We start from the raw sequence: 72,089 nt of genomic DNA, 5'->3' as shown, positions 1-72,089 counted from the left end.
TGGACATATGACCAGGGAAGAGTATAAAAATATTGCTCGGGCATGTAGGAATGATATCAGGAGGGCCAAATCGCACCTGGAGCTGCAGCTAGCCAGAGATGTCAAGAGTAACAAGAAGGGTTTCTTCAGGTATGTTGGCAACAAGAAGAAAGCCAAGGAAAGTGTGGGCCCCTTACTGAATGAGGGAGGCAACCTAGTGACAGAGGATGTGGAAAAAGCTAATGTACTCAATGCTTTTTTTGCCTCTGTTTTCACTAACAAGGTCAGCTCCCAGACTGCTGCGCTGGGCATCACAAAATGGGGAAGAGATGGCCAGCCCTCTGTGGAGATAGAGGTGGTTAGGGACTATTTAGAAAAGCTGGACGTGCACAAGTCCATGGGGCTGGACGAGTTGCATCCGAGAGTGCTGAAGGAATTGGCGGCTGTGATTGCAGAGCCATTGGCCATTATCTTTGAAAACTCGTGGCGAACCGGGGAAGTCCCAGATGACTGGAAAAAGGCTAATGTAGTGCCAATCTTTAAAAAAGGGAAGAAGGAGGATCCTGGGAACTACAGGCCAGTCAGCCTCACCTCAGTCCCCGGAAAAATCATGGAGCAGGTCCTCAAAGAATCAATCCTGAAGCACTTGCATGAGAGGAAAGTGATCAGGAACAGCCAGCATGGATTCACCAAGGGAAGGTCATGCCTGACTAATCTAATCGCCTTTTATGATGAGATTACTGGTTCTGTGGATGAAGGGAAAGCAGTGGATGTATTGTTTCTTGACTTTAGCAAAGCTTTTGACACGGTCTCCCACAGTATTCTTGTCAGCAAGTTAAGGAAGTATGGGCTGGATGAATGCACTATAAGGTGGGTAGAAAGCTGGCTAGATTGTCGGGCTCAACGGGTAGTGATCAATGGCTCCATGTCTAGTTGGCAGCTGGTATCAAGTGGAGTGCCCCAAGGGTCGGTCCTGGGGCCGGTTTTGTTCAATATCTTCATAAATGATCTGGAGGATGGTGTGGATTGCACTCTCAGCAAATTTGCGGATGATACTAAACTGGGAGGAGTGGTAGATATGCTGGAGGGGAGGGATAGGATACAGAAGGACCTAGACAAATTGGAGGATTGGGCCAAAAGAAATCTGATGAGGTTCAATAAGGATAAGTGCAGGGTCCTGCACTTAGGACGGAAGAACCCAATGCACAGCTACAGACTAGGGACCGAATGGCTAGGCAGCAGTTCTGCGGAAAAGGACCTAGGGGTGACAGTGGACGAGAAGCTGGATATGAGTCAGCAGTGTGCCCTTGTTGCCAAGAAGGCCAATGGCATTTTGGGATGTATAAGTAGGGGCATAGCGAGCAGATCGAGGGACGTGATCGTTCCTCTCTATTCGACATTGGTGAGGCCTCATCTGGAGTACTGTGTCCAGTTTTGGGCCCCACACTACAAGAAGGATGTGGATAAATTGGAGAGAGTCCAGCGAAGGGCAACAAAAATGATTAGGGGTCTGGAACACATGAGTTATGAGGAGAGGCTGAGGGAGCTGGGATTGTTTAGCCTGCAGAAGAGAAGAATGAGGGGGGATTTGATAGCTGCTTTCAACTACCTGAAAGGGGGTTCCAAAGAGGATGGCTCTAAACTGTTCTCAATGGTAGCAGATGACAGAACGAGGAGTAATGGTCTCAAGTTGCAGTGGGGGAGGTTTAGATTGGATATTAGGAAAAACTTTTTCACTAAGAGGGTGGTGAAACACTGGAATGCGTTACCTAGGGAGGTGGTAGAATCTCCTTCCTTAGAGGTTTTTAAGGTCAGGCTTGACAAAGCCCTGGCTGGGATGATTTAACTGGGAATTGGTCCTGCTTCGAGCAGGGGGTTGGACTAGATGACCTTCTGGGGTCCCTTCCAACCCTGATATTCTATGAATCTATGATTCTATATCCTCTGTAGATTATCACAGGCAGGGGCTTATAATACACCTCCACCAATGAGCTACACATAACTGATATTTTTGCGCATACATGACAAATCAGGGAGCTTTCTTTATATTATTTTGATACTTTGGAGACTTTCTTTCTTTTTTGGGGGTACAAGTAGTAGGCATTGCTTCCAAAGCGGCAGCATCTTGAGTATGAATTGGAGGATTGAGAGGCAGAAATACTGCAGGCAAAAAAATCATAAAAACATCAAACCCTTGAGGCTCTAAGTTACTTTAAAACAAAGATGAGATTGATTAACAGAGAGTAGTTTTATGCCAGAAAAGATTACAGATGGGGCATTTTAAAAAGTTGCCGACATAATTAATGAAAAAATGCATAAGGACGATCTGCATTCTGGGAAAATGAAAGGTTATGATCAAGGTTCCAAAACAGGAGATAAGAACAGCAGAAGGGAAGCCTGGAACAAGGCCAATGGCTAAACAAATCCAAAGCAGAAAAGATGTGGCAAGCAGGATGGCCACGCAAGCTGTTTTGTTCGGGCAAACATGCTGGAAAAGAAACAAGAATCAAAACACCGAACCTGACTTTCCTTTCACGTAGGCTAACTTCACACCATCGGGACTCCACTGTGTTCAACTGAGTTGCTCCAGGGTGAGGGGATAATCAGGCTCAGCTTGTACATTGGACAAAGGTGATCGCTGGGGCCCGATTCTCTAGTGTAATGCCATTGGCTTAAATGGATTTAGACTAGTGTAATCAGGCCCTTGAAATGTAGAGAAACAAGACCATGACAATTCTTAATTGCAGGCATTATGCAGAAAAGGATATTGTTAGAATGGCATGTTAAATTAACTATGAGTTGTCATGAGACATGGGTGCTTAAGTCAACAAGCCAAACACAGCCCTACTGTTGTTCCACTTCAGTGAAATTACAGCAAGGATGAATTTGGCCCACAAATGGAAATAGGTTCTGCACCTGCCATCTATATCACATGCATAAGGTCATGGTCATAGGAACCTGGCATGCCAGATGCCCATTTGTTATCTTTCATGCATCACTGAATGCATCCAATGAAGTGAGCTGTAGCTCACGAAAGCTTATGCTCAAATAAATTGGTTAGTCTCTAAGGTGCCACAAGTCCCCCTTTTCTTCATGCAGACAAAATATCCCCATTTTCATACATGAGCCTGCCTTTACTAACAGCTGTGATTCAAGGCAGAAAGGAATCATGTGAATTACCCCAAGGGGCATAGGTATTTACTCACTTCACCCGGAGCATCAGGTTCTTAACGCTCCGTTGCTGGGTGTGGTCATGCAGCTGTTTCCCCTCTGGTCTGCAGCATCCCTCTTCTGTACAGCCACTTCATGTGGTTTGAGTAATCTGCTTTCTAGCTAAAGCAAAAGACTTCTCATTCCAGAGTAAACAAAAAAAGTCCAGACACAAAATAACACATCTTTGGCCCTCCCTGGCTAACCCCATTCACCCTGTAGACACCGGGCTGACACTAATAGTCATTTACCTTTTCTGGGCTAAACGCTTCCTTTGGTCTCCCCAGTCTGAACAGTTCTATAGTCCTTTCCACTAGGGCCCTTCCTGGTCTTTTCCCTGTGGAGGCACAGGAATTAAGCAGCACTTTTTCTCACCCTTTCTGGTAGCTCTGGCTGGGGGATGCTAGCACTCAATTCCCATCCCTAGCCTTCTATGCTCCCTTTATCCACAGCCTCTTCCTTCACTCACTTTACTCCTCTCCAGTATTCTTCTATAGCTTGTCTTTCTCTAGACTGCTTTTCTACAACCTTCCCCCCTGGATTATTTTCCCAGCCCTCTTGACTAAGAACCCCACTCCAAGTCTTGCCTCACATCTGATCTCTCCAGACTGAGCAGGTAACTTGCTATAAGAAGTCTTGTCTTTCCCAGCATTCCTTGCTGACCCACATGGCATTGCCCCGAATTCACTTTTCCTGGCAGAACTGGGGCCATGCCTGGCTGGAAGCCACTTTTAAAAGGGCTCAAGGTCCCATTACACCTAGTCTCACTTTAAAGTTGATTCAGATGGATCAGGAACCTCTTATAAACACTTCAGGAATTGGCCCTCGGTGAGGCAGGATACAAGAGTTTGACAATAGTTTTGTCTGATTCCGAATGTAAGTATCTGAAAATGAATCATTTGGCATCTTCAGTGCAATAGATCTGCAGTATCTTTACAGTGGAAACCTTGCATTTCACTGGCAGTCAAGCAGGGCTGGCCTTAGGGTTGAGTGATCGGAGCGTCCACCCAGGGCACCATAGTCAGGGGGTGCCGTGGTGCAGAGACAAGGAGCTCAGGCTCCCTCTACTGTCTGCACGGTGTGGCCCAATGTGGCATGAGCACCCACCTCCCTGGTCTTGAGCAGAGGCCCCCGATCATCACCCCATCTGGTTTCCCAGTCCAGATCCTAGTTCCACGTCTGCATTCTGCAAGCCTGTGGGCTCTTTCCCCTCACCCTCTGAGACTGTCCAAGCTTGGGCTGTTCCTCCTTCCATTGGCGGCCTGAATGAAAGTGATGCTGCCCACTGGGAGTCAACCTTCCACCATCACCACTCACCCTAGGTACCTCCAGTGCACTGGAGCATTTGCATTTTAACCTTCCCCAATAACACACCTTGGGACTGGGGAGGGGCACTTGAACATTGGTGATGCTCAGTATTGGGGTGTGGGGAGAGATCTGCCCTTCTGGAGCCCCCACATCACCACCCCCCTTTGCATCCCCACTCCAGTGTGACTCTATCTGCACTCCTCTGGTTCCCTCCCCGCTTTCTGGGGCTCTCAGGTCACCATGCTCCCCTGCCACCACAGCCCTCCAGTGTCCTCCTGTTGCTGCATCTTCCCTTGTGCTGCTGACCCTCTGGGGCTCTGGAAGAGGAGCTGGATGCTGTGCTGAGTGGGAGAGGTTGGTAGGTGGGGGAGAGGTATGACTCTGTCCCAGAGCCCGCTCACCCGGTCAGACTGTGGAAGACTGCCTGCCATATCATCTTGGCTGTCCTGCTCAATGACCAGATGAGGGGGTCCCTGTAGCATTGGTTGGGGGAGTCAAAGTGACTGCTGTGGGATTTCATATGATGCCCATCATCTTACCATCCAGATGTGAGTCCCTGCAGGTCAGGACCAGCCCTACAGGTGGGTGCCATGGTCAAGAGGCAGGGAGCGGGAGTGTGCCTGGAGTCCAAGGATATGGAAGGGAGCTCAGGGCAATGGAGGGACGAGTGGGGAGGCAGCAGAGGCCAGTGGCGCTAAAATACAAGTTCTCCCAAGGTGCTATTATCCCTAAACCCAGCCCTAAAAGAGCAAAGGATACTGATGAAATATATCACCCCACCATTATGTGAGTGGAAAGGTAATGGCCAAAAACATTGGCAGATGGCCCAGTGCTGTTAATTCCAAAGTGGAGCACCTCTCTCTCTCTCTCTCTTTAAGTTTACATTTGTGATTGCCACTGGAGAACACCACTGAGCATGAGTGACCAAAGGCTATTTAAAAATATGAGCTACTGATCATTGAACAGAAGGCAGGCATGTTAGAGAAGATGTTCTTTTCAACATGCATTAAACCATTCTCCTTGGAGCATATTTAAAAACCCCAGATTTTAGTCCATCTCCAATCCACACTACTTTGCAGGAATTCTTCAGAGGCTCTCTTTCTAAAAAAAGTTATTGATTCTATAACAGGGCTCTACATACAGCAAGGAGAATGAAACAAATATTGCCCTAAATTAACTGAACCCCCCCCCAGAGAACTTAAACAAATGCACATGTAAAAATAATCAAGCACTGCATGAGACTTGGCATTTCACTAAAGAGTCTTTATTTTGCTCATTCTTGTTTCCAAGATTGCTTTGCAGCCCAGTTCTGCAACTCTTATTCATGCTAAGTAGCACTTATTAGGAACATAAAACGGGAAGGGACCTCCTGGATTATAGAGTCCAGTCCCCTTCTATCACAGGCAATTCAGTCATATAATCCTGTTCATAAGATTATCAAGATCCATCTTAAAACTAGTCAGGTTGTTTACCCCCATCAATCCTATTAGGAAGCTGTTCGTCACTCCTTTGATGGTTAGAAACCTTCTTCTAGTTTCCAGCCTGAATTTATTCATGATCAGTTTATACTCATTTGTTCTTGTGCCAAAACTGTTCATCTTAAATAATTCTTTCTCTCTGGTGTTCATCCCCTTTCCCCTCTCCTTCATGTGTCTTGACAGAGCAATCATATCCCCTCTCAGACTTCCTTTTCCTAGGCCAAACAAAGCAACCTTTTTCAGTCTCCTCTTGTGAGATTATTTACACAGATAGTTCCTCTGACTTCATAAGGAGGGCTTCCATGAATGAAGTACTAGTCATCATGGCTGAGGATGGCAGCATCCCTTGTGATTAGGTACTTAAGAGTCCCAGACACTCCAACTGGATTTGATCCTAAGTTTTTCTGAGTCTTTCTTGATCAACTGAAATGAAAATAGTTCTTAAGAAAGAAAGAAAGAAAGAAAGAAAGAAACCAACCCCCGCAGGAATCACAAGTAGGCAGCTTTATTGGACAGCATCTTCTTTATAAATTGCTACAAATGTTAGATTAGTTTAGTCCTGGACCCGTTAAGCATGAAATCAACTTGATCAGCCGTCACTAGTTTAATACTGTAAAAACTAAAACTGCCATAAGAGTATGACTGTACCAGAGAGCTACAGCCAATAAAGCCCAGTTGCATCATTGTTCTAAGTAGCTTTATCAAGGACCTCAGAGACCTTATTAAAACTGATAGTGAAATATTTTGCAGTGCTTTTCCTCTTGACCAAAGTGTTCACAAAAGGGGAAAAAATGACCAGGGGACCCAACGGTTGTTTTTCTTCAAATAACATTGTGACTCAAGTACAAAATTCAAATAGGTTTGTTATTTATTTGCCAGCAATTCCAAAAGACTGTGGATGCTGATTATAGGCCACATTTTTCATAACTGTGTGTGTATTTTTGTGCCTATGTCTCACTCATGTCCTTACTGCCATTTTTACTGAGCTAGCTAGATTAAAGCTAGCATGGGTACATCCATACCAGCTGCAAATCATACCCGCAGCTGCAGTGCAGATGAGGCTTAAGAGTAGGGTTGCCACCTGTCCAGGTTTTCCCAGGGTCATCATTTTTTTGAGGTAGCTGTCCTGGGAAATCTGTACGGGTGCTCATCACACTGTGCCAGCTGCCCAGTTTTATGAGCTCCTAGATACACCCCCCCCCATTTATTTTTATTTTATTTTTGGTATCTTAGAGGTGGCAATCTTTCCTAGGACACAGATACAGAGAAGACAAACACACCTGGGAAGCCCAAACAGGTGTAAAGAACGTGGAGGGGATTATTTGGTTCTGGTTATTCACTGCATAATTATTAACTCTTGATCCATTTCTTGCAGGCAACACAGAAGAAGAGAGTCTGTAGGAAGGATGTGAATAGTAGGGCCTGCTGAACAGAGATGCAGGGAAGCAGGGAATTTCACACATACAGGGAGCAAAATGGAAGATGACACACAGACAGGATGGGAGAAAGATGACAGGGCCTTAAGGCTGGTGCCACTTGCTGACCAAAGGCAACAGTGGAGGAAATGTGGGAGGATGGGACCTAGATCAGGGTAGTTGGGCTGGACTTTGAAGGCAAATCCAAGACAGCTGCAGATGTCAAAGTGGATCTAATGGCGTGGTGCCAATGGTGAGGAAGATAATTTCAGCGGCTGTGTTTTAGATGAACTCGACAGGGATGATGTGAGGATCAGGGAAACCGAAGGGGAGGAGGTTGCAGTAATGACAAGAGGTGACTGGGACATGGAGGAGTGTTTTAGGTCATCTGCTCCCTTTCTCTATATGAGAGAAGCACTCATCAAAAGGTACCAAAGTGTCTGGAAAACACAGTAAGTGCATCTAGTGCATTAGTAAAAATGCAGGACACACCAGCCCTGATCAAGCAGAGCAGTTAAGCATTGGTTTAATGAAATCAGTGGGACGTTCAGATGCTTCGTGTTAAGTGTAAATAGAAATGTTTTCCTGGATCAGGCCCTATATTGTAAATTCTACCTCCAATTACAACCATAGAACCTTGTTGACTTCAGTGGAGCTGAGGAATTTGACCCTGTATCTATCCCATCATTGTAATTCCCCCCCCCCCAAATAAATCTTTCCAAAGGAAAGTTATTTCAATGAATGAATCCATTTATCTTTTGCACAATGTATATACCTTCTCCAAAGCAGCTTTTAAACAGCCTTTGGACATACACTCTATATACTTCTGCCACTCCTTGGGATATAATGGGTTCTAAAAAGCTGATGCTGCGACCAGGAGTCCATACAGTTTGTTCTATGCAGCTTGAGTGGATCAACATGGAATGTCACGTACTGCACTTTTACATCTGGACTATTTCATTTCTTTGTGAAACATATTTATTGTTTGCAGTGACAGATTGACAATAATATTATTAAACTGGACTTGATGGGCAAAGAGAAGCACAGAAGGAAGAAACCATCTGGTCGAAAAAAAATGGCATCTTCTGTCCAGGGGACGAGGACTATAAATAAACACTTACTGATCTGAAAGGATATTTGAAAGTGCTGGTTGGACTCTGTCTTACTGTTAGTCACACATCAGTAAATATTGCACTAATCCCAGCACAGACTGATGGAGGAACAGTCCACATGTTTATTGATTTTTTTCTTTATTTAGTTTCCCAGGCAGTGGACTCCCAGCACCATGGGTCATTGTTTTCAGGTGCCTTGTAACACTCTGGGAAGGAAGCAAAACACATGTGAGATTCTGTATGGCTTTTTAACAACTTTGGTTTTGCAGAGATGGGTCAAAGCCAGCACCACATAGCTGAATCCCATCCCCATGAAAATGAGAATTAAAGTCAGTGTTCAGATAACATGGGACCTGGATCTAAAACCTCATGATGCTCATTTTACAAATCCCAAACCACCCCCAGTTGTGTTCATCCTGGACACTAAGGCTTTAAAACTAATCATGGGCACAAGAATTCAAATGAATAGTCATTCTTATTTTATCTTCATCCTTTGTGCTTTGTTACAGGCATCAGATGATATGAACATTCCAGGCTGTATATCATGCATACAGGACATAATCCACCCCTGAGCAGCGGGCCAGCACTATGCCTGTTTACCACTGAAGGGGTACTGAAGACCTATTACATCCATAGAAAGCCATATTTTATTGATACTTGGAGAAATCAGGACAGTGAGATCCATTGGCCATTGCCCTCTGTGGAATGGAGATGCTAGAGCCCAGAGACTGGGGCAGCAGCTGCAGAGTGGTCCCAAAGCCTTGGTTTCAAGGGGGTGCTTTACTCACCGCAGGTGGCACCACCTTCTGGCTGTTCTGGGGATTAGCTGTCTTCCAGGCCTGACACCTCTTGTAGTCTCTCCCCTGTTATCCTGTCTCACTCTGCAGCAGCTCCTGGACTGAGAGAGGGGCAGCTTCCTTTTTGTGACTCAGCCCTCTGGCCAGGTCACTCTGGAGTTTCCCCTTCTGGATATAGAGTCTCACTGGACCTGCTGTCCAGACATTACCGCTCTGTCAGTGACTGGTAAGAAAACCCAGGCCCACCCACTAGTCTGGGTTCCAGACAAGGGGCCGTACAACATGCAGCCAAGGTCTACTCAATCCCCAATCTTGCTGACATTTTCCTTGGGCTGCTTCCTACTCTGCCTCCCACAGGCTTTCTTCCCCCCTCAGGGTACACTCTTCCTTCAGGACCAGGACCAGGACCAGGACCAGGGTCAGGGTCTTGGTCTGTGGGTGGGTGGGTCCCTCTCTAATGCCATGGCAACAGACTTCCTCACTGCAGCCATTTCTTCTGCCAGCTTCCTGGCTTTATGCTAGCCCAGGCAGCACCTACTCAGCTGAGCTCCGTCTTCCCATCAGGGGTTGCTTCTCCAACCTAAACCCCTCATGTGTGGCCTATTACGCTAACTGGCCTTTTTTCAGCTTCTTTCACCCTTTCCAGGCTGGTGTAGGGAGAACATCCCATCACACGTGGGCAAGTCATTTAATCTCTCTGGGCCTGAGTTTCCTCATCTGGAAAATTAGGCTAATAAAAGTTACTCACTTCACAGGGGCATTGTGAGGCTTAATTCACTAATGTTTATAAATCCCTGAGTGCTATGGCTGGATGGTGCTAAAGAAATTCAGAGCAGCATTATTACCATACTACATGTCATATTAATGACTCAAACGAAATAGATTTTTACTTTCTCCCTAATCTATTTGAGAACTCAACGCCAGTCAGAATTGGATTTTACATAAATCTTGTAATGTACTTGCCATTTGTTCACAGACACAGAGAATGACTCCTGAGTGGCAGAGACAGAGACTTTAACCCATCCTTTTGACAGAAGTCCCATCTTAAACCTTACATATTTTGTTGTAACTTTTAACACAAACCTCACATATTCAGTAGCTTTCAGTCAATTGCTTAGTGGCATACTGGTTTGTTGAACATTTTAAAATTCTTTATAAATAATGGATAATATTTTGTTTATAGCGAGAAAGTTCCAGATGGGTTTGTGGTTAGAATATCTCAAATCAGAACCAGAAGAGATCTAGGCCAAAGTTTTCTAACATGGGTGACTGAAGTTAGGGCTCCTAAATCCATATTTATGCAACTAAATAATAGCAGCCTGTTTTTCAGCGGTATTGAGCAACCACAGGTCCCATTGAAGTTAATGGGATAATACAAGAGTTAAGCACCTACAAAAAATCAGACAAAACTTTTATGTCAGTTCCTAGCTATGGATTTAGGAGCCAACCTTTGGGCACCTAGGTTTGAAAACTTTGGCCCTAATGTAGATCACTTAGTGCATCATCCTGCCATTTCAGGAGCATTCCCTGCAATACATGGGCCAATGCTGTGTGCAGTGCTCTGAGTTGTTACACAGAAGGTTTTGATTTGATTTCTAGTCCTTGTGCTTGATGCTGCATTTTTTACACACCCAAAATTCCAAGTGAAGGTGTTGAGACTTTTGGATACACAAGAAATGCAGGAACTTGACGACCCCTCCCACCTTGAGCCCAAGGAAGGTAGGGAGGCAGCATGCTCAGGTGCTGGAGAATTTGGAGGTGGAGGTGCAACATATCACTCGCCTATGTCCCTGCTGGAGAGACAAGTAGCATGATCATAGAATCATAGAAATGTAGGGCTGGAAGGGACAAGAGATCATCTAATCCACCCTTCTAGATCCTGTGTTGATGCAGGATTAAAAATATATATGGTCCATCCCTGACACGTGTTTGTCTAACCCGTTCTCAAAAATCTCCAAGGCCAGGGATTCCACAACCTTCCTAGGCAACCTGTTCCAATACTTAGCCATCCTTATAGTTAGAAAGTGTTTCCTAATATCCAATCAAAATCTCCCTTGCCATAAACTAAGTCAATTATTTCTTGTCCTATGCTCGGTGGATATGGAGAACAATTGCTCACCATCTTCTTCCTAACCGCCTTTTACACATTTGAAGACTTATGTCGGTGTCGTCCCCCCCCCCTTCTATTCTCTTGACTAAACACACCCAAATTTTTCCTCAGAGGTCATGTTTTCTATACCTCACCTATTTGTTGCTCTCCTTTGGCATCTCTTTACGTTTACGTCTTTCTTAAAGTGGGTGCCCAAAACTGGACACAGTACTCTACATGAGGACTCACCAGTGCTGAGTAGAGCAGAACAATTACCTCCATGTGTTGTATATGACACTTCTATTAATGCAACCCATTGGTATTTGCCTTTTTCACAACAGCATCACACTCATATTCAATGTGTGATCTACGATAACCCTTAAATCTTTTTCTGCAGTACTGCTGTCTAGCCAGTTATTCCCCATTTAGTAGTTGTGTATTTGATTTATCCTTTCTAATTGTAGAACTTTGATAAAATGTCTTTATTTAATTTCATCTTGTAAATTGGAGAATTGGTCTGAAATCTATCAAGATCATTTTGAATTTTAATCCTGTCATCCAAAGTGTTTGCAACCTCTCCCAAGTTGGTGTCATCTGCAAATTTTAAAAGCATACTCTCCAGAATCATCCAATTCATTAATGAAAATATTGACTAGCCCAGGGCCCAGGACAGAGCCTTGTGACATGCCACTTGATAGGTCCTCCAAGTCTGCCAGCATACCACTGATAACTATTCTTTGAAAATGATCTTTCAAACAGTTATGTTCCCACCTTATAGGAATTTCAGCAAGACCACATTTCCCTAGTTTGTTTATGAGAATGTCAGGGGACTGTCTCAAAAGCCCATACAACACTTCTATTGCTTCCCCCCGCCTCCATCCACCAGGCCAGCTACCCTATCAAAGAAGGAAATTAGATTTGTTTGGCATGATTTTTTCTTGACAAATCCATGTTGGCTATTATCATCATCTAAGCTCGAACAAAATCAATTATTTAATAATTTGTTCCCGAATCTTTCCAGGTATCAAAGTTAGGCTGCATGATCTTTAATTCCCTTGGTATATAGGCACTAAGTTTGCCTTTCTCCAGTCCTCAGAGGCTTCACCCATCCTCTCTGAGTTCTCAAAGACACTCACTAAGGGTTCTGAGATTCCTTCAGATAGTTCCTTAAGTACCCTAGAGTGAATTTCATCAGGCACTGCCACCATTTTTGGTGTAGAAATGTCATATCAGTTTGCAGAAAGCTGGGATGTTAATCTACCCCACACTACCTTGCCGCGGACGAACTATCCATGTGGACCCTGCTAATGCACATTAACCATTCTGAAGGAACTCAAATATGAAATTGCAGGACTACTAACTATGGTATGTAATCCATCGCTTAAAATAAGCCCCTGTACTAGAGGACTGGAGGATAGCTAATGTAATGCCAATTTTTAAAAAAAGGCTACAGAAGCAATCCTGGCAATTACAGGCCATTAAGCTTAACTTCAGTACCATACAAATTGGTTGAAACTATAGTAAAGAACAGAATTATCAGACACGGATGAACACAATATGTTGGGGAAGAGTCACGATGGCTTTTATAAAAGGAAATCATACCTCCTCACCAATCAATTAGAATTCTTTGAAGATGTCAACAAGCATATGGACCAGGGTGATTCAGTGAATATAGTGAACTTGGTCTTTCAGAAATCTTTGACAAGGTCCCTCTCCAAAGGCTCTTAAGCAAACTAAACAGTCATGGAATAAGAAAGAGGCAATGCATGGGGAGGACATGCAGGGTCATGTGCCTTTCTGGCCCCCCACCCCCCGATTTCTGCCAGGGTTTTATTGATTGATTGATTGCAGGGAGTGGGTTCAAAATACGTGGCCTCCTCTATTCCACTATCAACACTTACATGTCACCTCTGCATAAGAGGGAAGGTCCTCTCATGGATAAGTAACCAGTTAAAAGATAGGAACAAAAGGTAGGAATAAATGGTTGGTTTTCACAGTGGAGAGAGGTAAATTGCAGGGTCCCCCAATGTTTTCTACTGGGATCAGTGCTGTTCCACATATTCAAAAATGACCTGGAAAAAGGGGTAAACACTGAGGTGCCAAAATTTGCAGACGATACAAAGTTCAGTCAGCTTTGGACTTAACTAATTGAGTAAGAGTTAGAGGGATCTCACAAAACTGGGTGACTGGACAACAAAATGACAACTGAAATTCAATGTTGATAAATGCAAAGTAATGCACACTGGAAAACATAATCCCAACTATACATACAAATGATGGGGTTTAAATTAGCTGTTACCATTCAAGACAGATCTTTTAGTCATGGTAGATAGTTCTCTAAAACCATCTGCTCCGTGTGCTGTAGAAGTCAAAAAAGGTAACAGAATGTTAGGAACCATTATGAAGGGGACAGATAATAAGACAGAAAATACCATAATACCACTACATAAATCCATAGTAAATCCACATCTTGAATGCTGTGCACAGTTCTGGTTGCTCCATCTCAAAAAAATATATTAGAATTGGAAAAAGTACAGAGAAGGGCAACAAAAATGATGAGGGGTATGGAACAGCTTCCCTATGAGGAGAGATTAAAAAGACTGGAACTGTTCAGTTTAGAAAAGAGATGACTAAGGGGGGATCCGATAGAATGTCTGTAAAATCAAGAACGGTGTGGAGAAAATGAATAGGGAAGTGTTATTTACCCCTTCTCATAACACAGGAACCAGGGGTCCCGCAATGAAATTAAAGGCAGCAGGTTTAAAACAAACATAAGGATGTACTTCTCCACCCAGCACACAGTCGACCTGTGTAACTCATTGGCAGGGAATGCTGGGAAGGCCAAAATTATAACATGGTTCAAAACAGAATTAGGGGTAGATCCATCAATGGCTATTGGCCAAGTTGGTCAGGGATGCAACAGCATGCTCTGGGTGTCCCTACACCTCTGACTGCCAGAATCTGGGACTGGATGATAGTGGATGGATCACCTGATAACTACCCAGTTCTGTTCACTCCCTCTGAAGCACCTGGCACCGGCCCCTGACAGAAGACAGGCTACTGGGCTATATGGGTCACTGGTCTGACCCATTATGGCTATTATGGTCTAATAGTTCATTAATGTGCTTTGATCTAGACCTCTTTGAAATGGGACTAATCAAAAGTGTATTAAACTATTAATTCACATCAGAAGGGTGCACAGGGACAGTTAGTCCATGGCAGGTTAGTGTGGGATAGATTCATCCCCAGCTTGCTGTGAACTAAATGTTCATGTAGACAAGCTCTTAAATATATCTAATTTATCTAAATAGTCTTTAACCTGTTCTTCCCCCATTTTGTTAATATTAATTGTGTTAAGCATTTGGTCACAGATAATCTTTTTAGCGAAGACTGAAGCAAAAAAGGTACTAAAACCTTCAGTCTTCTCCATGTCATCTGGTCCAGAGCATATTTTTTCAGACCATCTGAACTGAAGGAATGATAGTTGTCATGGCTCATCAGATCAACAATTAAAAAAAATATATTTGAGGGAACTTGAATTTGTATTGGGTACATTTTAACAAGTCTCAGTGTTGAATAAGGCTATTTTACCATTTATATAATATATATACACACACACATTACACAGAGTTTTTTTAGATTCCTTTATATAGTATTTTAAATCCTGACAATCAAAGACGCGATAAGCTTTCTCTTTGAAATGGCATATCCCAGACAGCCTTGAAAACTGAGAGTTCTGCTGCAAATGGATGATAGATAAGCGCCATGGAAACCTATGACAGTCACAGACAGATGCCTTTCCTCAGAGGCTCACAATGCTGATATCAAGCCTTTCAAAACAGTGGATATAATGGCCTTGATCCTCCTAGGCCTGGCCCCTTGTCCTCGCCATTTACACTAGAGCAAAGCAAGTATACAATGCAACTCAGCCAGTGGGGTACAACTGTACACTATTTAACAATAGATGGCACAAGGTGCTATGCAGTGGAAAATCCAGGCCAGGGAATGGCTCCTGGTTTGGTGATGGCTGCTTGTACATGGATTGAATTAAAGTGTATCTCTGTCAATTGGTTAAATACTCCTCTCAGTAATTGTGAGAGCCAAATAGTCATTTCTCAAAGAAATATCCATCGTCTCTATTTTGATTCTCATTGCCGATGGCTTGCACCACCACAGCATCTGAGCAACCCCATAATGTTTAAATATAGAAATAACCAGAGTGGGGCTGGCTGTAGGCCACTAATAAATGGAAGCAGCATAGCACCCACACACAAGACAGCCAGGGCCACAGGGAAATGTAAGGTGAGTGTGAGAGAAGTATTGAGTGTATGAGAGAGAGAAATAAACAGATGGTTTTGGCTCCTAGAGCATGGGCTACCTAAGAGGCTGACCTGGCTTAGCCATCTCACTCCCAGGGCCGGCTCTAGGTTTTTTGCCGCCCCAAGCTCCAAGAGTGCAACTGCCCAAGCAAAAAAAAAAAAAAAAAAAGAGGGGGGTGGCTGGAATGCTGCCCAGGCTGGAATGCTGCCCAAGCAAAAAACACACGAACAAACAAAAAGGATGGCTGGAATGCTGCCCCTGCGATTGTACCACCCCAAGCACGTGCTTGCTTTGCTGGTGCCTACAGCCAGTCCTGCTAACTCCAGGAGGGGTTAGGGGAGGACCCTGAGTGGAAGGAGGTGCTGCTCTTTGGCACCAGATCAGACAATTTAGCCCCATTCCTCAGCATTTCACTGCTGGATAACTTAAGTGGCTCCCTGCTCAGCTTGCTGATTTCGGAGGTGTCGCTCTCCCCAGGCATTGTGTGGGGATCCTGGGCACCTAGCTCAAGTCTGAAGATTCCACTGGGCAGTCGCTCCATGGAGCTCAGTGCTGCACCACTGAAAGGAGCAATGCTTACATACTTTTAAGGATATGGGCCTAGGAGCCTTCCCCTGTGCACCCTCTCCCCTCTGCACAAGGATCTGGGCCTAGGAGCCTTCCCCTGGTGTACCCTCTGCACAAGGATATGTATGTTTTGCAGGATCAGGCCCATATATTGGATTGATCCCAGTAAATTATTTTTGCAGATGTTAATTTATTTTAAAATGCCAAGTTGTAAAGTGAACAAGGCCAGAGAGTCTCCATGCCTTCCACCTGGAATGATTATTTCAGTGCACAATGATCTGGAACAGGGAGACAGTGAGCTAGAAGTTAGCTACTGGATTCCCTGTCCATATTTAATTCTCTCTCATTCTCAAGTAAAGATTGAAAAGCAAAAATACTGATCAACCTTTATAAAAGGTTGAGAGAGGTATTATTGTACAATAATGTTCCCAAAGACCACGGCCAGAGTTCTACACTCACCATCATCTAGCTGGAGTCACTCCACTGACTTTGGTGGAGTTACACCAGATTTACACCTTGCCATCAGTATAATATCAATGGTGACACCGCAGATTCAGGGTGATAGATCTCACATACCTACACATTTCCTTTCTGCAAGTATCAAGGTACATGTCACAAGGAGTCTTTACCCTGCTCTGCTGTAGGAAGGTGGATGGAGGCATCTATCACTGCCAGAGCAGGGAAGACACACCCCTCTGAAAAGCCTGACAGTTGAATTCAGCTTCCGACAAACAACGTGGAGTGTAAACCTGTAAGCCTTTCATACCCAGACCTCCTATCAAAGGCGATTGGAGATGTCCATATAAGAAACCAGCAGGATCAGGCCCCTATTTTGTATTTAGAAGCAATGTGGCTTTCATCTAAATAGGTAATCATTTTTGCATAATCTACTATACTGTGTGATGGTGGGAGTTGGGTGTGAGAGTTTCTCCTCTGGAGCTTTCTTGTGGATATTCATAATAGGAGATTACGTATGCACTGGACAAAGGCTTTGTGACGTGGGCACTCTATTCACCTCTGGATGGCATCTTCTCCTGGCAGTGCTGGGAGTTAGCTCTGCGAGGCAGATGTCCCTTCCTGCTGTTGTACTCACTCTGTGGCCAGGAGCTGCAGGCTCCAGCTTCCTCTTTGTGACTCAGCCCTCTGGCCAGCTCACTCAGTGGTTTCCCCCAGCCAGGGTGGTCTTTCAAAGTCTCTCTCCACAAGCAGCGCAGGCAGTCCTCACACCTGCAGCCCTAACTATGTCACTCCAGCAGTCTTCATATCCACTGCCCTTAGCAATACCATGCTGCAGTGGTTGATAGGGGAAGCCAGGTCCATCTTCTACTCTGGGTCCAGTCCAGGGCCCTGCAGTGAACAGTTAAGGTCTGCATCTACACCCTCTTACCTTGGACTCCTTCCTACCAGGCTTCTTCTCCTCTTCCTTCTCCCTTACCTCAGAAGGGGGACTGCAGGCTCCCTCCCTGCTGTTCCCCCTTTGCTATTTCCAGCCTTTTGGCTTTATAAAAGCCTAGGCCTGTTCCCTCACAACTGAGCTTCTTTCTAATCAAGGCTCTTCACACCGCCTAAATCTCCCTCATTTGCCACTTAACTGGCTGATTGGGCCCACCAGCCTAATTCAGCTCTCTCGGAGCTGGTGTGTGAAGTACACTGCATCACAGGCTTATCCTTGTTTAAATGCAACAAAAATTATAAGTGGCATTAATTAGTTAATACTGCTACAGCACCCTGCAAAGTGTAACATGTAACAGTAACTAGAAAGATGGCAAAACAGCAGGAGTGATCCAGAATGTGGGCCCACATAAGGAATGCAAATCTATTAAGAGATAGTTATTTAATATGTCCTAATTCTTAAATTAATGCAAGTAGTTTAGACTCTTATGCATGTATTGATGGGAATTTGAAAATAATATTGAATCAAAGAACCTTGTGCACCATAGAATTTCTTTTGCCCCACATGGTTTCTTTAGGCACTAGGAATTATGGCATCCAAATATTTTAAAATATTGCTAAAAGTGTGAACCGATGTGAAAAATATGTTGAATATAAATTTTGCTGCTTGCGCCAAGAGCAAATAGGCTATTGATAATATTACCGTCATTCTTTTCACAGAGAACCCACCACCAGCATTTCAGTATTGAAGTGCTCTATTGCAGATGTGAGTGAGAGACCTTCAAAGCTAAAACAGAACTGGCCTTTGGAAAAAAAGAGGCAACACAATGAAAACTGAAAATGCATATGGGAAATTATAATACACATATTAAAAGTGACAAAGCCACCAATATTAAAAAATATGTGTTCTATTAAGATTGCAAGAACTATAGATACCAAGTCACACCTAGGCTTCAGTGTAGCAGGGTTGGCCAGGGATGGCTCTGAGACGCTCAGTCTCAATTTCTCACCTCAGGTAACCCCAGGACTCCAGGCAAGCTTATCCTTTAGGCCATCAGTGTGGTTTATTACCAGAACAGAGTTCAAAAGCAGAGACACCTGGTACCTCCCCAGAGTGTGGGGCGGGGCAGGGCAAGAGTGAAGGCAGCTGACTTCAGCAGTGTTACTGAGCATGCTCAGTCTGTGTGAGCATGCTCAGTAGAAGGCAAGCAGCAAACCGGGGGGCGCGTGTGACCCTGCATGCCCCCCCCCACATGTCGAATCTGTTCAAAACAGTCCATAATAAAATCCCAAACAGTCCATCTATCACCCCAATGCAAGTAGTCTTTGAAATCCCAAGATATCTCACCACTAGGTGCCCCACATATCGCACACTGGTCCCTTTCACCAAGCCCAGACTCTGTCAGTCCTCTTCTATCCCTCGCTGCCATGACAGCCACCCTAGCCCCTCCAACTGGAGACCAACCCTGCTCTCCCCAGCAGAAACTCCCACAGCCTCTTTGTTGGGGTCATCCTTGCCAGTGGAGCATCCCCCACTCCCTCTGGCCCTCTCACTGTTCCTCTGGGTCCAGCTGTCCAGCATGGAGAAGTCAGCAGGTAAGCTCCTCTGCTGCCCCCCCTGCCTTCAGCTCTCTCTGGCCCATGGGAGCCACAAGAAGGGGAGAGAGTTCTGTGAAAGAAGCTGAGATACCATCCATGTGCAAGGTGGGACCTCCATGCACTGAGGGGATGCGCTGTATATGGTCTGACTCCAATCTTTTACAGAAGTTATCATTAAGGGTAGGCAATTAGGGCCTGAGCCACAGCCCACTGAACTCAGTGGGGGTCTCAGTGGTTTCAGTGCACTTTGGATCAGGCCTTGTGTTACCCTTTCTGTCTAAACATTCACTCTCCTTATAAAATAGATTTCTCCTCTGATCAGTATGTACATGTAACTCCCATTAGTGTAAATGGGAGCACACATGAATCTATCAAGAAGAATATGCCTAATTTTGCAAACCTGCAGAATTTCTACTGAAAATAGTTGTTTCTTCCTTCTTTGAAAGTTTTCCTCCCACCTACTCCCCAGATGGAGGGGGCAAAGAACTAAAGGTAATAGCTGTTACTTACCTTTTCAAAGCATATTTATTGTAACTTATTTGTTTGAGTCACTGTTTCCCTATGTTTCCCTACTTATTTCAAACCTTCTGCACTTCCCACCATCCATGGGACCAGGCAAGGCTGCCAGCAACATGCCCCAGACTGCAGTAAGGGGAATATCAATTTCATGTAACATCCACCTCACATGAAAATCTGCAGAAAGCCATTTCATACTCAAAGAACATGAAAATCAAAGAGATGCAGGGGACCTATAAGGACACAATAGATCCCTTCATGTGCAAAGGCATACAGTGTTGGTTTTCAGCTAATATTAAGACATTGTAGGCTTCAGAAATCACTGTACACCAGTTAATTTTCTTCCATCCTGATAAATGCAAAACTGAAGGCTCTTGTCATTGATGTGGTGCTGCTTAACCAACAGTCAGACATAAGACTGTTATCCATCAAGTACCAAGTTCTACTTGGTAGGTAAACCATTCGACATATATGTAACCCTTCTGCAAGGCCAAGTTGATAGCAGCAAGGGCCGGGTTCAGTACACAGGGGTTCCCTCTCATCAAAGCAAATGCAAAACTGGCTTGAGCCCCCACCCAGTGACCTGGGAAAATCTTACACACCCCCTGGGTGCCTCAAAGAGGTAATACTTCCCCTCTCGCAAGCACAGAGTCTCGGTGTAGCAGAGAATCTTTAATAACATGAGGTAAACGACATCAGCATTAAATTGGGGAAACACCACAACTAGTGTTCATTAACCAAACCATGAGCAAAGACCCACCCCAGAAAATTGGGCCACATCCTTTCCCTCGGGTTCTTGAGTCCCAGAACCCAAACATCTCTTGAGTCCAGCAATCCACAAATTACCCAAAGTCCAAAAAGTCCAGCCCCAGAGTTCAAAAGTTCATCTGCAGAGTGTTACTCCCCAGTCTGGCTAAAATGTGCCTGTGTGTGGGGGAAAGAGGTAAGGGGCACCTTACGTGTCCTGAAGCTGACTGCCCCACAGGGCTCTGCTCTGCTGTCTCACAACCGGCTCCGCTCCACCATGACCGGCTCTGCTCTGCACAGCTCGCCATCTCATGAACGCTCCAGTCCGCCGTCTCACGAATAGCTCTGCTCAGCTCGCCTCGCCGTCTCTCGAACACGCCACTGTCTCACAAACGGCTCTGCACAGCTCACCTCGCCGTCTCACGAACACTCCACCAGCCTATCCATGAACAGCACCACTGCACTCTAGATCTTCCGGTTCCCCACTACTTGACACAGCTCTCAGTGATTCCAGCTCATAGTAGTGGGAGCCTTAGTGCTGGTACACCATAAGGCCAAAGTGAATTCAGCACAGTACCTGTAGCAAGACTCTTAATAGACCCAAAATTAGCTCTGACATTCCACAGAGGAGAGAGACAGAGGTGCAATTGGTGCTTCAGGCCCTCACAAAGGGGCCCACACCACCAAGTACTAATACCTATCTCAAGCCTCTCTCAATTCACAGAGTTTTGGAACCCATGTCCCTTACCTAGCGAGTGCTACTTAGTTGATGGTGAGTCCCTCCATCATAACAAAAGGCCAAGTACAGTTCCAAGCACAGTTCCCATAATCAGGGTAATAACAATTTATTCTTCCCACCCCAATAACAGAGACACTGGGGATCCCACAACAGCCAAAGTGACCATTTGGGCAGTTATGGCCTCATTCTAGGCAGGGTGGGTGTGCCTATGCAAATGAGATCAGCCCCTGAAGTTCTTTTCCACAACTTGCCACATCTCGCCACCAGATGTCAGGGTGGAGCTCATCCTGACTCTGCTTACATCTAATTACCATTTTCCTGGCCAAAGGTGGATATGCTGCACATTTCTTCTAAGTTAGAGGTTTCAGTCATGAATTTTTGAGTATTCGTCAACATTCCGTGCTATAAATGTTATCTAGTGAAATGCTGCATAAGGCTGCAGAAATAAAGCATATTATAGCTATATTTTTAAGATGAGATTTTCTAAGGCAATCAATGTTTGCCCAACTCTTTTTCCATTAACATCAATGGTAAAATGCTCGTTGACTTCATTGGGGCCAAAGTTAGTCCCACTCTGAGTGCTTTTGAACAGGCAACCCTTCCTGTTTACAATCCCGGTTAGGGCTTTTACAAACAAATAAGTTAAGCACAATACTGGATTTTCCCATGCTGAGGGGCACCCAAATTTTGCTCCACTGAGATCCATCTTGGGAACTTGCTAATTTACATAAAATGGAGCACAGAGCAGCAACTCTCTTCTTTAATAAGGAGGTGTGGTATGCAGAAACAACCCTCCCAATATGCAGTGCTCCATCTTTATCTGTATGAATGAAGGGGCGTTAGCTGCATTTGAACACCCTGCTAGATATTAATATACTGTTATATAACCAAAGTATTGTCTGTTAGACAGTAATCCAGAGCCTTTCAGTTATATCCCCATACTTATACTGTGTGCTGATAGGGGCTGGAACACATTCTGTTGCTTAAATAAATCATTAAACCCTGATTCTGACTTGGTTACTTCTGCAAATAAACATTCTTGCAAACTTTTGCTCATGTCGATGTTCGTGAAAGCAAACAACTTCAAAACAAATTCATGTTTTTTATTTGAAAGATGTAATGAATCTATTTCAGCAGCATTTCCCCAGTTCTAAAAATATTCTATCTGCTAACAAAACCCAGTAAATTGAAAATATTAAGGAATATATGGGAAATAAGTGTTCATTCAAATTTTTACGTGCTGGGATGAAGTGTTCTTCCTAGCTTGATGTGGGACTAGGTCATTAAAACACTATGGCAAGATGTACAACATACAGCCATGGGATTTGTATATGGACATTGCAGATAGACAGCTGGCCATACTGTATACGCTATACCTATAAGATTAATACTACATGAACAAATCAAAGCTAATATTCAACAAGTTGAAAATGATTACTGTTTGTCTTAATGGATCTAGTACTAGTGACAAATGTGACATTGACAACACTAGATACTGAAATCTTCTGTTAACTCAAAAAACAAGTTCAGCACAGACATTAGCAGCATAAGCTTCCCCACACTGGTCCACTTCCAGGGAGGAAGAGTGCAGAGTAGTTGAAGTTTCCATGGCTTTTTTCATCCTTGGGTTCTGCCGAGGCTGGCAAAGCTAGTTTCATTTGGGCAGTTGTTGATGTCTCCTTATGATGTGCACGCTTGTCTGGTGTCCCCAAGGAGCATATGTGCAACTAACAGAGCTAGCTAGTCTGATACTTGGATAGTTTTCTATGCTGTAGTAGAATATAGATATTGCATTTGGAGCATAAATAACAGCAGAACACCTTGCACTTCGATAGCACCCCCATCCAAGGTCTCCATAACGCTTTACAAACATTTACTTGTTAGCCTCGGAACACCCCGTGAGAAGGATAAACATTATTATCTGAAGTAGAGAGAGGTTAAGTGCTTTGCTAGGGATACACGGGAAGTATGAATCAGAGCCAGAGCAACACCCCACTTTCTTGATTCTCAGTCCTACACTTATACCACAAGACCATCCTTCCTCTCTTAGGGCCTGCTTCTGCTGCCGTTGAAATGGTTGGTAAACTCCCACTGACTTGAATGGGGGCTGCCGCAGGCCCTTAACATGGAGTATTTGTGAAACAAACTCATCTTCCCCATTCACAAAGGCTGGAAAATATCACCTTTTCATGTCATCTCCTTTGCTATTCTAATGTCTAAAATTAGTTTCCTGGAATTGCTCTATGGGGTAGGCAATATTAAATGTTGTAATGCTGAGCCAGCGAAGACTGAACAATCAGCAAGACCTGGGAGCAACCCTTAAGGAGATAACAAAGGGGTATTGCTATGGTAAACAGGGCCATTGCTTGTAGATAGTCATCCAAGCCATGTTAAGTGGACTAGCATCTTTAACATGTTTTCCTGTATTGTTAGAAGAAAAGGAGTACTTGTGGCACCTTAGAGACTAACAAATTTATTTGAGCATAAGCTTTTGTGAGCTACGGCTGTAGCTCACGAAAGCTTATGCTCAAATAAATTTGTTAGTCTCTAAGATGCCACAAGTACTCCTTCTCTTGTTGCAGATAGAGACTAACACGGCTGCTACTCTGAAACCTGTACTGTTAGAGAATCAAGAGTAGATGCTGTGTATTTGTCTGCGTTTAGCTATATCTTGTCAGACGTATAACAATGTAACAAGATTAGTTTGTAGATGCTATCTCCCTTTCATATCTTAATGGCCTTATATTATGCGTGTGAATGGTTCAGTTAACCTTAAGATCAAAGACGTAAGATACTGCAGGAAACAAATATTATTATTTGCATTGTCTTCAGCTTAATTATCTATGTTTTAATGAACTGCCGGCTAATTGCCTTATGTGAATGAATGCAACTAGTTTACCTGTGTGTGCAGAGATGATAGAAACATTAGCTTCAAAGCAACAATCTGCGCAGCCTATTCTTCATCGGGGGGAGGTCTTGTTGTGACAGGTGCTGTAAGGAGGTTTATCAGCTTGCTAGAGGATTATAAAAGAAAGCCCCGGACCTGATCCTGCCATCTCAGGTCTGCTTAAACTTTAACAGGGAAGGTTTAAAACAATCTGGATTACCCTGAGATTCTCATGGAAGACCTTGAACAGACTCTACACCTGAACTGCCTATCGGACTATGACCTTTTAAAATTATTCCAGAAAGACTTTTACAAATCAGGAGCCTCACCATCTCTGCTATGAAACTGACGTAAGGACTTTACATATATTTGTATGTATATTGATCTTTCGACCTTTTGCAACTCTTTTCTTTCTTTTCCTGTTATGACTAAAACCTTTCCTTTTAATTACTAAAGTATTAGCAGCAGCGTGATTATTGGGTCAGATCGGAGACTCATGTTGACCTAGGGATCAGTGCCTGGTCTTTTGGGACTGGTGAACCTCACATATGGTGAATCAGATTTTCAGTAACCATTCACTATATTAGACTTGGCTATCTGGATGGAAGTCAAGGGCTGGAATGCTTAAAGGGGACTGTATTCCGATTCTTGGTGACCAGTGTGGTATTACAGACACTGTTTTGTCATTGTCTTGGTGAATCTAATTATAGAACAAACTACAAGTTTGGGGGATTGTCTGCCCTATTCCTTGCCCTGAGTATAATATTCTCAGTGTGGCCCATCCAGGCAACCGGTCACAAGTGTATTCTACAGTGTCATCAATTCTCATTATTTTATTGTGGGGCTTGTGATATTTGGTGGTTTTCTTAAAGCCCCAGCCCCTGGGGTCTTGTGATTACAAAATCATCTTGCCTTTCCTTTAAAAAAAAAAGTAAGTGTCTAGCCCTCTTGATTGTAAACGTGAACCCTAACAGCTCAAAACCCAGATGGCAAATAAAAAGAACCCCAAATGTATTAATTTTTACAACATTTTCATGGGTTTTAAACCAATCTCAAGATTTGCTAGGCCCTGTCTCATGTTGTTTGCACATTCAGGGTTGGCACGACTGATTCTATCTTACTAAATCTCCAAGAAGTAGGTTCTGCAAGTTCTTAGCTTTTGATTTTAAGATAAGCAATCAGTATTTAAATACTGCTGTTTCAAATTAGAGGCTCCTTTCTTTTGGGGCTGGCCCTGGGTTTGAGATCCCCTCTGTCAAATAAGATGTGTAAGCGCCTCAGACTTTCAGAATCATCCCGGTACATTTTGGGGAGGCACTGGGGAAGGGGTTCAATGCTGCCATATAGAAGATAGGTGTGCTTGTCACTGATGGGAGCATCCCAACGTGGGAAAGGGGGCAAACAGATTTCATGGTGGGTAACACAGCCGTAGGAGTTTATGCATGCGTTTTGGGATGGCAGTACCAATGGAGCAGGGATATGCTGACACATAGCGAAATCAATGGCAGTTTTTGCCTGAGTAAGGACTGCAGGGCTGGGGCCGATATTGTTTATTCATTGGCTTTTGATTCAGAACAAAGAAAGAATGCCCATACACACTCTCTGAGCACCTTACCCATTCTTCAAAATGACAAAACCAGGATGCAGCACCAGCTCGATCCAGGTGATATCAAGCTGACAATAAACACATTAATAATACTTTTTTGCATTCCCAAAGATCAGCTGTTATCAAAACACTTTACAAGCATGGATGAATTATGCCTTATACTCCCCTAATTGCGTAAGCCCCCTTCCTAGTCTGTCCTATTTCTATTCAGACCTCTGCTCGTGTGTTCACTCTTTCAAGGCTTCATTGGCCTGTCACTTTATCATTATCACACAATTCTCTCTGCCCTTTCAAATTGTGTTGGCTTTCATTTAATTTTGTTCGCTGACCTTTTCCTTCTTCCTAATATGTTTGTCAGTTAGTGCCTGACTTCACAAGATAGCAAGTACGTCCCTTCTGGGAGGTATTGCTGAGTGCCTTCTGGGGCTAGGCCCTTCTGGTGCAGGGTGAAGTTCTGCCTTCTTAAGGTCAGATCATGCATCATGAAATCAATGGCAGTTTTGTCATTTATTTCAGTGGAGCAGGATCTAGAATTAGGGTCCTAATCCAAAGTCCACTGATGTCAGTGGGAGCCTTTCCATTAACTATGGGTGGCTTTGGTCTACACCCTAGATGAGCTCACATAACTCCCATTGATTTAAATGTGGGTTCCACATGTGTCTCTGAAAACCCAATTTGGTCCATAATTTAGTAAGAAATTTTGTGTCCAACCAATTAAGGGTCCAATTACATCCTCATACAGACATGTATGCTGAAGTCAATGGGTGTGGTCCCTGGCTATCTGAGGATAGAAGTGGGATGTAATTTTTAATGACTCAGAGATTCATAAATATTACAGTCAGAAGAGAATGTTGTGGTCATCTAGTCTGATCTCCTGCAAAACATAGGCCATAGACTTCCACCCAGTGATTCCAGCATCAAGCCCACAACTTCTGGTTAAGTTAAAGCATATTTTAAAGAAAGATATAAAGATGTACACCTTCTTTCTAGTCTGAATTTGTCTAGCTTCAGCTTCCAGCTACTGGATCTCGTTATGCCTGTCCGCTTAATTCAAGATCTCTCCACTCTCAAATCTTCTCCCTATGTAGGTACTTATCTAATGGGACGGGGTTTAAAGAACCATATATTTGATGAGTTTTCGAATGTCATGTGAGATACCTTAATATCCTTTTCATTTGCCATTGTTCTATAAATAGAGCCATGTCCCTGCAACCAGTCTATAAAGGTCACCTTATAATGTTTTCCCATCTCCTGTATTAAAGAGCAATGCTTTTCAGCTGACATTCCAACTTCAAGTCAAGCATGATGTGAGTTTGTTCCAGACTACAATGAAATGGCTGCAAACAAGATTGGTATATAATTGCTGAAGAGCATCCCATCCATAGTCAACAAAGGGCACTTCACCAAACAGAACCAGGCTGCATGAATACCAGAGTGTCTCCAAATATTTGGTTCATGCTAAAAATATAGCACATTTATTAAAAATATATATTTATAAACATTGGTATGAACAGACACAAATGTCAAGCAAATGAGAAAGAAAAAATAATCGTCACTTATTTCCCCCAACATTTTGTTGTTTTTAGGCAGATCTTGCTCAACAGAATTGTTTTCCCATGATTGCACCATATGTTCATTCTAAATAAAAAGCCTGTCAGTTTCAATGTAAATAAAATTGAAAAGTCAAGGAGAAAAAAAAAATTGACCTAATGGACCCCAAATCGGTGCTATGTAGCTATCTTTAAGAGTATACGGTATACATTAGTAATTCTAAATAGTGTACAGTCTCTTTCTATTGTGTTTGTATCTGAGATTGAGTTCTTCAAAGCTGCTACTTACATAATTGCAGTCATTCCCCCAAAGCCAAACCCAAATAAAAAGGGAAAGGAGCAGGACAGAAGAGTTTAGCTTGTTACTGCGTGAAAAGGTCTTGTTAAATGAATTGTGCTTCAGCTTTCGTTGCCTGCAGGCAGAGCTTTTACGATGTGGTAATATAGTACAGAATCAATTCTGATTAAGCAACATGTCAATAGCCTACAATGTTTGTTGTCGCCGTTAAAGGCCATTTCATCAGTTCTCGTTGTGTGCCTTCTGGCTCACAATGTTGTGTAAATGTACACAAAAATGATCACAATGAGGTTCAGAATTGTTCCAATAATCCCAAGCATTGCCAGGATGGTTTCTTCTTTGCTCTCCTTTTCTTGATTGCCTTTATCATCTTCATTCCCACTAGTGATTACCATCTTGGTGGCCAGTTTCTTTATCCTTCTCCTCAGGCTAACCTAGAATTAGAAAGTGAATTGTTAGTTACAAATGACTTGTTTCTAATATTGGAGCCAGTCCTTACCCCCATCATATTTTATAATAAGGGTACATTTTAAAATAGTTTATAAAGGGGCTCACAAATGACTAACAGATGTTTTAATAAATGCTTAATCAAATGCTATAGTCCATCACTCAGAAGGTTAGTTATAACTGCCAATAACGGTTTCTACTGATGTGCTTATGACCATAACATACTACTCATGTCTGTAACATGATTATAATGTGTATTAACTTTATAAACTGTTTATAAATGTACCTTTCATATAAAGTGTGTCTTCTGACTCAGACAAACTCCCACTGAAGTCCGTGGGAGCTTTGTCTGCATAAGAACAGCAAGGTACAGCCCATGAAGTGGTGGGGAAAGTTGGTTTATACTATAGGACTATGCAGCAAATGGGTAAGAGAAGTAAAACCGAGCAGATCTTGTTTCTTTTAAAAGGAAAAACAACAAGACAAAAACATTTTGTTTCCTGACTACAAAGAAGACAACAGTGACTGCAATAAATAATTCAGAACAAAAGCAGAGACAAAATAACCCCCCATCTTCACTTTTTTCCTTATTCTTAATATAAGTTAAAAAGTTACTTGCAGCGCAGTCAGCCGAAAAGTATCAGACCCTTCAGTGTGAAGGATTCAGACATTTTCTAAGGAGCAGCCTCAGATCCTGTGAGGCTCCTACAGAGGGGAGTCTTCAGTTTGTGCCAGTTCCAGCTTTCCAGCTGATGGTTCTGGGTCTGTTGCGTAAGCCCCGAAGTCCCACAAACCTGGAAAGGGCCATTTTGTTTCCCAACACAAAATGACCCACCAAGATGTGGGTTCAGGTTACATGCTCCCTGAGCTCCGAGGCTGCACTCTGTAATTCCTCCCCTGGGGGGGGGTCACAAAATGTGGTGAAAATGCCCAATCAGCATATTTTATGGGTGGGCTTTACACAGAACAGAAGGGAGAACATGCACTGTAGATCAACTGTTCCCTGTCTCCTCCCCACAGCCACCCACTTAGGGTACACATCTACACTGTGATTAAACACCTATGGCTGGCCCATGTCAGCTGGCTTGGGCTCGCGTGGGTTGGCCTATGGGGCTGTTTAATTGGAGTCTAGGGCTCTGGGACCTTCAGGTGCTCCAGCCTGAGCCCAGACATCTACACTGCAATTAAACAGCTTCGTAGCCTGAGCCAGCTGACACGGGCCAGTCGCAGGTGTTTGATTGCTGTGTAGACGTACCCTTACTGACCTGATCTCAGTGAGGCTGGTGAATCACACTGAGATAATGCTGGAGTGTATACAGAGGAGGGGCAAAGGGCGAACACCCAGTTAACCACCTGTTGTGGTTTTCACACAGCTCTTCCCTCCATGCAGCACAGGAGGGGAAGCGTAAAGGTCACACCTTGCAAGCTGAGTGCAGCCTTGAATGACAGGAAGATCTGAGCCCGGGTGGGAGAAAAAGGTAGAAAAGATATGGTATCGAGGGGGCCTTTAAGGAACTGAGGAAGCTGGGCTGCCATGAGAGAGAGAGAGAGAGAGAGCGATTGGCTAGAGAGGATGAGTCTCTACGCTTTGTGATTTCTGTGTATTTTCCATACTGTAACTACAGAGTGCATTCTTAATGAATGCCTAGAACAATATTTCAGGTTCAATGCTGGCAGGGCCGTCTGAAAGGGGGTAAGCAGTGCCAGTTCCACACACAATTACTTGGCTCTGCACACGAACTAGCATTAGCAGACACACATGATAACACAATGGGGCTTAGCATTCCCACATGGTTTGGTGGAAGATGAAAATGACTGGATCAAAATCTGGTGGGCATCTGCAGCAAGCACAAGACAGTAGCACCGTGCACCTGGACAGAGCAGCGATACCAGTGATAGACAATGTTCCACAGTGCTCTGCTTCTGGTAACCTGCCCTAGGGCAGCAGAGATCCCACTTAGTACCTTTTGTGAGTAACTGCTGCTATCCACACTGTGCTGGCTTAACCAGGACTTGGCCCTGAAAGTTCTGAGTAGAATCTTTACAAAAAGCTTTTAAGATAAGCTCACCTCAGAATGAATTCATATCCTCCCATCGTTGTATCATCCCAAACACGTGTCAGTCTGACACCACATCACAAACCTACACACCAGGCCATCACGTAAATATATCATCACACCTCCAAACCCATGAATCAGTTGGGTTGCCCATCTGCTCAAACACTTTGGTAGCCATGATGCTTTCCCTATAATAAAGTGATGAAATTGGTCCCAGACATAAAATTGATTGCAGGATTTGAGTCTCTGCTCAAGAAAAAAGCTCCAAACCAAATCAAATAAAAATCCCAGGCCTGGAACAAAGTGAAGTTGCAAATTAATATTGGGGGATGTCAAGTTGTGGGCCAAAGCCTTATACAGTAGCTACCTACAGTGGGCTCAATTCTGTGAGATACTGAGCACCTCCCCTATGGTGTTGAGCACTCTCCATTCCCATTAAGTGCAATCAGTACCTTGCAGGTTCACGCCCATTCTGTCTAGGGCTAGCCAGTGCTGTCCACCCCTCATTTTTAGAAGCACTAAATGCACTACCTTTGAAACAAAAATAATCATAGAGGGTAGTGGTCTTGATCGTGCAGGCTGCAAAGCACTGCTGGCAAAATGACAGAGATCTAGAGTTTCAGAGTAGCAGCCGTGTTAGTCTGTATCCGTAAAAAGAAAAGGAGTACTTGTGGCACCTTAGAGACTAACAAATTTATTTGAGCATAAACTTTTGTGAGCTACAGCTCACTTCATTGGATGCATGCAGTGGAAAACACAGTGGGGAGATTTATATACATAGAGAACATGAAACAACGGGTGTTACCATACACACTGTAATGAGAGTGATCAGGTAAGGTTAGCTATTACCAGCAGGAGAGAAAAAAAACAAATCTCCCCACTGTATTTTCCACTGCATGCATCTGATGAAGTGAGCTGTAGCTCACGAAAGCTCATGCTCAAATAAATTTGTTCATCTCTAAGGTGCCATAATTCCTCCTTTTTTTTTTTTTTAAGAGATCTAGAGTGCCATGTTTGCTCAATACGGCTCTGATTTCTGCAATGAGCTAATCATGTGCTACGTGGTGTTGAGCGCCTTCAATTCCCTTTGATGTCAATGCGGTTGTCCCAGTGGTATTCAGCACTTTAATCAGGCCTCACCTGAGTGGAGTAGTTCAGCACAACGTGGAGAAATAAATATGCCACATTCAGCAACAGGAGCTGGGCACTGGGGGGGGGGGGGGGAATGTGTGCGCAGAGAAAGGATGTGGTCAGGGCATAGGTATTTAAATGTAATCCAGTGCATAGGTCTGTCAGTTACTCTTGCTGCCAGCCAGGAGCTGTTGCTCACTGGAGAGAGCTTATGAGCGGCACTTAGAAGAAAGCGAGAGCAATGGAAGTTTCAATGCAACCGTATCTCTAACAGCCAATAGCAAAACACCTGCATTATCTGCTGCCCTCATCTTTCTTAGTTTGATTGACTCATGAGTAACAAGCACTCTGTGGCTCAGCACTGCTCTCGCACAACCTTCATGCACTCTGCAGGCTCAAACCCGGGGACTCTGAACTACACACAGTACTCAGTGGGCTTAGTATGGGGAGTGCTGAGCATTGCCAGCTCTCACTACTCTTGAAAGAAACAGAAAGTCTGAGCACCTAACAGGATTGGGTCCTAAATATGACCTTATTAGTACCTGACTTGGCCCAGTCTAGCACTATTTCAGTCAATGGAAGTTTGAACATTGACGTCAATGAGAGCAGAATCAAAATTACTTTTACAAATGGAGGGACCGATCGTGCAAGAGGCTGAGCATTCTCATCTCCCCATGTTGTCAATGGCAGTTGAGATCATTCAATATGTGGCAGGATCAGCCCCTTAATCTTCACCCCTCTAGTAGGCAGAGGTATATTTTGCTACTGCAAAACTATCTGCTCACAGTTTTAGTATAATTTGCCTCATTCCAGACAAGTCTCTCCCTCTGGCTTGCTGTGCTCCTCTTTCTTCTATCCAACTCTTGGCAGCTTCTATAGCTCCTTTGGTGCTGTGATCTCTTTTATACCATGCTGTATTGTATTTTTGAGAGCCTTACACCACTTCATTCCCCTCAAACATTTTTTTAAAGCTGATAAGTCTTCGCTCTCATTGACCTCACAGCATTGACCAAAGAGGATTTAGAGAATAACTGACAAGGTAGACCAGGAAAGCAGAAAATTCAGACTGAAGATCAGCACGGAGAAGACAAAAATGATGGCAATTGGAAGGCAAGAGGAAGAGGTAAAGGTCAAACTCGGAGAAAAAAAATTAGAACAAGTGGAAAAATGTGTGTACCTTGAAGGACTGGTATTGAAGGGTGACAATTGTGAAGATTAGCCTCCTTTGTGCAGCTACGCATTAGCCACTACTGTATTAGGAAAACTCTGTAGAAGCTGGAAGACTAAAGAAATTTAGGTAAAAACAAATATCAGCATATATGAGACAACTCTCATGCTGATACTGCTGTATGGGTCAGCAAGTTGGAATATGAGGAATGCCAAAAAATGATAGATATTGACTGCAGAAATCAACGGGTTGCGGGGAATGCTGAGTTTCAAGATGACAAAAAGAAAAAATGAAGTCATAAGAAAATGGCTTAGGCAAGAAATAATGCGGTTACAGATGATCCAAGAAAGATGGCTGCGGTGGTTTGAATGTGTGTTAAGAATGGACCCGGAAAGGATACCACAAATGGGAATACATACCAGAGCACAAGGAACTAGAAATGAGGATGTATTGGCTAGACATGGGGAAAAATTAAAGAGGTCAAAAAGGTTTAAAGATTAACAAAGCCGTGAAGCTGGTACAAGACAGAAAATGTTGGAAAGTCTTCATTTGGCTCCATCATTGCTGCCGAACTGACGGGCGGCAACCAAAGAAGAAACCTTTACTCAAATAACAATACTGTTTCCCTATCCAAGAATTCATCCGTTGACATAGTATCCCACTGCATGTACAATGACAACTTGATTATTACATAACAGCCCGGTCATCCAAGTATTACCTCACTCAGAATTAATCTGCTCCCTGCTTCATTTTGTGGGATCCATTATCATTTTAATGTAATCTCTGGGAAAGCGTAATATTTTCTTTACTCTACTGTGAGCAAGGGAGGAAGGATGAGCCAGTGGTTAGGGCCTTAGTCTGGCACATAGGAGCCCATGGCTCAGTTCTCTGCCCTGCCACCGCTGTCCTGTGTGTTCTTTAGCAAGTCACCTTGCCTCTCTGGGTCTCAGTTTCCCATCCATAGACTAGAATAGCAGCACTTCCCCACAAGGATGTTGTGAAGATAAATATGGTGAATGCTCAGATACTACAGTAATGGGAGCCCTCAGAGTACCTAAAATAGATAGGTTACCATAGGCAGAGTCCAAATCCAATAGTATTGTAACATGGCCGCTAGCACATCTATAGGACTTCCTGGCCACTGGGAACTTCACCGTGGCAATGAGGGGTGGATGGCGGGGACACTTAGATCCTCCGATAGCACAGACCAGTCACAACTGAAGTAAAACTGCTCTGTTCACGGTAGTGATTCTATGACACAGAGTCATTAAGATTCTGAACAAGAGCAGCACCAAGTACACGCAACCCAACTTACTGCAGTAGGTTTGCCCCATCTAAGATCTGGCACACATCCCTAAAGAACTGCCTGCTCTACTATGTTTGACGGACTTTGTACATGCTGGCACTTTGATTTGCTCTTGAAAAAGTTTTGGAAGTGACATGACTCATGAGTACAATCATTATTTATAAGGTCCTCAATTGGATTAAAGGCTTATTCTGAGTGCCCTGAACTCCGATGGGCTCCGGCAGAGCTAAGTGTGATTGGTGACTTGTGGGAGATGCTTTGCATGCTGCTGGATCATCCCCATGCTATCATGTATTATCTGAACAACATTTTGAAAAGCCCCCTGGGCCAGATCCTCAGGTGGTATAAATCAGCAGAGCTCCACTGACTTCTATGGAGCTACATCAGTTAACACCCTCTGAGGATCTGGCCCATTATGTTCAATCTAGCTTGAAGATCAGATGCTATAAATTCTGCATGCTTAATCCATAATCACAGACAATCACCAGCAAAATTGTTCTGATATTTAAACTTGCTTACAGTCCCCAGGCTATTAGTTGTGATGACACATTAACAGATATGAGAGCTTTCATTTTCTGAAGACAGTTTCACCCTCCAGGGATGAGAAATACACAGCAAAACTGGTTTTGATTAGTAAACTGAAGAGGACACTGAAATCATGCAAAGAGTTCATAAGCTGTTGAAGTGTGACACCTTTCTTATCTCACAAAGGAGGGAAGCTCTAGCCGTGCTCAAATGACAAAGCAGGGGAGGAGAGGATTGTAGAGAGTGTAACCCACTTGAACATCAGGAGTTTGAAAAGTCAGATGGAAGTGATTTTTCTAAAGTTCTTTTAATCACATTGTCCCTTTAAGGATGAAGTTGGGAGGGAAAGTTGAGTGCCGTGCTCAGCACCAGCCAGTCATTCCCAGTAGCATTAAGAGATACTGTGCTGCCGGAGGTGCTGTTTTTGGAATGAGATGTCAAACAACATCCTTAGCTCCTGTGTTTTGCTAAGGATCCACTGGCAGTTTTTGAACAAGTTGCTATGGCAAAGTTCCCACATTCTACCTGCATAGAATCCCTATGCCATTCCCATGGACAGGATATTCTTCACTTTCTGGCCTAAACTGCTGAGTTGTGCATTGTGTGCTCTTAAACAGTAGTCATGTTCCTCCCCAGAAGCATTTCAGCGGTGGGTGCAGAGACTCCTGTCTTTGTTCATAAAGATCCTACGGATGCTTTGGTATGAAAAGCATCGTATAAACATGAGGCATCATTAAGACAAAGAGAAAGAAAAGAGGGGAAACACAGTGTTGGTTTATGATGGGCTTGAACCAAAATCCCATGCATTTAGGAATGTTTGGATTTGAATTTCAGGGCTCAGTCCAAACGCCAGTGAAATTGTGGGACACCTCACAATGTTTCTGTGCCGAGATATTAGCCTCCTTTGGGCAGCTCTGGATCTTTTATACAGTGCTAGAATGGAATGGAATTCACATCTTCTGAGATTCATAGTCCAGTATTTCAGTCACAAACTCATCCTTCCTGAGAAATAAAAACAAAGAATCTCTGCTGAAGGGTTAATGTCTAGCTATTCCACCTGGAAGCAGGCGGGGCACACCCTGACTGTTTCCTAGGAGCAATGCACACATTGCTCTATCCAAGGACAAGGGCTAGATATGAACCCTGAGAACTTGATTGTTTGGACAGCAACTGTGGGAGGTTTTTTTAGCCTGGGCTCAAGGCCTGAGAACCAGGATTGTAGTAGATAGAGGATGGTAACTAAGCATATGAATCAACGTCATACATTCCTTTGTGTAGCAGTGTGTAATGTTTAGGGGGAGAAATATAATAAAAGGAGAAGGTGGAAGGCAGGGGGGGCAGAACAGCCCATCTCCGCTGACCAGCCTGTTTGCTTGCATAAAGCTGTGTTCTGTCTCATCACTGAACCGCAACAACTGGCGCCCAAACGTGGGGCCCTCAGCACTCACCTCGCCCGGCAAGGGTTTCAGACGCGTCACTCATCCACTTCGTGGATCCCGGTGAGTATTTTTCATTGTGGTAAGTATGGGAAGCTCCCTCTCTGCTTTGCAAGTGCAACACCGTAATGAGCTGCAGTATTTGCTGCGTAAGGCTCAGCATGACTGCCCGGCTCGAGAACTCACTCTCCTGCTACAGGAGGTGCGTGCCAAGTGCCCGTGGTATCCTGAAGCTGGAAGCCTTAAGTTAGCGGACTGGGAGCGATTGGGCCAGACATTGCACAAAGAGCCTCGGGCACCCGTGCAGGCTTTACATGCCTGGCACCTCTGCCGCGACGTGGTACAGCGTGTCGCCTCAGACAGACCCTCCCTCGCGAGGCTGGTGCTCTCGCCGCCCCCGTCCGCCCCTGCAGTCATCCCCCCTCCTGGCGATGCGACACAGCGTGTCGCCTTGGAAAGGCCCTCTTCAGCACCAACAGAGGAGCTGCCGATCCTGCCACCCCCGTCCGCTCCTGCAGCCATCCCTCCCCCTGCTTCGCCCCCAGTGCCTCTATTACCACCGCCTCCCTGGCCTTCCCCACCGGAGCCGGTGTGTGATCACCCTCCCCCCATGGGGCCCCCCGGAGAGTCATCTGCATCTGCTCAGAAGCTTTCGCTGGTGCAACAAATGGTTCACGCAGCGAAAGCTCGATCAGATCTTACAGCAGAGGAGCTGGCTGATCTGGTCTCCGTTTGCCCGGTGACCTGGCAGAATGATGACCAGGGCAACCCCGTGGGCACCTGGACCACTGTGCCATACTCGGTGGTTAGAGAGGTAAAGAAAGCAATTCGTGAATTTGGCCTGACTAGCACCTTTGTGCGTGGTCTCATTGAAGGGATGGGTGCTGGGTACTCCCTAATCCCTGAGGATTGGAAAACGCTGCTGCGCATGATGTTGTCACCCAGTCAGTATGTTATTTGGCTTAGTGAGTATCGGCAGATGGCAGAACGCCAAGCCCAGGTATATAGAGAGCATGGTATCATTTATGAGCATTTGGCAGGGGAGGGCCAGTTTGCTACTATTGAGATGCAGTCTCAACTCCCTCAGGCCGTCTTCCCCATTATTTCCACCTGTGCCCAGCATGCTTTCAAGAAGGTCCCGGATTCAGGCAAGCCTACCAAAAGCTTTGTCAGTATCCGTCAGGGTGCCTTAGAGTCCTTTTTGGATTTTACCAACAGATTGCAGGAGGCTATCCTCCGACAGGTGGATAACACTGAGGCAGCTCACGAGCTCCTGTTAAAATTGGCAGTTGAAAATGCAAATGAGGATTGCCGCCGTGCTCTCCAGGCAGCACAAGTCTCTGGTATTTTAGAGCTCTCAGACATGCTGCGGGCGTGCCAGAACATTGGCACACAAGCCCACAAGGCTGGAGTTCTGGCTGCCGCCCTCAGAAAAACTGGGAAGGAGGGGAAGCGCTGTTACCGCTGTGGTAAGGAGGGTCATTTTCAGCGGGAGTGCCGCTCATCTAAGGCACCAGCCCGACCCTCAAAGAAGTGCCCCAAGTGTGGGAAAGGTTATCACTGGGCTAATCAGTGTCGTAGCGGGTCGGGAAACCGCGCGACGGGTCCCCCCCGAACCCAGGGCCAAACGGGGGTGTTTCCTACTCAGGCAATCGCTCCTCTGCCTTGGAATCCGTAGACTCTATGAGGGCAGCGACTGCTGGAAGTGCAGGGCTTGATTTGATCATGCAGGAGGACACTGACTTTCAGCTGCCAGGGGAGGTCTGTGCCATACCTACACAGGTGATGGGACCTCTCCCTGCCGGCTTTGTAGGTCTTGTTCTCCCTCGCTCACATGCTGGGAAACAGGGCTTTTTTGTCATTCCAGGGGTCATTGATGCTGATTACACTGGCATTATTAAGGTTTAGGTGTGGACTCATCTTCCACAGTCGCTCCCGCGTGGACGGTCAATTGCACAATTGATTTTAGTCCCCTATCAGGTGCCAGCTGCCGAGGATCGAACTCGGGGTGGAGGAGGCTTTGGATCTACGTTGTCTCACTCGCCGTCTCACAGCGCGTCGTCTCCACTTGTTGCTCTGACAATGTCAGTCCGCCCCTCGAAACCTCAGTTAACACTTCTCTTAAATGATGTTCCTTTTACAGGGCTGGTGGACACTGGAGCTGACGTTACAGTGATTCGTGATCTGGAGTGGCCGGTTAGTTGGCCTACGGTTCCTTCTAAAGAGTTGTGGCGGATTGGGGGTAGCAAACCCGGGCGCCAAAGTTTGTCTTGGGTCACGGTCTCTAAACCAGGAGGCCGTGCCCTTGCTACAATCCGCCCTTTTGTGCTCCCTGTCCACCTCAATATTTGGGGCCGTGATTTACTTACAAAGTTAGACACCACCCTCGATATTAACATCTGATGGCCCAGCAGTTTCACATTCCTGCTGATCATGCACGTTCCATTGTTCGTTCCTGCCCCCACTGTGCTGCTGCTGCTCCTACTTTTTCTTATGCCGTTAACCCCCGAGGTACCGCAGCAAATCAGCTGTGGCAAATGGATGTTACTCATGGCCACAATTCCGCCCCTATTCATTTTTACATGTTTCCGTTGATACTTATTCAGGTTTTCTTTGGGCAACCCCACAACGTGGGGAAGCCACTAACAAAGTTATTCACCATTTGCTGGCCTGCTTTTCTGTTATGGGTCGCCCTTGCCAAATTAAAACAGATAATGCCCCAGCCAACTGCTCTGCAGCCCTCTCCACCTTTTGTGCCCGCTGGGACGTCCGTCTTAAACACGGAATCCCTTATAATTCCACGGGCCAAGCCATTGTTGAACGTGCCAATCGCACACTCAAAACCTTGCTAGATAAACAATTAAAACAAGGGGAGCTGCATCTCCGAACCTTAGGAGACATTCAACAACAGATGTATATTCTTTTGTTTACTTTAAATAATTTAACACTGAATGCAGATCAGCAGACCCCTGCGGATCGGCATTTTCACAAATCTGAGGTACTGGAAAGACCGCGTGTCTTTTACCGTCAGCTGCCCGATCCACAGTGGCTGGGCCCAGCACCTCTAATCACTTGGGGTCGGGGATATGCTGCTGTGTCTCTCCCTGCAGGACCGTTGTGGGTTCCAGCCCGGTGCGTGCGACCAGCACTTAAACAACATGGCATGGCACCAGGGGCTGTCGAATCCCATACCAGAGTTTCAGCTGACCTTGGAGGAGACCGCGTTGCCCCCCGAGTCGACAACGGCGGGACGGAAACGGAGGAGGCGTAACGTCCCAAGCCAGCCCGTGACATGGGGAGCAGTAAAAGCATTGGTCGCCACGGCTCAACGAAAACTGGCAGCAGATCAGCAGCCAGAAACTCTTAAGACTTTGTGGCGATTCTCGCCCAAATCACTGCTAATTCTGTGATGATTGTGTGCCTTTTGTGCCTGCTATTTTTTGTAGGGGTTGGCTCGGAAGCGCCTCCCCCGTTACAAGCCCGAAGGAGAATAAGATACTGCTCTTTGCTTATGCTAATCTTTTCTCCCAGTACTCTAGCATGGCTAATTGGGGCCCGGCCAACTATACTCCGCCTTGCACGGCTATATCCCTTCACACACCGTACCCGGCCGGGGCTCACAATGTCACCTGTGCGCGTGTAGTTAACTGCACTAGTACAAAGGTGCCCTTAGGCTGTCAAAAAATTTCTCAATCCCTTTTAAATTGTTCCCATGCTGTTAATGTTTTATATAATTATGGCCATATCATCCTACCATCAGGATGGGTTTTTACTTGTGGTTCATGCACCTTTAATTATATTCCTGCAAATTTAAGTGATGGCACCCTTTGCTGTCTTAGTAGAATGATACTTATATTGCCTTTTGCTGGTTACAATTGTAGTAAAAGAAGTGTATCCCTTTTAGATGATTATATTGCAGATGTTAAGCTTTTGGTTATTTTGTGTTTGTAATTATTGGGCTTATTTTTTGTTGTTGCTGTGTACAATGTATTCCTTCCTTGTTAAGACTTTGTAAAATTTTTGCCCTGGAAAGCTCCCCAGGTTATGTCCTTGTCTGTCTGGGAGTTAAATAGCATGATAAAACAAATTGGCGGCTACCATGAGATGGCCAACTATCAATAAACAAAAAAGGGGAGATGAAGGGTTAATGTCTAGCTATTCCACCTGGAAGCAGGCGGGGCACACCCTGACTGTTTCCTAGGAGCAATGCACACATTGCTCTATCCAAGGACAAGGGCTAGATATGAACCCTGAGAACTTGATTGTTTGGACAGCAACTGTGGGAGGTTTTTTTAGCCTGGGCTCAAGGCCTGAGAACCAGGATTGTAGTAGATAGAGGATGGTAACTAAGCATATGAATCAACGTCATACATTCCTTTGTGTAGCAGTGTGTAATGTTTAGGGGGAGAAATATAATAAAAGGAGAAGGTGGAAGGCAGGGGGGGCAGAACAGCCCATCTCCGCTGACCAGCCTGTTTGCTTGCATAAAGCTGTGTTCTGTCTCATCACTGAACCGCAACACTCTGCAGCAACAACAATTGGATGCTGGAAGATATAGATGTGTACCCTCCTTGTAATATGTGGATGTGATCTTATAAATCAGGAAACACAATTTATTTATCTTTGAATAATATTCCTCATTAGTATCCATTCCTGTTATTAAACTAAAACCATGTGGAAAAACACAAAAATAAAAAACCTTCAAAATTTGTATTTTTATACTCCAGTGCGATATAGTGTTAACCAAAATACTTGAAGGAATTTGATTAGGAAAGGGGGACATGCTAAAGCAACTGCTTCCAGGTCCTCAGATCTCAGCTCATCAAACTCATTCTCTAAGGTCTTTCTGGGGTTATCTTTTACAAATAACAGCCCACGAGGACTTATAAAAAAAAATGGAATTGCTGTGTCTCAGTGAGAGACAGCCCTTCAATTACCAGCAAAGAGTCACATAACCTTTGTCATAGGCAGTCTGAAGAATTGTCCTAATGTCACTATAAATTGTATTTCATACTAACCTGCCATAGAAAGACATTTTAAAAAATATTCATAGAAGAACATTTTTGTTTCTATAGAAAGAGCTAAGAAATAAATATAAATTTGGAATCCAGTTCTTGACTGGTGTAACTCCTCTGACTTCAAGTTACACCAGGAAACAATTTGGCCCTTAGCGTGACAAACTATTTTTAAATGAAGAAGCACTTTGCAATGGAATTATGAAGTGAGTCTTCCTTTAACAAGCATACTATAATCTACTTTGTACAAATAGGAAGAATTGTCATCAAAATACCTAGCAACATAACACAACACTTTATAATGCAACTTCTATCTTAGGTATATAGCAATCACCTATTTAGCCTGAAGACTCAGCTTTCAGTTCCACCAGTATCTTTGCTCTGAAAACTAACTATAGCCATGGCTGGTAACACCTCATGTTATTCAGGTTGACCAACAGTTCCCATTATTAGACCCTGTTTTCAGTTGCTTAAAACTTTGCCAGATTTTAACAGTTTGGGCTGAACTTTTTCATGTAAGGTGTCTGCCTCAGGCTGATTTTTTTTAAAAAAATTTCAGCCAAAACAATTCAGCTATTTCTAAGAATGAGGCTAGGGGAACATATATTCTGCCCAGGTTAAAAAATTCTTGAGACCTCTTTGAAAAAATCTAATGCCCTCATGCTTTGGAGCAGGGACAAACTCCCCTGAAATTTGGCTGGGGAGATTGCCTTTTTCTGTCCCTGTCAAAATTTGCCCACATTTGGTCAAGTTGAAAAAAATTACAGTTTGCACATGCTCAGTGGAGACTTTGATTTTAGCAGCTAAAATCTCCAAAGATTCCATCTCCTGACTGAGCACGCTCAGGCCCCTCACAGCTTCTAGTGCTGACTACACTGTACATGTGGCATCCTCAGAAAGCAACTGAGCATGCTTTACCTCCTCACAGCTCCTGACTACCCACACGCCGTCACCACAGAGTGACTGAGCATGCTGGAACAAGATAGCTAGGGAGGTTGTGAAATCTGCATCATTGGAGGTTTTTAAGAACAGGTTAGACAAATGCCTGTCAGAGATAATATTTAGTCCTGCCACAGTGCAGGGAACTGGACTAAATGACCTATGGAGGGCCCCCTCCATTCCTATATTTCTATGATTCTATGCTCCATCCCAAGGCTGTGGGGTGAAGCCAGACTTACCCTCTAATTGCTGATCCCAGCTGCTATGGGTCAGGCATTGAAAATGATAGCATTTCTCCTGTGCTTTCAGTTAGTCCCCCAGCTGGCACCCAGGCAGTGTCGGGGAGGAAGCTATGTGATTTGTATGCAAAGGAGACAAAAGCAGGACCAGGGAGGACTGGGCGCTGGGAGGTCACCAAAACAAAACACGCCACTGCACATGCTTCTCCACCTGGGAGAGGGAGAGTGAACAAGCAATACCTGATGGACATATAGTTACGTCATTTTAATGCACTACTGGAAGGCACTCAGATACTACAGCCATGAGCATAAGGTATACATCCTTAGCTATATAGAAAAGAATAGCTGATTAAGAAAATGAACCGGGATTGGGAGCCAGTTGGTTGGGGATGGGGAAACACTGAGACTGGATGAGGAACTGAGAGACTGGGACTAGGAACCAGGAGGGAATGGCAGTGAAGGGAGACATAGCTGACAAGGTCTTGGGGGCGTACTGGTACTAACTAGGCAAAGAGTCTGGAAGAAGTAGCCAGTAACAGGGGAGAAGTATACATTGTATAGGGAGCTTAGGCACCTAATTCAGGTCTATGGATTCCTCTAGGTGGCAAGTACCTAAATGTTATGCATTGCAATGTTGAGTCTAAGTCTCCTTTGTAGATCTAACCGGCAGAGCAAAGCCCTTTCATATTTGTCTATGGTCCACTATCTGTCCCTTTGCAAATATACAGTTTGTCTAGAGATTTACTAGATTATTTGCAGATGGCTTCTAATATTATACTGTATACATAATGACCTGTACCATTTTTCTGTCTGCAGTGGCTAGTGTACTATATAAAGAACATATTTTGATGTTTAATGTAATGCAACATATATACCATATTGCCTCAAGGACATAGTAGGTTGTATCAGTTTATCTGATGCATCCTGACATACTCTAATGTAGTGTCAGTAATTTAAAACAATGCTCATATAAAATGGGAATAAAAGCAAGAATTTACCCATAAAACTAAAAGTGTATAAAAGTGTACATAAAACTATTTTCTTGCTACCTTGCACTAAAGGCACTCTTTTAAGGATTTAGACAGAAAAATGAACGTTAAGTTACATTTTCATTTATGGACATTGACCAAATTCTGCTGTCAGTTACACTTGGATAAATCTGAAGTAACACCATAGCTTCTAGCAAAATTACTCTGGATTTACATCAGTGTAACCAAGGGTCCCAAATTTGATCCCTGATCTATTACACAGATCTTTCAATAACATATAATAGATTGCTTTTAAAATTTCATAGGTAAGAAAAGGGCACTTATCAATTAGGACTTAAAATAGTCAAATTATTTGGGTGACATAAAAATTCAGAGAGGCACAGATACTTCTCTACCCCCATCTTTGGTTAGAGTTTATTGGATGTTAATAGCTACCAGAAGTCCCTAGTGTGTAGGAAGAGCACAGGATCATGGAAAATTGGTGTGGTGAATAGTTTGTAGATAGGAACATTTGCAAAATATATTTTTTTAATTATTTGCAACAACTCTTAGCACTTATTTTTCAAAACTGAAAATGTAATGCAGCTAAAAGTAAATTTATACACCTAGGAACAAAGAATGTAGGCCATACTTATAGGATGGGGGACATAATCCTGGGGAACAGTGACTGAAAAAGTTTTGGGGGGCATGGTGGGTAAACAACTGAACATGAGCTCCCACAGTGCGATGTTGTCACCAAAAGGGCTAATGCCATCCTTGGATGCATAAACAGGGGAATCTTGAGTAGTAGAGAGGATATTTTGCTTCCATATTTGGCACTGATGTGACAACCACTGGAATACTGTGTCCAGTTCCAGTGTCCACATTCAAAAAGGATGTTGATAAATTGGAGAGGGTTCAGAGAAGACCCCGAGAATGATTAAAAGATTAGAAAACCTGCCTAATAGTGATAGACTCAAGGAGCTCAATCTGTTTAGCTTAACAAAGATAAGGTTAAGGGGTGATGTGATTACAGTCTATAAGTACCTATATGAGGAGCCAATTATTAAATATTTGTTCTTCAATCTAGCAGAGAAATGTATACCATCCAATGGCTGGAAGTTGAAGCTAGAGTAATTCAGAATGAAAATAAAGCATACATTTTTAATGGTGAGAGCATTTTTAATGGTGAGACTGCTACAGGCTGCCTTGATTCAAGATGTACTCCATCAAAATGGCCATCATCTCCCATTATTTGTAATAGGAATAAAGTAAATCTGCTCTCAAGGAAGATGGGAAATCCCTATGCTCTAAGGAGGTGAACAGAAACAGTGTGAGCAGCCAGTGAATGGGGGCAAAGGCTATCTGGGCAAAAGGCAGCTTGTGGCCTCAGTCAGTCCAATGGAGAATAATAATAGGAGATGGTAGCCATTTCAAAAGAGGGCAGTTCCTCATGGAATTCTCTGTTGTATAACATTATTCTGCAATTTCTGCTGAAGGAGAAACTGAGCTATGAAGAAGAATGGGGGAGAAATTACCTGTAATCATAGAATAATTCTTCATATATTGCCTATTCACAAGATTTTATGAGTTTTAATTATATGGAAGTTTGAAATGTCTGCTTTAGTCCATTATTAATATCATTTGGGACAAAAAGGGTTTGCAATTGAAGATGAAACTTCTTGCAAATTCTCAAAAAAATCATTCATCCTCAGATGAAGTGTTATTATTTTGGAGAGGATTTGCTGATTCTTCCTGCATAAAAGAGGTTGAATCCCTGCTTTAAGTTTGAGCTCATCCTTAACCATATAACTACAACTGGTGCCTCCTTAATATGCAGAGAGCCCTAGAACCTGAGAAGGGAGAAGGAAAAATACTGCAGTGATGATAGATACTATGGTGCCTGGAGCTGTGGCACAATGTAAGCTAAAGAGACCATTGTACTGATTAATGTAAGAAAGTGGGGTAACTATACTTTGCTTTTTTCAGTCATAGATCTTACAGTATTTTACAAAGTAGGTAATTATCGTTATCGCCACAAGTGCATGCAGAAACTGAGACCTATGGCAGGAAAGTGACTTACCCAAGATCACGCAGCTTGTCAGTAGCCAGGAATGCAACCCAGTTTTTCTGGCTTCCAGTTCAGTGTCCTGTCCACTGAACTAGATCTTCAGTTGCTGTAAACTGTCCTAGCTCTATTAAAAACAATGGAGCTTCACCAGCTTACACCAGCTGGGGATCTGGCACACGTTTTTAACAAGTCAATCTGCGGCATCCGTACTTTAATCCAGTGTCCAATGGCAATGCAGGAACATAGGTGGAGACCATGATTTATATTTTTGTTGGCCTCAGTGAAATCTGTACAACAGTAGCGTAGATGGAAAACTCATAACATACACCAATGTGGATGAAAACCATGGTTGTGTGGCTAACATAGCACACTGAAGAAATTATTCAAGAACAGTTCATCCTACTGAAAATATTTCTCCCATAAGACTGCCAAGGTCAGTGTCATCTTGGATTATCTGCTACATAAGTGCCAGCCACAAAAGTTAGACCCACCCAGGGGCTGTACACTCTCGGGCAGAAGGTCACTAAACACTCGCAGTTGATCTATGGCTCCTGAGACTTGAAGGAAGAGAACAACTGCAAGTATAATGTGCAGGGGTTTTTTTGCTAGCTGAAGTGTATATTATTTTGGTATACAAATAAGTGAATAAAACATATTGAAGTGGATTAGAAACTGTGGGCTACCTGAAACTACCTGCTGAAGGCTACTTGCAGAAACTACCTGCCTTATCAGATGAAAAGTCTATTTGGTGCAAAAATGCCAGCCGTAGAATATAGCCTAGTCATAGGTGGAGCTAACTGGTCATGAATAACTAAGCATTTTTAGTTCATCTGAGCCATTTACACTGTTAATTGCCTCCTTGGCATCTCCCACTCTTTGTGGGCCTGATCCAAAGTCCAATGACATCAACAGAAAGACTTCCGCTGACTTTGCTTTGGATCAGGCTCTATATGGTCCACTCTGGTGCTTAGGAGTAGATTAGGAAGCAGCATCGGAAAGCATCATTTTCATGCACTGCACACAGGAGAAACAAAGTAGTGAAAATGTAGCAGGTGTTGCAATGTCTTTCAACTTTACAGACATAGGTACTCAGCAGTGGGCCTCTGGCTAGTCAGGAGCACAGGGGTTGTCTCCAAGCCATAGGTAATATCATCTTTCTTCAGGTATGACTGAGAGGGGCACCCATCAGGCCCAGGACCCTTTGAATGATTCTTTCACTTAAAAGGACTTTGTTGTAATATCTGGCCTCACCTCAGAAAATGCGTGCACATCCAGAGCATTTTAGGCATGGAATACCTCCAGGAATACATCCAACCAAAATTGGCAACCCTAAAGCCAAGTTGCATGGGGAATTTACACAGTGAGTTATTTTTAACCCCTGACATCAAGAGACATAACTTCTCTGTGCCAGAAACCACAGACTGCAGGAGCTAAGGGGTTAAAAGTCTTTATTTGTATAACAACTATATTCACTTCTTGTATTTTAAAAACCTAAGCTAGGGGGGCTTAACGCACCTGACTTTACTTTTTAAATAAAATCTGAGTGCTTCACTCAGCAAACTCCAATTTAAAATCACAGCAGGAATGACACTGGGTTGAGACAGAAAGCACTTTTTCCTGATACAAGCCTGTCAATTGATTTTAACAATGGACGTTTTCTTTCCATGGATCCAGTATTTATATTCATTTTGTCATTTGGAAACCTGTCTAGGGAAACATAACATCCCCCTGCACTGTAATTATCATTGCCTATGTTTCATGTGCATGTGTGAAATCATTCTGGGAGCTATGGAGGTAGCTAGCAGCACTGTCCGGAAGGGGACAGTCTATTCTGTGGAGGGGCTCCTGGAGTTCCAATAACGCTAGAAAGGTCTGTGCAAAAAGCAGCCCTGGCACGGGCTCCCAGGATGGATTCAGATCATTCCTTTCTCCCAATCTTCAGCCACACTGGTAGAAAAACAGCTCTGATTTACAGAAAGGTAAGGTTGTGCCCCTGATATGCTTGACTATGGCTCTATGAAAGAGATGCCTGCTAATGAGGACACCAAAAAGCGTATCTTCCAAAGCTCAAGGCTTCTTTTCTTCCCATCCCCCTAATTCCTTACTCACTTCTTTGCTCAGTTCTTCTTTTATGTACTTACTTTTTTTCCCAAGAGCAACTCCAAACTAGGTAGAGACATTTGCCCACAGTGCTGCTCAGCTTGGGGTTGGGGACAATGTCTGCTCTCATGGCTCACTGGGCTATGGGAACAAAAGGAAGAGAAGCCTGGGATGGTGGGTTTCTGCCTGAACCTACAGTGACTTGCTTCCACTTTCAAAAGCAACTTTCCTTGGCTGATCCTGTAGGCACTTACACATCCCTTAACCAGGACCTCATACCAAAAATAGTCCACAAAATCCAAGAAAAGGCTTTGGGATGTTCAATTCTCAGAGATCTTCCTTTCAAACCCACACAGGAATGAACCAAGCACCACCCCTTTGAGTAAGGCACACTGGCAAAATTTGCTTCAAACAACCTAGACTACAAGTGTCAGAAATTTATTTCCAGTGATGTGCTGCTGGTGAGGACCCCTGCATGATCCTTCTTAAATTTCTTCCATTGAAGTTAGGTGACATCCCTCCCACTGATGAAGTCATCCGCTTTCTGGAAATGGCTTAACTAGCCTTACAATCCCTGGGGATCAAGAAAATATTTCTGAAAAGCATTTGTGTTTACCTTTAGTGTGCACATGGATGGTCTTGTGGCTAATGCACAAGGTTAGGAGTCACCAGACTCTATCATGGACTTCTCTGTCAGGTGTTGAGGCTCATTAATGTTTGTGAAACCGATTGAGACTCTTTGATCTATGTCAACATGGAAGTGCAAAATATTATGGTTCTGAGAAAGCACTGAGATCTACTGATGAAAAGTGCTATATACGAGCTAGGCATTATATTAATTATTCATTATTATTTCTTTTTAAATGAATTCCCCCAATTACAAATACTCCTCCCCACAGAGTATGCACTGCTGGGGAGATCCTGTGCACAAGTGTCAGACATTTTATTCCAGTACCTGATTTTCACCATAGCCAGGTACAATACATGCTCCTTCTCCCTCACTCCTATTAGGTGGCAATTAGTACCAAGAAAATTAGAGATTTGCAGAATAAGTGCTCTACAAACACCTCTTTGTAAAAGGCATATTGCCATCTGTCAAAAGCCATGCCCCCCTCACCCTCTCCAACTATATCTCTGTGCTACCTTCATTCTGTGTTCTGTCCTGACTTGTAATTGTTAACTTTTCATAGAATCATAGAATATCAGGGTTGGAAGGGACCCCAGAAGGTCATCTAGTCCAACCCCCTGCTGAAAGCAGGACCAATTCCCAGTTAAATCATCCCAGCCAGGGCTTTGTCAAGCCTGACCTTAAGAACCTCTAAGGAAGGAGATTCTACCACCTCCCTAGGTAACGCATTCCAGTGTTTCACCACCCTCTTAGTGAAAAAGTTTTTCCTAATATCCAATCTAAACCTCCCCCACTGCAACTTGAGACCATTACTCCTCGTTCTGTCATCTGCTACCATTGAGAACAGTCTAGAGCCATCCTCTTTGGAACCCCCTTTCAGGTAGTTGAAAGCAGCTATCAAATCCCCCCTCATTCTTCTCTTCTGCAGGCTAAACAATCCCAGCTCCCTCAGCCTCTCCTCATAACTCATGTGTTCCAGTCCCCTAATCATTTTTGTTGCCCTTCGCTGGACTCTCTCCAATTTATCCACATCCTTCTTGAAGTGTGGGGCCCAAAACTGGACACAGTACTCCAGATGAGGCCTCACCAATGTCGAATAGAGGGGAACGATCACGTCCCTCGATCTGCTCGCTATGCCCCTACTTATACATCCCAAAATGCCATTGGCCTTCTTGGCAACAAGGGCACACTGCTGACTCATATCCAGCTTCTCGTCCACTGTCACCCCTAGGTCCTTTTCCGCAGAACTGCTGCCTAGCCATTCGGTCCCTAGTCTGTAGCTGTGCATTGGGTTCTTCCGTCCTAAGTGCAGGACCCTGCACTTATCCTTATTGAACCTCATCAGATTCCTTTTGGCCCAATCTTCCAATTGGTCTAGGTCCTTCTGTATCCTATCCCTGCCCTCCAGCGTATCTACCACTCCTCCTCCTTTTGCTTTTCTGTTTCTTTTAACTGTCAAAACCACCAAATTAGAATCCCACTGGCCGCATCATCCTCCAGCTAAGGAAGATTTACAGCTGGTTTTTTTAGCATTGAACAATAATAATTGAACAGTAAATAATGCAAGTGAAACTTACAAAATATGTTGGCTGACCCAATCTGCAGTTGTTTATAACTGACACAGATGTAGAAATATGGTCATTTTATGGCGGAGAATGAGAAATGCCTCTTTATCAATTCCCCCTACCCACCCCACAATTGTGGAATGGTCCCTAAAGGAGATGTGTGACTGGGAGCAGGCCTTGTGAGTCGGGAAAGAAAAGAGAAGCATATGGACAATCACCGTATACACTTATGGACTGGCCTAGCATTCCTTGATTACTCACTATCAGTGGGAATTCTTATCTATACACAAGAAATGCCTAATCAGGTCCTTGATACACTGAAGTATGTCTGACACCTGAATCTTTAATAAGGTCTTCAGTGTATAACACATAAATCTTCGAAAAATTCAGGAACAGGGAGGGAGTTTCAGGCAAAGAAATAAGTTGTAAAGCCACATTCCACAGATATTCTTTTTAGCTATTTTTATGCAGCCCCACCAGCCTAGTGCTGTTTGCTTGTATATAAAACCTACCAGAAGCCTGATCCAGTTGTTGTTGAAACTAGAGGCAAAGTTCTCATTGACTCCAATGGGAATTGGCTCAGGCCCTACAAGCAGAAGTCACTGAGATCAGAGATTACACCAAAAACAAGAAATGACTTATTTTTAAATTTAAAAATATCCACCAAAATTTTCAGCTTAAATTTGTTAGTCCTGTGGAAAAGGCCCTAACATTGAATCACTTTGTATGATAGCACAGAGGAGAGTGTCGTGTGACAATAGTAAGAGTCATAGAAAGAGTCCCTTTCTTCTAAAACTAAACAAATAACTTCATAAGTATAAAGAAAACAGTAATATCTCGAAAGTTACAATCTCTCCCTCTCTGATTCAGTATTCAGCTTCTGCTTAGAGCCTTTCCCCAGCTCCATCCCTCCACCTACGTTCCTGATTACAGATTATAGAACCACTACACCTATTCTTGCAGAGACAACAGTGAACCTCGTCACAAAAAAGCAGGAAACATGTGCCAAGAGAAGCATCACAGAGAATGAATGAGACAAACATTTTCACCAAAATATATATATATATATATATATATATATATATATACATATCAATGTGTAATTCATGCTAAGGATAATGACTGGACATGATATTTATTAAATGTTAATAAGCACAGCCAGTGAATCCTGCGGTTGCTTGTCTTGTTGCCCGCCTTTTTAAAAACCTGGTTATTAATTTGCTTAGCTGGATCTAGTATTTTTTATGGAGGTGGCATTTATTTAGACAGTAAGCTCTTCAGGGCAGGGGGTTTTCTTACTGTGTGTTTGTACAGTGCCTACCATGGTGGGGCTCCAATCTCAGTTGGTGCTAGTGTTATAGAAGTAACTAATAATAATAATTGTGGTTCAGTGTGCTGAGCACAAGACGAGAAGCAACCTGAGTTTTTAATCACAGATCTACCACTGAGTCAGGAGTTATACTTGGGCCAGTCACTCAGTGAAACTCCCACTGAAGTCCAACACGGCAGTTTTAAATCCCTGCATATAGAGCCTGAAGAGGGAATAGCTGGTATCCTAGTCCACAGGCTTCCTGCCCACAGACAGAGAGAAGGTGGGAGATTGAATTCCTTCCCTCAACCTACTTTGTTCTCCACATGAAGCTCAATGGCACGAGTCAGCTAGAGACACATGCTAACTAGTGAAAATCAAAGGCATTATGATTAAAACCTACTTAGAAAGTTCCTTCACACTGGGAATGTTACTTTAAACCTGAAGCATTGTAGTGAGTATCAAGTTGTATAGAGTGATTAACTTTTGAGACAAACCTTTTTGTATAGACAAAAACAGTTATTTGTAGGGACAAGCTGTTTTGACAACATTCTTCTCTAGCAGAAAATAGCAGGCTTCCTCTTATAGCACAGACTAACAATAACATAAATCTACATACAGTTTTTATTATATACTATGTGAAAGAAATAGCATCGTTGCTTATTTGCACTGCATCTGCTATAGATAAACTAAGGAGTTAGGGCCAGATCCTCAGCTGGTGTAAGATGGCATAACTCCACTGAAGCCAACAAAGCTATGTCAGTAAACAACATGCAACGTCTTGTCCCCTACTGGAGAAAGAGCCATCAAGTGATGCAGGGCCTGACCCTTTATCATGATACTTAGCTTTTTTTACAAGCATTAACCGACTAAGCCTCAGTTTGGGACATGTCAATAAGATTTATTAGCCCCATTTTACAGATGAGGAAACTGACTTACATAGAGGTTGGTAGCCTGACATAACATAAGAACATAAGAATGGCCATACTGGGTCAGACCAAAGGTCCATCCATCCCAGTATCCCGTCTATCGACAGTGGCCAATGCCAGGTGACCCAGAGGGAGTGAACCTAACAGGTAATGATCAAGTGATCTCTCTCCTGCCATCCATCTCCACCCTCTGACAAACAGGCTAGGGACACCATTCCTTACCCATCCTGGCTAATAGCCATTAATGGACTTAACCTCCATGAATGTATCCAGTTCTCTTTTAAACCCTGTTATAGTCCTAGCTTTCACAACCTCCTCAAGCAAGGAGTTCCACAGGTTGACTGACTTTCAGAAATGCTGAGCACCTCAGCTCCTATAAAAGTAACATAAGCAGAGGAGGGAATGGAATTCATCCTGCTACCTCCAGGCCATGGGAAAGAAAACTATGTGGTAGAATTGCAGTTGCAGAACTGCCAAGATCTCTATTCAGTGAATCTGGGACACTGGGACTACAAAAGTGCAGATCCTATGGGCTCTCCCCAGTCTATCCTAACTGTGCCAATCAGAGTAGTGTGGAAACCACCAACATGGTACACAGGGTGTGGAAGCCTTCACATGCAGGATGGTCTGCCTACCACACACGTAACCCCCTTCCCCCTCCTGCACAATCCCACAATAGGGCTTAAGTGACAGGGGCTTTGCATAGTTTCACTGTACCCGGATGAATTTCACTCTGACTGAATCAATCAAATACAGGTGTTCAAGACATCTCTGCTCGTTTCACTGCTCCACTTCTATATTTTCATCGTTAAAACGAATAGCCATCATCTTACACGAAATATACTGGCCTAAATGCTGTTCTCTGTGCACAGGTGCAACACTACTGAAGTCAATGAGGACTTTAATTAGTCCACTGAATCAAAAAATGCATTACAGAATTAATCACAGAGGGAAAATTCCCTTTGGGAAAGGAAACCAGCTAATAATACAATGCATAGCCAGATGCAGGATTTTTGGTACCTCATAAGTAGAATCAGATAGGACTGACCAAGTCTACTTCCATAAGCTCAACTGCACTAAGTCACTAACACTATTCATCTTACGGGGTGTTTCCAATGACAAGATATCCTGTAGTTATAACACATGTCAAAGATGCGGTTAACAATTTCATATTATGTATTGAAGTAACAATACTTTATAATGACAGGTTTCAGAGTAGTAGCTGTGTTAGTCTGGATCCACAAAAAGAACAGGAGTATTTGTGGCACCTTAGAGACTAACAAATATATTTGAGCATAAGCTTTCATGGGCTACAGCCCACTTCATCGGATTTATGCAGTGGAAAATATAGTAGAAAGATTTTATATACACAGAGAACATGAAACAATGGGTGTTACCATACACACTATCACAAGAGTGATCAGTTAAGGTGAGCTATTACCAGCAGGAGAGAAAAAAACCTTTTGTAGTGATAATCAAGGTGGGCCATTTCCAGCAGTTGACAAGAACACATGAGGAACAGTAGAGGGAAAAAATAAACAGGGGGAAATAGTTTTACTTTGTGTAATGACACATAATAGTCCAAAGGAGCAGTTACAGTGTACACTGTCAAATGTTTCAGTGTTTAAAGAATGCATCCATCTGTACCAAGCCATATTGCGCTTTGACGCAATGCCCACCCTTTAATATGGCATGTCCTAGCCTTGAAAACATCGGTGCATGGAAACAAAATAGAAAGGACAGCAGTGGAATGGATGACCTTTTGGCTACTGTTTTGATCTTCAATATAACAGGATAGGGAACAGGATGTGTTTATTTTTAGCATCATGGAAGCAACAATATAATAAAGTTCAAGCTGGGTATTCCATTAAAAGCCATTATTTTTTGTATGTTTTAAGAAATGCTCTCAAAATCTGCTCCTGCAGGGAATTTAACTATGTTTGGCTTTGCATCCCAGGGCTACTCTGAAAATTTGAACAAAATCCATTAAGTATTTTTTAATTTAGGTACACATGAAAAAAATACATGAATCAGACTTTAAGATACACTGTCTTGACATTTGCATTCCACAAACTTAAATGTGGTTTTGTTTTCAAGCATCAAACTTGGTCCTGATACAATTTTTCATCAGGGACAGTTTCTGATACTTTTACTCTGGGTTAGTAGCACTTTACTCCACAAACAGTCCCACTGATTTTTATGGGATGACTTGTGAAATAAGGTACTATTGAATATGATTAAAAGTGTCAGAAGTATTAAAAATGCACAATACATCATTTTCTTTACTGACTTAGGCATGCATCAAGTTATAGAGGCATGATTTACATTTACAAAGGTCATGCTGGTGTGGCCCCCTCTCATATCAGACTTATCTATGTGCTTTGTCTTTAAGGAAAAAGAAAAGGAGTACTTGTGGCACCTTAGAGACTAACCAATTTATTTGAGCATAAGCTTTCGTGAGCTACAGCTCACTTCATCAGATGCCAAAAGTACTCCTTTTCTTTTTGCGAATACAGACTAACATGGCTGTTACTCTGAAACCTGTCTTTAAGGAGTAATCCTGGGACAGGTATTTCTCCATCCTGCTCTGTGGTAAAGATTAATTATTTAACTTCTCTGCAACCTTTTATTATCTTTAAAACCTAGTGGTCCACCAGCTTTTCTACAGGCCTCCTAACTTCTGATCTTCTTAAATAAGATCTTATTATTTGTCTCGATTGTCGGTTGTTCTTCAGATTTCTTTTTCTTATCCCACTTAACATCCACCTTGTACCTCAACTGCTCAAGTTTGGTCCTATTTCCATCAACTGGGCTGAATGTTAATACTTAGTACTTTTACAGAACCTTATATCCAAGGACTTCTGAATATTTGACAAAATTTAACTGGATAGGTCTTTCATAACTCCTGTTAGGATAATTATGGTAAGTAATATTATCTCCATTTTATAGATGGGGAAACTGAGGCAATATTAAGTGACTGGCCCAAGGTGACATGGCATGGCACTATTCAAGGTGAGACCAGAATACCAGTATCCTTATTTTCAGCCCTGAGCTCCATGCATTAAACACAGAGAATAATATTTTGGATCATATATCTCTGCTCTGCTATATAATCAGACTCTTAAAAGGAGCATTCTGGATTCAGACATTCCTTTATATTCTCTTCCACAGTAAACTAATCAGGAATGGCAAAAGACTGTGATTGTCCTGTCAGTGCATGTTTCCATACCTCTACTTAACACTTCTCAGGAACAAAATACTCACATACATTCAATGCATGTGATTTCCAGCTAGAAAGTTAGTTTTAATTAACTTGCCCTCTCCTAATTCATTCATGTCTAGTTAATGTGGATAAGAATAACATTCTCCATCTTCTGTAGCTGAGTCACACATGGAGCTGTATCCCCATTCACTCCGGTAGGCACATGCCTTTATGCTTTCAGGGATATATGGCTGTGGAATTATTTCCAAAGCTCTGACATATTTACAGAGAACTTTTCCCACCACATAAAATATTTTTATTGCATGGTATTAAGACAACAAAGTGGTTCTTCTTCAGTCTCTGATGTATTTTTGCCATCAAGTTGTTTTTAGTCTCACCATTTATTTTTTTCCTTTTGATAAAGGAAAAAAAATCTGAAAGATTACCTTGGATAGAGGAGTATCACTGGGGTTATTATGTTTTTATCTCTTATTTGCCATATTATCTGTGCCACCATTTTGTGCACAAATACTGTATTAATAATGCCCTGTACAAATTCCTGATAATAAATGGGCAGTCTTTTAATTTCACAACTGGATGTTTCTCCTCTCTCTCACCCCCCATAGTCACTGCTACCCTCCCCCCCATGCTTGTAAAGCCCACATAGGATTTTTCTATTTGCAAATTCTCCACTGAATCTAGGACCTAACTCCCATATATAGTAAATCAATTACAGAACTAGTGTTTATATTTAAAAGGAATGCTTTAGGAGAGATCTAAAATAACTGGGAGATATTTATTCCAACACTAAAAGTATATATCAGCAAATCCCTTTCATATCTGCTACCTAAAAAAAACACTGCAATTATTAATCTAAAAGTCTGAATGCAAATCACTGAGAGGAAAATTAATGAAAGAAGGGATGGTCTTGTGGTGATACTTCCTTTCTCTCACCCTTTGTTTGTCTTGTCTATTTAAGCCTGTAAATTCTTTGCTGTAGGGACTGTTTCTTACTGTGTGTTTGTAGAGCTCTTAGCATGATGGGACCCTACACTTGACTGGAGACTCTAGGCACTACTATAATAAAAATAATTAATGGTAACAATAATGTCTGTCTCCCACAGACCTAAAATAGATATTGACTGCTACTCAGTATCATTAATATTTCTTTAATGCAGATGAGGTACTCAGTGGTGTACAGTGCAAAAAACTAAAGATAGTCCTTCCCTGCAAAAAACTCTTTGTTCTGATTTGGGACAAACACATGTCAAAATATCATAATTTATGGTGGGATGAAAATTACAGTTTTCTAATCCAGAGGATGGGATAACTTTGCATGCATCTTTTTTCCTCGTCATACAAAAGTAAGTCATAGCCTCATTATTTTTTGTCAGCTTTGTGGAGGGACTTGATTGAGGACTGTGGGGATGACCTGGTCTGGGAAAGGCATTCCATACATAGAAGTCATATATTTGTTGTATTATTAAGAATAGACTTCTTGAATATAACAGACGCAGTAAGTACACAAAATAGTTCCAACTAGGGTGACCAGACAGCAAGTGTGAAAAATCGGGACAGGGGTAGGGGATAATAGGAGCCTATATAAGAAAAAGACCCAAAAATTGGGACTGTCCCTATAAAATCAGGACATCTGCTCACCCTAGTTCTAACATATGGGATCATCTCATTAATGCAGGGTCCAGTTCTGCAAGCTTACGTCCAATGAGTAGCCCATGGAATCAGTTACATGCATAGTTAACTGAAGTTGTCTTTGCAGAATCAGACCCATATTATTTAAGATTCTAGATTTCATCAACTTTAGAATACATAGTGAGATGGGAAGCTAAATACAGCCCCTGTGCAATTACCTTACAGTAAATGGATAAAATGGCATGGTAGACAGTGTGTTCTAAATCTCAGTAACAAACACAAACTGATATCAGAACTTCAGAAAAAATGACAACGAAGATTTTGGTATTATGTACAAAAGCTTCTGAGTCAAAGTAGTGCATGTCCTTACAACTACAAATACAATATGATCAAACCTAGCCTTGTTAATTATATGTATTATCGTTATTTTAGGAATAAAAAAAATAGTCCTGCTAAAGTGTTGACATTTGGTATATAATACATTTTAAAGGTTGATTTTGCCCCCAAATTTTTACAGCATAACTGAATACCAACTTTTTATTGTACTCTTTGTATTCTGGAAATGTCCCACTCCGTCCTAGTTAGAACCAAGTAATAATTGTTTGTTTTATAATAATTATACTAGCAGTACATATTCCTGTAAGCATGTAAAATGATTGTTTTAAACAATCATGTTTTAAATGATTTCTTAGTTATGACCCCTATCCACTTAATTGTATGTGTATATTTGGGGCCCAAGCCTTGATTCTGCAATCAGTGTAAGTTCTCTTGAGTACTGTCAGCCTTCAGGAATGTGCTCTGATGATCTGGGCTACCTCCAGTTGTGAATATTTGAATGAGTGATAGTTGCAGGGTCTCCCTGAAACACACCTTGTAAAATTCTTCATCATAAAAGAGTGAGGTGTGTTAAGATCTGCCTTAAAATTTGATCCCAAATGAAGAAGGGAGAACTTCCTCTGTACTGGTGAGACTTGGCAAATCTGTCAGATTTTTAAGTCTTCAGCCTTGTTCATAACTATCCTGGCATCATTTGGCCTAGGGTCCAATCTGACCTGGCCTGGCTCTTTGGAGCCTTTCTGACTTTTAGAGCTGTTGCTAGGAAACCATCACCCTCCATTGCAGTTTATATAGTTGAATCACATGAAATCTGCCAAGCACATCCACTAATGGTCCGATCCTACTTGTTTTTTTGCCATTGATTTAAATGAGAGCAGCATGAGATCCTTTTTACAGTTCACTTCTCAAGATGTGGCCACTCCGTCTTTCCCAAACCTCAGTGGCCAACCAGTGTGGAGAAGGACTGAGCATGTTCCCTACTCACACAACATCCTTCAGGGAAATAACATGCCCCTGAGTACTTTCACCTCTTAATCTTGTCCTGATTTTCAGAACGAAGATCCAAGGGAATTGTGTTTTGTGAAGAACTGAACTGTACTTCCCTTCCCAGGGATTGTGATTTCTGCTCTGTTTGGAGATTTCCTGACTGTAGCATTATTAGCAGGTCAAATACCTGATTACTAGCACCACCATGCAGTCTTCTAACACCTTCCACCTAAGGATCTCAAAGCACTTTGCAATTGTAGATGAACAAAGTCTCATAACAGCCTCGTAAGAAGCAATGTTCCCATTTGCAATCACCTTGGACAATCTCATTAACACATGACAAAAATAATTTCCTATGAAATAATTTGCACATAGAACTTTTCTATTAATTAATTTTTCAACAGTAATTTTATAGGATGAGTCAAACAGCTTATTTTAACCTTCTGAAATGTGTAAAAGCACAGCATTTCCACACACCCCATATGTTAATCCCAGCATCTGTATATGCACAATTGTGCACTTCACATTTCTTTGCCCACAGGGAACAAAATGAGGAGAATCTATCATCTCTACAGTCTTGCATTTAAAAAATGGCATTTGTTTCAAAACCCTGCTATAGCTTTTATTTACTTAACTAATACTTGTTAGAAACTGGTCATATGGTTGTTGGGTTTTTTTTCTTTTAACCTTCTGTTTTTGTCTTCTAGCTGTCAGTACTGTATGGTCAAACAGCTCAAGTACTGGAAAGATATGGCCTATTTCACCCTATACAAACACCCCTACACCTCTAGAAAAATGTAAAGAAAGACTCTTAAACGGCAACTTTAGTCTGCAAATTTTTACAGACAAACACATTTCTTGAAACCCATCTCAATGCACAATTGACAACACACACACACACAGACGTAAGAAAGAAAATATCAGTGAGAACTGCAGTAGTGATCAGGATCCCTAGTCCTGAAAACAACCAGGTTATAAAACATTCTTTTGATTGTTTTTTTTTCCCTTTTTTGTTTTTAACTCTCAGCATACCAAGAATGTTATTGGTAAGGAAAGAAAAGGCCTTACCATGCAGTGCATCAGGAGGAGAAGAGAAGCAGAGAGCATGCTGCAGAGATTAAGCTCAGCATGGCATACAGATATCTTTTGGAATTGAAGAAGATTGTCCAACCCATTCTTCTTAATAAAGCGGACAAGTTTTCTCTAGGCTTGAATTTTTCACCAGAAGTCAGATCCTTAAAGTGCATTATATTTTCTTCTTCGGGAGATGTATTTCCTCCAGTTAAGTTTCAGTGCAGCAATGCCATTTCCAATCAGCTCTGAGAAGTTCTTCATTCCCAGATACATGGTGTCAGAGGGACTCCAAAGAAAATCAAAGAAAGAAAGGGAAAGGGGGAGGGAAAAAAAGAAAACACCTTACTGAGGCCCTAAAATTACTATGCGAAGAAAAAAATAATGTATTCTCCCTCTCTCTATATATGTTCACAGTAAACAATATGATCATGTAGGGAGAGCGGGTTACTATATAATAAACCAAACCAATCAAAACCAAACTTTCCTAATTCCCACATGGTGCATATTCATTATTGCTGCACTACCAAACAACCCTTGTAATCTTAAGGAATCTTTGAAACCATCTTACCAAGACATCAGCCATCCGTTTTCTTTCCCAACTAGTGTGGACATTAGAAATTCTACATTAGCTTTGGAGAACCCTTGGCAAAAATAAGTAAGTAAATAAAAGAATACATTAAGTATAAAAGCGAAGCCCCTAAAGAAGAGGAGAGTTTAAGAGATATCGTGTCTGAAGTTCCATGGATACGCATACACTAAATTACTATAGGGAGTAGGGTGACCAGATAGCAAGTGTAAAAAATCGGGACGGGGTGGGGAGTAATAGGTGCCTATATAAGAAAAAGCCCCCAAAATTGGGACTGTCCCTATAAAATCAGGACATCTGGTCACCCTAGTAGGGAAAGGAGAATGGATAAAGGACAATGGCTAAGGGAAGATGGGTGGGGCGGGGGGGAGTTGAGTGGGATCCTGAACCATCCTGAGCCTCCCACCTTCTCCTTGGCAGCAGCTTGGGCTTCCCCTGTACCTTCTGCAAAGCATATTAATTGATTCTAGTTGCTGAGCAACTAACTCTTGGGAAGGAGTACTTGTGGCACCTTAGAGAGTCACACTGACACCTTCACCACAGCCTCAGCAGTAGCAGCACTGAGAAGAGGAAGATCCAGAGGGTATGGTTTCTGTCTCCCTCCTACCTCCACCTCTCCGCAATTGTATGTTCAGTTTCCCTGCAGGAAACCTTGGCAAATTTTTGCACTGGAAAGGAAAAAGCCCACATTTATGCAGAGGGGAGGGGATGTGGGTTGCCCTCCTCCCTCTCATGCTGCACTGACAGGACTCAGCTGAATAGCCCTGCTTCATGCTGACAATGCTGCTGCTGCTGCTGTAAAAGGGAATTCCTCTGGCTCTACAATCCCAAGAGGGGCTGCAGTGGACTGGAGCACTCTAGGTCAGGAGGGCTGGCGTGGCAAAGGAAAACCGACCCATGCACAGGGAGAAATGGATGAACTGAGGTGCGAGGGACAAAGGAGTAGCTAAATTACAGCACTCCACTGAAAAGCGAAGCTGAATTAATCCTCTGGCTCCATATGCATGTTGCAAAACATGTAGTTAAAGCAATGAGCAACTTTTGTAATTATAGTTGCATGCAGGTTTGAAATACACTATACTAATGACCATCCACCAAGCAGTGACTGCTGAAGCCATCCTCTTGCAATCACATTCATTGGACAGTATTGTAATGTCCAATCACAGCTCCTGTATGGTACATTTACACCACTCTTTCCAAACACAGAGACAGACAGTCTCTGACCAGAAGAGCTTGTAAATTAAGATAGAGTTTGCAGTTCTCTGGATATATTTCCAACAGTATGCATTTCAGAGCTATACAACTTAATTCCGTCACTGGTTTATTCGATCTTCTGGTTAATTTGATCAAAATTTCATGAGCTAACTCACTTGTAGTTTTTAAAACAGCACAAATGCTTTCCCAATCATTTTTGAGCATTAAGTCAGCAATACTGGATAATTCAATGATGAGCTATAGAAAGTTGCCATTTAGGGGTCATTCCGGCAGCTGCTCCTTTGGAAGAGTTACCATTGTTTTCAATGTGGCTGCAGGATTGGGTCCTTAATAAGGAAGGCTAAAATTTGGCATGAGACTGAAGAGTATGAGATAGAAGGCACAGCAATACTAGGGTGACAAATACTATACAAATAATCAGAGGCAACTAGACAGAGCCTGATTAGAGCCCATTGAAATCATGGGAGTCTTTCCATTGATTTCAATCACCTTTAGATTAGGGCCACATAGACCAATGAAGAACCATGCAATGATTTAAAAAATGGCTACAAACAAATGTATTGAACAGTCACATTGGATAAAGTCTGAGGTCCTTACTCATGCCTTACTTAGGTAAACTTCCACTGTCTGAGTAAGGACTGAGAAAAAGTGAAATGGCCTCATGACTTGGCCCATTCTTACAGGCATTATAAGCCCCATCAAATCCTAAACCAGATGTGTTACATGTGATGGTTATCAAAGATATAAACTAGATCAACTATTTATTTCAGTTCAAGTGCCACCATTAGGAAGAGCAGGGTCTTAAGTACTATGTGAACATGCAGCCACATAAATGGACACATAAAACTCCCTTTTGAAAAGCTACCACATATATCCTGTTTTGTGCTGCATAAAGCGCTGACTACCTGGTGGAGGAGGGTACAAGGCCACACTATGAACAACAGTGAGGTTTGTGCTAGTGGACTGGGGGAGGTGGATCCTCCGTTATGCTGGGCCTTGATGTATTACTTTGGGAGTTTTTCCATACCTCTTAGCATACTCTCTGCTTCTCTCTGAACCCCCTCTGCTTCAGCTTTTGAAATGGGGGTAATCAGAACTGAATTTAGTGTTCCACCTAAGGGCCACTGATTTATATAATCAATTCCACGTTATTCATTTGTCACGGCACCTCTTCTTTTGGCATCTCAATTTCTGATAGTACCTCATCTCTATTACCAGATAAGAGTAAGTCTGACAGCATAGATATTCTGTGGTGGTGACTGATGCAAATAATTCATTAACTTTTTCTGAAACTTCTACATGTTCTTAAATTGCTCCCTGGCCTTTACCCCCTGGATATATATACTCACATCAATGAAAGTGCTACAGTGCTATAGGGCAGGGGTTTTCCATGTACTGCCCAAGGTTCTCTTTCTGGTAATCCAAAAGTTCATAAGAACATACAGGCAGTGCAGTGGGAAAGGAAGTAGGGTTGGTAGCATGTGCATATAGGGGTGCATGTGTATGCATTGAGAGGTGAAAGGAAGTTTCATGAGATAATACCTCTCGTACAAAATGATCCACAGAATGGAAGAGCATGAGAACCAGGGAAAACCACTGGACCCATTGCCAGACAGGGATGCTATCGTGCTGATCCTGCTTAGCATGCCACTTGATTTTCTGAAAGAAACCAAAAGTTTATACAGAAGGAGGAGAGGAGACAATGGAGAAGTGATGGCAGAGCGTGAGAGAAAAAAGGAAACTGATCTTTATTGTGAGCTTGTATAATGATTTATAAAGTTCCATAGAAAACCTCATGCTAAAGTCTCAAAACTACAGACTGGGCAAATAGTACATTGTGAGGTTAAAAAAATATAGAAATGTATAAGGAGGAGGAGAAAACATGTGCCCAGGGGTCTGGGAAATTCCTAAAGATTTCAATCCAGGGAACAGACACAGCTGGGGAGGTCTCCCTGACTATTCTGTGCACATAAATCACTGAGCTTGCATGAAAGTAACTCAATATATACAGAGTATATAATAATTCTTGGCAATAGCTATTAGTTATCAGTCGTGATTTTTCTATTATCATTTCATCACATATTTGTTACCCAGTTACAATATGTATTTATCTGTTTTTATTGCAGGCAGCGAGCCCTTTGGGAAGAATGGCAATATGCTGCTGGTATTTCAGTAGATCTTACATTGTATTTTATTCTATACCATGAAATCCATTCTTTTTATAAGAAACTGGGTTCAGGTGGAATGTATGCTACCTCTCTGCACAGAGGCAAATTTCATCAAAAGTGCCAAGGAAGGGCAGCAGAAGGACAAAGCAATACAATGAAACAACTATAAAAGTAAACAAGGCAACAACTGGTGATTCCAACTGGGCACACAAGAATCGGGAGACTTAAAATTATTAGAAAAAACCTCAGTGAGAAAAGACAAGAGGTGTTAATGTCTGTATAATATTTAGAAAATGCAAAGCACTACAGATAAAATTTAACCCCATGCAAGGGGCCAGCACAACCATCTAAGTTCCATTTCAGCCCTCAAAAAGGTGCTGCATAGGTCTTGAATGTCACTGGATATAATGCTATGTATTATTATGCACTGAGAAGCTCTGGTACAGTATATGCTTCACTTCCTGTTCCACTTTCTTCTAGTTTATCTTTCCCCGCACTTTCTATCCTTTCAATATCATCATTACTACCCCCTAACTTTTGTTCTAACCGTTATCATTACTGGGTCCCCATCCACAGAGAGGTACAATTTCACTCCATATTTCCTCCAAACAGCATGCCAGTGGCATTCATGCATAATATGATTCAAGTGGCAGGAGAAAGCTGAGCATAGTAACCCCTAGCCACTCCTCCAATTTCATCCACTTCCCTGCCACATTCTTGCTTGACCCTACCAGCAGTTCCTAGAATACCAAAAGATCAAACTTCATTCTAACTATTATCAAATTTAAATACATTAAAGAGACCATTCCATCGCCACTTGTAAATTACAGTCTTGCCAAAATAGTTGTCATTTTTCACTCCCTGAATTTCCTGTTTAAAAACAATCTCATTTGTAGAATATTTGAAAAGATGTGTAGTATGCATGGAAATCATTAGGTATTAAATAATATGTGCAATTTACAATACATGCTGAATTTTAATGAAGAGTATGTGAAATAAGTTATCCATACATCAGAAGAAGTTGTCTGGAAATGTTTCTAACTCTGACCTTTCGATAATCTCATTTCTCTATTAATATTCTGTCTATTGCAGTAAAACCAACCAAGTTTATTTTTTGCCTTTTTAGTTTAAATACTGTTTAAGATATTTGAGTTTCAGTGATTTCCTCTCCAGAGCGCAATTAGCAATTAACAGGACAATCTCTAACCATGTGAAAAAGTACAGTTACGTTTTTTTTTAAATCTTCAGAATATATTGAAAAAATAGACATGTATAATCATATTTACCTGGGTAATACACTGTTTTCACAACAATCTAAAGAATAACTGACTTTCTTTGGAATATATGTTCAATAAAATATTACATTATACCTTTAAATTTAACAAAAAAGATTTTTACAAAGCAAGTACTATTACAAATAAATGAGCACATTATTATTGTATTCTTTTTATCTGTATCTGCATTCCATATGGTAACAGGTGAGATTCTTCTCTCACTTATGCCAGTGCACAACAAGATTAATGTAGTTACATCAGGGAAAAACTGGTGCAAGTTAGAGGAGAATCAGGCTGGTAGAATGCAAAGCATCATGAATTGGTTGTAGTTTCCGTGTCTACTTTTAGATCCATGCTCTTGTTTCCTTTAAGTAAATACTATTGCACTGGAACTTGAAAAGTAACTTGTATAATAAAAGACTTTAAAAAAAAGGTCTCCAGCTCATGACTGTAAATTGATGGATTTACTTTTACATTTGTCACTTTAATCTAAAATATAGTTGTAATGGGTCTGATTCTAATCTTACTTACATTGACTTTACACTGGTGTAATTCCATTGACTTTGGTGAACTCATTCTGGATTTACACTGGAAGCAGAACCAGGCTTCTTGGGCCACATTCTACTCTCACTTAAACCAGTATAAAACCGCAATTTTCCCATTGCTTTAATGAAGATACTCCAGATTTGCACTGGTGCGACAGAGAGCACAATTTAGTGTATTATACAGTAACTGTATCCCAGCACATAGATATCAGAATATCTAACTAGTGTTATAGGCACATTGCATGCAGTAAATACATAGAATAAATGTTTTCTTCTTTGAAAAGAAAATCCTTGTTTCAAAAACACTTCCAAACCACATCAGTGGAATACTGCTAACACCTCAATTTCAATTCCGGCAGATTTAAAAGTGACATATTGTGCTAAAATGCAATTTATTATAACAAGAGAAAGACGAATTTTATCTTTTTAGGTCAGCAGCGCCGAATCAAACTTCTGAATCAAAAGGAGGAGTCTGACACTGCTTTCATGGAAGTCAGCAGCAAAACTCCATTTGACTTCTAGATTTGGGCCCTCTTTTGTTATTAGTTATATTAGTTTTCATACCAAAGTGGTTGGCATGTTACACCAAATGAAGAAAAAGCGAGTAATGCATTTCATGTTGCTTACATAAAATGGTCCAATTTTTATGTTAAAACACAATAGGAGTTTAAGATACCATTCTTTGAATGGCCTAAGAAATGCAATGATGTATTTGTGCATTCTTTATTTATATCTGAAGCTCATCAGAAAAAAAAAACTTCTGTACAGCTGTGTAATAAGACAGGACATGCAATGCATGAGTTCACTGAATCTCAAGGGTGCTCCTCTGCCTGAAATCCTTTTCTACAGAAGCATATTCACAGTAGGCAAAGAAAAGCTCTCAAGTAAGCTAAGCAGAGCAACAGTTACTGCTGCTGAGTGCACATTATTTCTGAATTGGCAATATACCTACTGGGCAAAAAACATTACAGTATGTTAAAGAAGGATTAGACAGGCATCAGCTAAATTAGTCCTATTAAATTTTAGTTACGCTCTCTCGTGTGTATTAAATGATATTACTGCTTAATAACATAAGCATAAAAGACAAGCAAAAAGTGTTTCTTTTTCATATTTATTTATAAGCAATAGCAGTCTTTTGAAAAAAAAGGGGAAATTTCCTTCACTGGGGTATCCCCCAAGTATTGGGATAAGTAAAAGAAAATTATATATTCATATTATTCACTCAAGTGGAATTTTCATTGATAAACTGGGACCTCAATACTAGTACTTTTGGTTGCTGCTTTATAAATTCTTTGTGGGGCTGAATACCTCATGTTAGCCAAGGTACTCCCTAAAGATTATTAAAGACTTTGAATAAAGGGGTAAGTGTATTGCAGGAAAGTGTTACTAGAAAAAAAGTGCACTTTGAGAGATTTGGTATAAGATAATTTTTTTAAAGTATCTGTTCTCATCATTGCTATTAAAAGTACTATTTCTTTCCAAAATTCCCTTTTCAAGACCAAAAAAACCCCAAACCCTCCACAGCACTAGTCTATTTCTTTTGCTTCATAAAAGCAAGCCTCATCAAGCAATTAGTTAATGCCTGCAGAATTGTTTTCTGCCAAGAGTGAAGGCACCCTTATGAGCATTCCTCTGCTGAAAGACATCAGAACAAATTCTCCATCACTAAACTTTATATCAAATACACTTGAGTTGTTGTGAAAATTGACTTGAGTCCTTTGTTTGTCTCTTCTGAGACCATGCTGTTTATCAGTCCACTGATGAATATTTGCAAAGATTTACAAATGAATAATGAGCAGGGATTAACAGTGGCCCACTCAGAGTCAACAAACAAACAAAATCACTCCCATGACACTTAACGTTTTCCTTTCTCTTTTAAAAGGACAAGAAAGAAGAAAAAAATACACACCTATTTTCTGAATATTCTCTTTTGCCTCCTTTTCAGTCTGAGTCCTTTAGTGTCTCTCTATCTTTAATTATTTAACCACAGTGTATGCACATCTTAAATCCTTTCTGTTTTAATATCTCAATCCCTTTCATGGATTAATCTGCAGTTGAGATTTTAATGAGAGCTATTTCTCATGCTCTTATGCTAAATTATTATACAGGGGAGAAAGTGATAATAGTCCTGTCTTCTGTCAATTATACATCTAATTATTCATAGATTTTTATGTATAATTGTTCTCTGCCAGCATGCTTGGTTTTAATTATCATAGGCAAATTGGAAAACATGGTTTAAATTAATTGCTTTCTGCAAACAAGCATAATTACTGCCTTCTTAAAAGTATGAATATTAATAATGCAACCCAATACTGCCTTGTTTAGTAGACACTCCTGCAAAAAGAAATCCATCTTTAGACATTCCCCATTAATAAAAATAATTGCTTTTAAAGCTAGCAAATATTCTCAGATGAAAGTGAAACCATGTTAATTAAGAGAAAACTTACCAAGCAATTGATTTACAGTCAAAAAGATATATATTTTAAACATAACATACCTTTTCTGTTGAAAGCCAAGAAACTGTATGTCCCACCTTTAGAAGAGCTTCAGTGACAATATTTAAAGAGAAGAGCTGACCTTTCAAGGGCAAGAAGAAAAAAGAATTATCTTTCTTGGTTACATTCCCAATAAAGGGCTAGGAAACCCTTTGCTTACTACAATATTTCTGCAAGCTGAAACATAATACAAGACGCAGAACTTCTGTCAAATTTAAAGTGACAATAAAGTTCAGTTTAGAAAACAGTTTACTCAGAAGAGCTATTCAATCAAAAGCATCTGAAGAGAAGTTTAACAGAAAGCCACATCTACATAGGTTATCAATTCTATCAAATGTATTAACATTGTTTTAATCAGAGTAACAAACCGTGTGGCAAACAGCTAGGAAGGTCCAATCTACAAGCAGAAATGTGATGAAAAAAGATTTAGGCACAGGTTCTTCACTAGCTAACGCTACTTCAAGTACAACTACTCATTACAATATACAAAAGCACGCAGGTCTTTAATACCTTTTTTAATTAGGAGTTTCTTTTAATATTCTTGAATATGGAAGACAATAATATAGCAAAATAAATTTTACAACCTATAGAGAGTGGATTTATAACCTGACCAACAGAAGATGACAACATGTAAAGTACTGCTGCATATTTAAGCATTCAAATAATACACAGGCTGCGTCCGTATCAGACACATTTTTCCACTCAAATTCACACACTAAAACAGAAGCCTCTAAAACATACCTATTTGTCTTATATGAGATTAAAACATTTCAGACAGCAAAGTTTTCAGGGCTTTCCCTCTCATGGAAGTCAGCTACTGGAATTTAGCTTACATGGAAATAATTACATTCTTCCATCTCTTATCTTCTTCTGTAGATGAGAGCTGTTGATGATGCCTGCAGCCTTGTTAGAATACTATTGTAATCCATTCAAGCTCAGGTAACCAAGACAAAATACGTACATCGTCATCAGGCTCAGGAGCAGCTTGGCATTTTCCTTGCAGTTTGTCTCTTCTTTTTTCAATACTTTATTTTAAAAATACTTCAGAACTGGATGTACTACAGGCTTTGCTATTTATACAGCACTCTGCACTGCTTGACTTGAACAGAAAGAAGAGAGTAAATGAAAGTGAATACTACAGAAATGAAAATGCTTTTACATGTTTAGCCTTTCCCAAATGACAGGGTTATCATTTTAGGAGCAGAAGGCAGATTAAAAAAGATGATTCAAATGGCTAGAGAAGCAGTAAGGAATGAAGAAGATACAAGTAGCAGCCCAGGAAGCAGCAGGCAAGGATGGTGTCTTGTGATTGCTTTGAGTTAATACTCCTCAGGGGGAGATGAAAAAAAAAGTACAAATACAGCAAAATCTGTTTTACAAAGTAAAAATCTGTTGGATCCGCCAGGCTCTTCTGGCAAAGTACAGTATGTGTACTTACTCAGTTAATTCTAGCATTATAGCCAGTGTGCAAAGGACTCTATTAAATTATCAGCTTTGCTCTTGTTGCAAATACCATAGGTAGAAAAAAAGAGAAGGAAAATTCAGGCTTTATATAACATACTGGGCTTGATCCTGCTCCCATCAAAGTCAATGAGAGTTTGGTCACCACCTTGCAATATAAAGGGGATTATGGCATTTTGTAAGACTATTGAATAGAAAGGTTTGAATGGATCTAAATTACACATGCCTGATTTCCTATAACATCAGCAGTATATGGGCCAGGTGGAGCGAGGTGCTGCGCACTCTCAACTGCCACCAAAGGCAATGAGAGTGCAGGGAGCACTGCATCTCAGAGGTTTGAATCCTTAATTTGCCCTCCAGTTAACATACATTCCTAAATCTAGTTATAGTGCCAAAATAAAGCTATGGCTGAGGAAAACTTTTTCCTGTGAGCACCTGTTATCAGGTGCTTATAACGATCAGAAAAAAATTATCTTTGGGGCCGAAATGTCCCATGGTTGTTCTCACCCTAAAGACAAGTGTTCACTTTTTTTTCTAAAGTTTGGTAAAATTCCACTTGGCTAATTGTAAGTCATCCAAACATGACAAAAAGACTTTTTCATGCTTTAAAAAATTGTTCAGGTGCCTCTTTCAACCACGGATAACCCCACAAACCTGACTTCCATATCACCCTTTTAGTGTTGTTTCCCAAAATCTGCCTGTCAAGGTTCCTTACCCACTCGGAACTCTAGGGTACAGACGTGGGGACCTGCATGAAAACCCCCCTAAGCTTATTTTTACCAGCTTAGGTTAAAACTTCCCGAAGGTACAAACAATTTTACCTTTTGCCCTTGGACTTTATTGCTGCCGCCACCAAACGTCTAACAAATATATAACAGGAAAAGAGCCTGCTTGGAAACGTCTTTCCCCCCAAAATCCGCCCAAGCCCTACACCCCTTTCCTAGGGAAGGCTTGATAAAAATCCTCACCAATTTGCATAGGTGAACACAGACCCAAACCCTTGGATCTTAAGAACAAGGAAAAAGCAATCAGGTTCTTAAAAGAAGAATTTTAATTCTTAGAAAAAAAGTAAAAGAATCACCTCTGTAAAATCAGGATGGTAAATACCTTACAGGGTAATCAGATTCAAAACATAAAGAATCCCTCTAAGCAAAACCTTAAGTTACAAAAAGACACAAAAACAGGAATATACATTCCATTCAGCACAACTTATTTTGTCAGCCATTTAAACAAAACAGAATCTAACGCATATCTAACTAGATTGCTTATTAACCCTTTACAGGAGTTCTGACCTGCACTCCTGCTCTGATCCCGGCAAAGCAACACACAGACAGAGAGAACCTTTGTTTCTCCCCCCCTTCAGTTTTGAAAGTATCTTGTCTCCTCATTGGTCATTTTGGTCAGGTGCCAGTGAGGTTATCCTAGCTTCTTACCCCTTAACAGGTGAAAGGGTTTTTCCTCAGGCCAGGAGGGATTTAAAGGTGTTTACCCTTCCCTTTATATTTATGACAATGCCAAATGGAGTGTTGTGGAGCTAATCATCCCTCGCCCGTCACAAAACATTCTTGTGGGTTCCACAAGTTTAATGGGGACAAGACTGTGTGGGGCAATGCTAAGGGACAGATGCTGTATCCAGCAGCATCTCTGGTGAAGTAGCAGAAAATTGCTCACAAGTCGGCTTTAACTACGCACACTGGATGTTGCTGAGTTCTTTTGAAAATGTGGCCATAAGGGTCTGTAGCGAGGGGGTGTGGCCTCCCTCCGAGATTGACAGGGAGGAACCACCGCCCGCCCCCTGGTGGATGGGGCCAGAAAGGCCATGCCCATCCCGCTTGAAGTGTTCGGACAGGACAGGAAGTACAAAAGGCGGACCCTGCAGCACAGTTGGGCTAGAGTTGCGGAGGGAGACAGATGCTTCTCCCCTGCTGCTGGAGCAAGAGGCCAAGGAGGACTGCTGCTGCCTGGAGTACTCACCCAAGATTCCAGAGCTGCTCGGACTACCACTGGCGGTGTACCCTGGTGTAACAGAGGACGTCCTGGGATCCAGGTACACTCCAAGGGGAGGATAGGAAGTTGCCCAGGGACAGCTGATTCTAGTCCATCTGCATTGCTGCCTGAATCCAGGTGAGTGTGTTGCAGCTGGATTCCCTGCTGACCCAGGGGTGGAACACTCTGCCACTGTTAGATCCCTGGGCTGGGACCCGGTGGAGTAGGTTGGATCCGGGGTTCCCCTACCCTCCTGCTGCCAACCCCACCCCTGGGGCAGCAGCCTCCCCACCTAAGGCTAGGAGGCCTGTGTTGGTCTACTGTCTGCCAGGGCTAGGACATTACACCCTAGACTAGTTTCTGCTCTGCCCTGCTTGAGAGCCAGAATCCCTTAGACTGTTTGGTGATCTGCCCTGTGTGAGGGCCTGGGCCCCTAGACAACTACCACTTGGTCCTGCCTGAGGGACAGAGCCTCCTAGACTGTTTGGTGCCCCGCCCTGCTTGAGGGCCTTAGCTCCTAGACTGGTTGGGGCTCCATCATAGAATATCATAGAATATCAGGGTTGGAAGGGACCTCAGGAGGTCATCTAGTCCAACCCCCTGCTCAAAGCAGGACCAATCCCCAACTAAATCATCCCAGCTAGGGCTTTGTCAAGCCTGACCTTAAAAACTTCTAAGGAAGGAGATTCCACCACCTCCCTAGGTAACGCATTCCAGTGTTTCACCACCCTCCTAGTGAAAAAGTTTTTCCTAATATCCAACCTAAACCTCCCCCACTGCAACTTGAGACCATTACTCCTTGTTCTGTCATCTGCTACCACTGAGAACAGTCTAGATCCATCCTCTTTGAAACCCCCTTTCAGATAGTTGAAAGCAGCTATCAAATCCCCCCTCATTCTTCTCTTCCACAGGCTAAACAATCCCAGTTCCCTCAGCCTCTCCTCATAAGTCATGTGTTCCAGTCCCCTAATCATTTTTGTTGCCCTTCGCTGGACGCTTTCCAATTTATCCACATCCTTCTTGTAGTGTGGGGCCCAAAACTGGACGCAGTACTCCAGGTGAGGCCTCACCAAAGTCGAATAGAGGGGAACGATCGCGTCCCTTGATCCGCAGGCAATGCCCCTACTTATACATCCCAAAATGCCATTGGCCTTCTTGGCAACAAGGGCACACTGTTGACTCATATCCAACTTCTCGTCCACTGTAACCCCTAGGTCCTTTTCCGCAGAACTGCTGCTGAGCCATTTGGTCCCTAGTCTGTAGTGGTGCATGGGATTCTTCCATCCTAAGTGCAGGACTCTGCACTTATCTTTGTTGAACCTCATCAGATTTCTTTTGGCCCAATCTTCTAATTTGTCTAGGGCCCTCTGTATCCTATCCCTACCCTCCAGCGTATCTACCTCTCCTCCCAGTTTAGTGTCATCTGCAAACTTGCTGAGGGTGCAATTCACACCACCCTCCAGATCATTTATGAAGATATTGAACAAAACCGTCCCGAGGACCGACCCTTGGGGCACTCCACTTGATACCGGCTGCCAACTAGACATGGAGCCATTAATCACTACCCGTTGAGCCCGACAATCTAGCCAGCTTTCTATCCACCTTATAGTCCATTCATCCAGCTCATACTACTTTAACTTGCTGGCAAGAATACTGTGGGAGACCATG

General features: G+C 42.5%; 1 protein-coding gene across 10 annotated transcripts; it reads right to left on the bottom strand.

Moving 5' to 3' along the window:
- Nucleotides 1–27,271: 27,271 nt before the first annotated feature.
- On the bottom strand, nt 27,272–68,005 carry TUNAR (transmembrane neural differentiation associated intracellular calcium regulator). 10 transcript variants are annotated; one of them, XM_084632486.1, is made up of 5 exons: nt 67,716–68,005; nt 66,977–67,056; nt 58,686–58,977; nt 49,717–49,790; nt 27,272–28,043 (listed from the first exon to the last, which is right to left on the bottom strand). In XM_084632486.1, the coding sequence occupies exon 5, from the start codon at nt 28,002–28,004 to the stop codon at nt 27,858–27,860; it is 147 nt and encodes a 48-aa protein (XP_084488612.1). In that variant the 5' UTR covers nt 28,005–28,043; nt 49,717–49,790; nt 58,686–58,977; nt 66,977–67,056; nt 67,716–68,005; the 3' UTR covers nt 27,272–27,857. The 10 variants fall into 10 exon arrangements, with proteins under 10 accessions (XP_084488612.1, XP_084488604.1, XP_084488606.1 ...); XM_084632478.1 differs by lacking the exon at nt 49,717–49,790; XM_084632480.1 differs by lacking the exon at nt 49,717–49,790 and having other exon boundaries at nt 67,808–68,005.
- Nucleotides 68,006–72,089: the final 4,084 nt, after the last annotated feature.

Source organism: Lepidochelys olivacea, assembly GCF_965140295.1.
Source record: "Lepidochelys olivacea isolate rLepOli2 genome assembly, chromosome: 6".
Taxonomy (NCBI): Eukaryota; Metazoa; Chordata; order Testudines; family Cheloniidae; genus Lepidochelys; species Lepidochelys olivacea.
Note: the sequence above shows the minus strand (reverse complement) of the source record. Positions and strands in the feature narration are given on the sequence as shown.

Bases quoted from the DNA above. Each gene is read 5' to 3' on its own strand.
- TUNAR (XM_084632478.1), bottom strand. From the start codon at position 58,724: ATGCTCTCTGCTTCTCTTCTCCTCCTGATGCACTGCATG. The intron at 28,044-58,685 runs GTAAGGCCTTTT...TTCTAATTCTAG, and splicing joins TCCTCCTGATGCACTGCATG to GTTAGCCTGAGGAGAAGGAT.